Genomic DNA, 72,089 nt, shown 5'->3' on the forward strand with positions numbered 1-72,089 from the left:
AAACTTGCTGGCTAGAATAACTTCGGAAGGGATGCCTTTCCTTCCAGGGATGCTCCCCTACGTTGACCCTCATGCATAGCCAACCGGGTTGACTGTCTGAGCTCCTCCTCTAACTTTTCCCTCTTTGCTCTGCACCGCAGTCTAGCATCCCTCAGGTCACACCCCGCACTCTCCTCCTCCTCCTGGGTTCTCATGGAGGAGGGAAGGGGGGGGGGGGGCTTCAGGCCCAGCCATCTGTGTGTTAGTATCCTGAGAAGCACACCTGTCCATATCTGAACTCGCTCGGGAAGATGCCTTCCCCGGTTCTGGCTGTTCCCTTTCTGAGTCTGAACTGCTAACTATCTCCATACGCTCAGAATCAATCCTGACAGTTGGTGAATTGTTGCCAGTCATTCATTATAGGCTATACTGGGCTTCATGGACCAATTGGGGTTTTGCAAGACCATGCTTAGTTCAAGGTATTGTTTTGACCTAGTAAAGCCCTAAATAGACAGGGAAACAGGAAGAGTGGAAAGTGCTTATGTGTCCTAAGACAAGAGGAGAAAATATTCTCAGGTGCCTGAAAAAAATATTTATTATTACTTTTATTTATTTATTTATCTACAATATTTATATACTGCTCCTCATCAGAAGATTTTAGAGTGGTGAACAACATAAGAATAAAACAATGGTTAAAAGAGTTAAAAAAGTTAAAACATTTTAAAAACATTTTTAAAAAGACAAATCCCAACGAAGCAGAATTCAACAACCCACAGCTGGTCATGCAAGGAAGGCCTCTTGAAAGAACGTCTTCAGGAGGCGCCAGAAAGAACACAATGTTGGGGCTTGCCTGACCTCTAAAGGCAGGGAATTCCACAGGAAGGGGGCCACCACACTGAAGGCTCTTCTCCTGGTGGACTCCAACCGGGCCATAGGTCCATGTGGAACCACCAGGAACATGCCCTCTGATGACCTCAGTGACTGGGCAGGTTGGTAGGGAAGGAGGCGCTCTCTCAGGTATCCTGGTCCCAAGTTGTTTAGGGCTTTGTACACTAGTACTAATACCTTAAACCTGGCCTGGTAGCAAATAGGCAGCCAGTGCAGTTCCCTCAGCAGAGGAGTTACATGCTGAAAAGGGGCAGCTCCTGAAAACAGCTGAGCTGCTGCATTCTGCACTAGCTCCAGCTTCTGGACCAGCCTTAAGGGCAGCCCCACATAGAGCGCATTGCAGTAATCCAGTCTTGAGGTTACTAATGCCTATACCACCGTGGTCAAGCTATCACTGTCCAGGAGAGGCTGTAACTGGCAAACCAGCCGAAGCTGGTAAAAGGCACTCTGAGCTGCCGCGACCACTTGGGCCTCCAGCAACAATGATGGATCTAGGAGTACCCCCAGACTACGGACCTGATCTTTCAGAGGGAGCGCAACCCCATCCAGAACAGGCAATGCGCCTATCTCCTGGACCCAGGAACCACTCACCCATAGGGCTTCCGTCTTGCCAGGATTCAGCTTCAGTTTATTCAATTGGCCCTCATCCAGCCCATCACTGAGTCTAGGCACTGATTCAGGACTTGCACAGCCTCTCCTGATTCAGATGTCACAGGGAGATAGAGCTGCGTGTCATCAGCATACTGATGGCATTTAGCTCCAAATCCCCTAATGACCGCTCCCAGCGGCTTCATATAGATGTTAAACAACATTGGGGACAGGATGGTACCCTGCGGCACCCCATAGCTCAATTGCCAAAGGGCCAAGGAACAGTCACCCAATGTTACTCTCTGAAATCGGCCCCGTAGGTAGGACCGGAACCACTGTAGCACAGTGCCTCCAATACCCATCCCACGGAGTTGATCCAGGAGGATATCATGGTCAATGGTATCAAAAGCCGATGAGAGATTGAGCAGAATTAACAGGGTTGCACTCCCCCTGTCCCTCTCTTGATGAAGGTCATCCATCAGGGCAACCAAGGCTGATTCAGTCCCATAACCAGAATGAAACTCAGACTGAAATGGGTCTAGATAATCAGTATCCTCCAAGAGGGCCTGCAATTGGTTCACCACAACCCTCTCAAGTACCTTCCCTAGAAAACGGGTATTTGCGACTGGGTGGTAGTTGTCTAATACCGTTGGGTCCAGGGTGGGCTTCTTCAGGAGTGGCCACACTACTGCCTCCTTAACGACAGCAGGGACCACCCCTTTCCTGTAGGGAAGCATTTATCACTCCCTGGACCCACCCAGTCATAACCCTTCAGCTAGCTTTTATTAGCCAGGAGGGACAGGGATCAAGAGGGCACGTGGTCGGTCGTATTATTGCAAGCATCTTGTCCACATCATCAGGCCGTAACAACTGGAACTGATCCCACAAAATCGGGCAGATGGTGGCATCAGACACCTGGACTGGTACTGCACTAACAACAGCATCATGGTCGCTGCAGAGACAAGCGATTTTGTCCTCAAAGTGTGATGCAAAAAGGTCACAGCAGGTCCTCGACGGGGGGGCCAGGGCCCCATTTACTGGGGAAGATGTTAACAACTGCCGAACCACCTGGAAGAGCTCCACTGGACGACTACTTGAGGACGCAATGGAGGCAGCAAAATAAACCTTTGCTACCCGCACTGCCATGCAATAGGCACGATTATGCACTCTAGAGCATGCTTGGTCATCTTCACTTCGAGTCCTGCACCATTTGCGCTCCAGCTAACGTCCAGCCTGTTTCATTGACCGCAGCTCCCCAGTATACCTGGGAGCAGAATGGGCTCCACAGTGCTGGAGAGAGCACTCAGGTGCGATCATGTCAATGGCCCTCCGCATCTCACTGTTCCACAGTGAGGCTAGGGCCTCAGCTGGATCACCAGCTCTCTCCACTGGAAAATCCCCAAGAGCATTCAGAAATCCATTGGATTCCATCAGTCTCCTAGGGTGGACCATTCAAATAGGTCCCCCACCCCCGCGGGAGGAGAGTAATGCCGTAAGTTCAAATCTCACCAGGAAATGGCCTGACCATGGCAATGGGGTTACTTGGAGCCCCCCAATCTTCAGACTACCCATCTCACAACTTGGAGCAAAAACCAAATCAAGGGTGCGCCCTGCTTCATGTTTTGGGCCGCTGACATACTGAGATAGCCCCATGGTTGTCATGGAGGCCATGAAGTCCTGAGCTGGAACTCTGGAGACAGCCTCAGCATGGAAGTTGAAGTCACCCAGAACCACCGTCCTGGGTTCCTCCAACACCACACTTGCAACTGCCTCCTCCAGCTCAGTCAAGGAGGATGCTGGGCAGCAGGGTGGGCAGTAAACCAGCAGCATCCCCAATCTGTCTCTATGGCCCAACACCAGGTGCAACCCCTCAAGGCCCGCTCCAAGGTGGAGTGGTCTCCTGGTAATAGAGATAGAAGCTCTGTGAACCACGGCAACTCCCCCCCCCCCGGCCCTCCAACCTATGTTGGTGCTGCACTGAGTACCCAGGCGGGCAGAGCTAAGTCAGGTTGACTCCACCCAGCTCCCCCATCCAAGTCTCAGTGATACACGCCAGGTCGGCCCTCTCATCCACGATTAAATCGTGAATGAGTGCGGTTTTATTGCAGACCGATCTGGCATTAAATAGCAGCACCGCAAGACCGGAGGGCACAGTGGAAGAGCTACCAGCTACATGAGAGCTAGAGGAGGGGGTTAGAAGGGGAACAGTGTATAAACACCTGTGGCCCATTCTACTTTGATGTCCCAACCCTCTCCTCCTACCGTATCTCCTTCTGTCCCAAGTCACTGGAATAGTGGTGCCTCCTCCATGGGTCCCCACATTAGAGTCTCCTAGGCACATCCTTACTGCCGTAAAATACCCACACACTCTCCACAGCCACCCACCATTCAAATATACAATCAACCAGTCAACTCATACACTCCACTCATCCAACAATCACTCCCAACAGTCACAGTTTGTAATTGTGGTTGTAACCAGCCGCTGGTCACAGTTAGGACATCAGGCTTGTTACCCAACCAATAAAGCAGAGAACAAATAAAGTGCTATTTCCTAGCCATGTAACCGTCTTCCATTGGTTCATGCTCATTCTATCTCACCTGGAAGGTGGCAAAGCAGTTCTCCCCCGCACCCCCTGGCTCTCACCCAGGGTAAGCGCCACTTCAAGCTACCACAGGCTCCCACCCTGGGCAGAGAAGTAGTTGCGGGATATGAAGCCTCTGTCTCCTCTCTCTCACCCAGGGTGGGCAACAATAACAGAAGAAGAACTGCTGTTGGCAGAGGGTCCCTGCTGTCACTCAGGGACACCTCACATCACACACATCACTTCACACAGTACAGGCAATCAATAGATGACCAGGATGTAAGTGATCCAAACGGAAGAGAAGATGGAAGGGGCAAACCGAAGGGGCAAACCAAAGGGTCGCCCCCCCTTTGGTGTCGTCCCCTTTGGTGGCGGCCCGCCACCTCATAGCAGGGCAGATTTTAAGTCTCCACAGTGCCTGGAGATCTCAAGGCTCAGAGATAGCACTCTGCTCCGGTTGGCTGGAGAAAACTTCGGCAAGTGTTCCCACTCACTCTGCAATCAGCGCAGGCTGACGCAAGGCAGGATACTCGGAGATGGGGGGTGGTTTACAGGCAGCAAGCAACCAGCCAGCTGTAAACAGTGGAACAATCCTCTCCCCTCAGTTCTTTTCTCTCACCAGTCCAGCAGTGCAGAGTGGCCAGTCCTGTGTCTTATTATTATGCCTAATGCATTTCAGAAAGGACTTTCCTCAGGGGCCGTTTATCTTTCTCCTAAAGTGTTGCAAAGAATCCTTCCCATGCTTCTTCTGTCTTGAGCATTTTAAGATGGAAGCAGCATTGGAAGGATTCTTTGCAACACATTTGGAGAAAGATAAGTGGACCCTGAGGAAGGAACGTCTTTTCTGAAATGTGTTAAGCACAATAAAAGTTGTTTCACGCACCTCTCCAGGGTATTTAAGAGAGAGAATGGTCCCATGTACTGTGCACTGTGATCTTCAAATGAGGCCTGTCAGATTAGCATCCTGACAACCCTCTCTCATAATTTCTGAATCCAGGATTATCTGATGAAGCTGAATGGTGGGGGATCCAGGGCAGACAAAAGGAAGTACTTCTTCGTCACACAGCACATAGTTAAATACGGAATTTGCTTAGATGGACTTAAAATGGGATAAGAGAAAGGTATTGGGATTAGACTAGACCAATATTGCTGGGATGGGGTTGAAGTTAAAGTCTCCCCACCCCATACCAGGGATGCTCCTGAAGATTGCAGGGGAGGGCATGGCTGGCTGAGGAATGCTGTGAGTTGTAGGACTTTTTTTTCTGTTTAAATATGCATAGGATTGCACTCCAAAAGGCCCTTCTGTGCAAATATACCCTTGAAATGAGGGATTCTTCTGAGATAAGGCTGAAGGGACCAGAAGAACAAGTTGATGTGCTTGGGAAAGTGGTCAGTTAATGAACAGTCTAGAATCTGTGAGGCAACAATCAAACAAGAGGTGATCAGCCCTTGCAGATCACCAGATTAGAGACCACACGTGAAGGAGGAGAGAAATGTTGAGGCATCATTCCCAGTAATATTTCCTCATCCACAAGTTATATTTAATCAGGATGGCTGCCTAGTCTAGTCTAGAGAATGGACAAATCTGTTTGTCTTGTTTTCTCGCTAATCTCCACTGACCAAATTCAATGGGTACAGGCATTCCCAGCATGGAAAGGGCCATATTCTGTATTTTTTTTTTTTTAAGATCGTATTATGCCATGTAATGTTGTGCAGATTGTGAGTGGTTAGCTGTGCAGTGAAAAGGTTGGTAGTTTACCTCTAACTGAGGAGTAGCACTTTCATTGTATGTGAGGCCTACAATTGGCTAAGGATGTCAGAGAATTCCATCACAGATCTCGGTGACGCCGAATGCCAGTGCATTCGGCCCCCCGAACTCCGTGGCGGAACGGCCTGCCACCCCCCCACCCCACCGCGGATCCCCCCCGGGACGAGACTTACCTGGGACGGATCTTCCTGGCGGTGGCGGCTCCGGCAGCAGCTTCGGCGGCAGCGGCGGCGGCTGGACTTCTGACTGGCTGCCGCCGCCGCCATTTTCAGGCTTGTAAAAAAAAAAAGAAAAAGACATGATAGGCTACGTAAAGATTTATGTAGCCTATCATGGCTAGGTTTTTTAAAAAAACACGACATGATAGGCTATGTAAATCTTTACATAGCCTATCATGGTTGGGTGGGTTTAAAACAAACAAACCGCGTACACAAATGGCAGCGGCTACGGCCGCTGCCATTTGCGTTCCTTATTTTTGCTGTCTTAATCTACGTAAATATTTACGTAGACTATGACGGCAAAAATAAAGGGGAACGCAAATAGCATAGCGGGCGTTATTTGCGTCCCTTTTTGATTTGACGTTTTAGCCTACGTAAATATTTATGTAGGCTAAAACGGTGAATCAAAAAGGGATGCAAATAGCGCCTGCTACGCTATTTGCGTTCCCCTTTATTTTCGCCGTCATAGTCTACGTAAATATTTACGTAGACTAAGACAGCAAAAATGAGGAACGCAAATGGCGGTGTCCATAGCCGCCACCATTTGTGTACATGGGTTTTTTTTTTTAACCCAGAGCCCTCCGTGGCCGGAAATCCGGCTGTGGACGGCTGTGGCCTGGCTGGGCCTGGCTGGCTGCTCCGCGGAGCTGCCGCGGAGCACAGCCGGCCGCGGAGGATTCCGGGGGGGAGGAACGGAGCGCCTCCCGCCCCGGTGAGGATTCCGCGGGGAGGGACGGAACGCCTCCACCCTCACCATCAACATAATCCGCGAAAGGTAAGTGACTTTTGTACATCCCTACAATTGGCAACCTACTACATCAGTAGAACTTCTGCTATTACCAAGGCAGCAAGTAAGTGCCTTAGGATGCAATCCTATTGGGATAGACGGCCGCCTCCGAACTGGGAGGCAACCACCTATCCAATGCACGGCAGGAGCAGTGCAGGGGGGATCATCCCCTCCGCCCTTCAGCCACCCTGCATTCATGCCTAGACAGCTGATTTTGGCTGTCCAGCTGTGGGAAGTCAGAGTGGGGGAGGCGGACACCAGACAACGCATAGGAAGCGTCAGAATGGCACTTCTGCCCTCCTTGCCCTGGCACGCCCCCAGGAACACGTGGTTTTCACCACTTCACGCTCATCTTCTGAGTGCAGAGCGTGGGGCCATTCTGTGCTACCTATGAGGCAGCGCAGGAGGGGGTGGAGGTTGGTTCTCACAGAACCGACCTTGGAGTGTGGGCTCCAGTTCCAGTTCCCAGGAACCCACCTTTCCTATGGCTGTCTAGCCACTGACTAGCAGCCATAGGATTGCTCCCTTAGTAGGTTTGCAATTCATTCCAGTGTTTGTTACACCAGGCAACAGAATCAAAATGGTCATATTCTGTTTACTCTCATTGGCTGTTAGGTATAGGGCAATAGCCAAGTGTTGAAATGTCATTATTCAGATGCAGTCTGGTCAAAAAATATTTAAAAAATAGACCATCAGATTCAGTCTGCTGGGTCAGCTGAGATGATCCTGAGGCAGAGAGCTGGAACCAGGCAGAGAAGAACAAGAAGGAAGCAGCAGAACCTAAGGGTAAAACTAGATGTTACCTAAATTGCATCCATAGCATGTAGCTGAATTTATTCTATTTAATGTAAGTGTGCACTTCCCTAATTTGGATTGGGTCCAGTATGCACTGGGAGGGAAGGATTAAACCTTTCCCCCATACATTTGCTCCCCAATATTCTCCCCCCTCCCCCCCGTGTGGGGAATAACAAAAAAGAAAGATGTCCTCATTGGAATCAATGGAAGCTTCTTCTTTTGTTAAATCTCCATCTTCAGAGAAAGACAACTGTGAAACATGTCCAGTCTTGTATTATTACCCAGGGCTGGCAGCAAGGGTAGGTATGGTCAGGAATAGGGCCCACATCTCAGCAGGGGCCCACTGACAAGAGCCCCACAGACTTCCTCCTCTTCCTCATTGCAACTTACTTGTTCACCTGCCTCTTGCTCTGAACCATAAGAACATAAGAAGGGCCCTGCTGGATCAGACTAAGGGTCTATCTAGTCCAGCATTCTGTTCACACAGTGGTCAACCATCAACCAGGAACTCACAAGCAGGACATGAATGAAACAGCACCCTCCCACCCATGTTCCCCAGCAACTGGTGTACATAGACATGCCACCTCTGGTACTGGAGGTAGGACGTAGCCATCAAGCCTAGCAGCCATTACTTCTCCTCCAGGAATTTGTCTAACACCCTTTTAAAGCCATCCAAGTTGGTGGCCATCACTTCACCTTGTGGAAGAAAATGTCATAATTTGACTATGCACTGTGGAGGAGTATTTCCTTTTATCTGTCCTGAATCTCCCACCAATCAGCTTCATGGTATGACCTCAGGTTCTAGTATTATGAGAGAGGGAGAAAAATGTCTCCCTATCCGATTTTGGCTGTGTAGCCGCAGGAAGTCAGCTGGGGGAGGGGTGCTGAACGACACATAGGAAGCGTCAGAAAGGCACCACCCGCCCTTCCCCCAGGAAGGCCCCGTTTTCGCTGATCCGTGCTCCTCTTATGAGTGTGGAGCTGATCCGTGCTGCCTATGAGGCCATGCCGGAGGGGGTGGAGGCCGGTTCTCAGGGAACCAACCTCGGAGTGCAGCTCTGAGGTTGGTTCCTGAGAACTGACCTATCCTATGGCTGTCTAGCCACTGACTAGCAGCCATAGGATTGCACTCTATGTAAGTGTAAGTAAGAGTGTAAGTAAGTTTTAAATAAACAGTATGTATTCATTTTAACTTTAAAGTAAATCACATTGCCTGTTTATTTTATGCCTACAGCCTGAACTGCACTACTAATTATGTGATAAGGGGAATAAGGGTTTATTAACAATTGATTGGTAGCAGCAGAAAGGATAAGGAAAACAGGCACATTCCTACACCATATGATGGGCAGGATTAAAACGAACTCTTCTCCACATATGACTTAGGGATGTACGAAAGTCCCTTACCTGAACCCGAAGCTTGATTCGCGGTGGGGGGGAGGCGCTCCGTCCCTCCCCCTGAAATTCTAGCCGGGGGGGAGGCGCCCCGTCCCTCCCCCCTGAAATTCTGGCCGGGGGGGAGGCGCGCCGTCCCTCCCCCCCGAAATTCTGGCTGGGGGGAGGCACCCCGTCCCTCCAGCCACGAATCCTACTGTTCTGCCGGGATGCAAATGCGTCACTTGCGTCACTGCAGTCAGCCATGATAGGCTACGTAAATGTTTACGTAGCCTATCACGGCTGAGTGAAAACCAAACAAACGCGCGTACGCAAATGGCGGCACCCATGGGCGCCGCCATTTGCATTCCTTATTTTGGCACGTGTAGTCTACGTAAACATTTATTTTCTCCGTAATCTACGTAAATGTTTACGTAGACTACACGTGCCAAAATAAGGAATGCAAATGGCGGCGCCCATGGGCGCCGCCATTTGCATATGCGCTTTTTCCCCCCCTCACTCAGCCATGATAGGCTACGTAAAGATTTACGTAGCCTATCACGGTGTTTTTTAAAAATCTAGCCGTGATAGGCTACGTAAATCTTTACGTAGCCTATCACGTTTGTTTTTTTTAACTTGGAAATGGCGGCGGCAGCGGCAGCCGGTCAGAAGACCGGCTGCTGCCGCTGCACCACCGCTGAACTGCTGCCGCCAGGGACATTCGCACAAGGTAAGTCCCATCCGGGGGGGGGGGGGACACAGACCGTTTCTCCACCAATTTCGGGGGGCCGAATGCGCTGGCATTCGGCCTCCCCGAGATTCATGGAGAAATTCTCTGACATCCCTAAATTGATGATGTGTATGGGCTAATAGAAAGGTTACAATTCTTCACAGATGCAGTAGGATCAGTTGTCATTAACAATACAATGGGATCTTTCACAGTGGTGGGACAGATTCTTAGATCCTTCCACAGCTGCTTCTTAGGCTCCATAACACTTTAGATAACTCAGCTGAATTCTCTCTCTCTCTCAATCTCTCTCTCTCTCGTCAAAAGTTGCAAAGCTAGCTCCAAAGATTTTCTCTGTCCCCTCTTTCTAGCTTCCAGAGGCCCGGGGGAAATGTCAGATGATTCGGAAAACAACCCAGCCATTAAAAACTATTAATGTTCTTTTGTTAAAATCTCTGGTGACATATTGGTCACAAATTCACGGTGATCAAGATGGCCTAGCTCACAACCACAGTGGCCTAGTTTCCATCTTTACCACAGCCCACCATGGCTTAAATAAGCCAAGGTGGGTTGTGGCATGTCCCAGTGGCCATTTTGAATATCCAGGCCATGGTGGGCAGTCACCGTGGCTTATTGTGATGTCCCAAACTGGAAAGGTTGGGTTATTAGCATGGCTAACAAACCACCTGCAACCTTAAAACAGCCCATGGGTTGTGGGTGGTTTGTTAACCATGCCAACAACTCACCCTCAGCAGGCTCGGATGTCGCGATGAGCCATAGTGACCACTAGCCATGGCCTGAATATTTAAAATGGCCACCGGCAAGTGCTGCAACCCATGGCTTAAATAAATAAGCCATGATGTGCTGAAGTGATTGTGTGAACTGGGCCATGGTGTGTGTGTGCATGTGTGTGTGTGTATGTGTGTGTGTGAGAAAGAGAGAGAGAGAGAGAGAGAGAGAGAGGGGCTGTGGTTGACAATACAGGCATAACTGCCTGCATGAGGGCCAAACTAGATGTGATGATGATCATATAATTAACATGATATGTAATTTTAACACAATATTCAGCCTCCGCCCTCATACACACATGCCTGTTGGCCTGACCTCATTTTATGGTGCTCCGTGACACTCTTGGAGGGAGAATGGGATACAAATGAAACAAGTCATGAAAGCGATGATATGGTGGGGTCAGTATACATCTGCGACCACACACATGATCACAAAAGTCAATGTCTGAGCAAGTTCCAAACCCTGTGCTCCCGCCACCACAGCTGCTGCCACCACAGCCACCACAATGATGAAAGAGAAGTTAGTGGTGCTCCAGAGGTGAATACTGAGAAGCAAAAGAAGCACAGGGAAAAGGGCCAGATTTCTTGGCGTTCCCTATAGGACATGCCCATGCAACTCCTGGGGATAGGAAGGTGTCCTTTGAAGCCATCTTGCCCTGACTCCCACAACAGCTGCTCTGGATCAGAGCTGTAGTACATGCTGTGGCATGGCCTCCACCCACCCAAATCAATAGCAGAAGCGAGGGGCTGCTTCTTCCAGTAATCTTCTTCCAGTAATCAGCACAAAGTGTGGGAGATGTGCCAAAGTCAGTGTGGGCATGAAGTCTGAAGAGCAGAAGAACAGTGAGGGAGTTCTGGATGAAGTTGACTGTGGCTATTCCAAAATGAGGCTAATTTTGCTTCTTTTCACCTCCAGCTTGTTTTCTTCTGCTGTTGTCAAGTATCCCTTAAGGCTTGATAAACAACACAGTATCGCTGACGTCCTTCAACTAGGGATGTACAAATTGTGTACCTTTTGTGCCGCTTGACTTCTGCAGCTTTCAGCAAGTGCTCCATTCCGCCATTCACAAGCCCCCGGAATTCTTTTTTTTCCGCTCCGAAAATTACGAAGATAAATCTGTGCCAACAACCGTAATTCCAGTGCCCAGCTGTCTCCGTGTGTCTGCATAACTTCCGTAAGAATCGCTATTTTTTGTAAATATTTACTTTTTTAAAAAATTGAAATCCTCCGTCTTCGTTTACTTTCAGCTAGGGGTGTACGAAATACTCACCCCATTCCGGTTTGGGCATCAGCAGGGTGGGGGGAAGTGATCTGTCCCTCCCCCCGGAATCCTCCCTGGCCAGCTCCACTCTGTGGCGAGTCCGCGGAGCCACCGGCCGGGCCCGTCCGCAGCCGGACTTCCATCCGCTGCCAGGCTGCGGATGCAAATGGCGTAGCTGATGCCATTTGCGTCCCTGCTCTTTGCCGTGATAGGCTACGTAAATATTTACACCAGACGCCATTTGCGTCTGCAGTCCGAGGCAGTGGATGGATGGCAGGGGACGGACCCGGACCAGCCGGCAGCAGGTAGGGTCCGTCTGGGGAGAATTTGGGGGGTGGCGGGGGGGTAGCCCATTCCACCACGGACTCCGGGGGGGGGGGTGGATTCTAAAAAATCCGGCCTCATTGGAGTCTGTGGCAGATTTCTCCACCATCCCTACTTTCAGCCAAAACACTTCCTCTTCCTAGGGGCTTCCCAAAAGAAGGCTGTCTTAGGTGTACCTGAGCAATAAACTATTTGTTTAAACCTTTAAAATGACCATGCCACTCCTGGATTTCGATTTAAAAAGAACACCCACAAACAAGGTGGTGAGCATGGTTCATTTTTTTTTTAAAGTACGTATTTATTATTGGAATATACTACACTGCATTTTTATTTAAGAAAATTTCACAACTCTTTGTGGACAACGAAAAAAAGCCACATGACTGCTGGCTCTGCAGGACCTCATGGTGCCATTCCTCAGAGGATTCCGTGGCATGGACTGAAGGGAATTCAATCCCATTTCAGTCCATGGTGGAAGTCTCTGACATCCCTACCTTCAACCTTGCATCCTTATAATTAGTTTGCTGTAGTCTTTTGTGAAATAGGCTAATAGGCATTCATTGCTTCTGCAGCAATGTCATTTACATCAGTGCTCCTATGCAATGGATCTGTGTGCATGATGCACAGGCTCCCCCTGCACAAGCCATTCCCTATTTTCCTTTTCCAGAGTGGTAGTCCAAATTTGTCTGTTGCAGCAAAAACAGGAATGAGTCTGTGAAGGGTTGAGGCCTACAGAGGCAAAGAAAAGAAAAACGTCAGACCTAGAGGCCTGGAGTTTTTGTTGGGCGGGGGTATCCCTGAAAGGAGTAGTTTCATTTTCCCTGTTAAGTGTCAGTTTCATTTCCCCAGTTAAGTTTCATTTCTTCAGGCTTGAAGCAGTACTTCCGGTTTGGGAGGAGGAGCATATAAAAAGAGAGAGTCAGAAAGACCAGAGCAGTGAGAGCAGAGTCAGAAGACCAGAGCAGGAAGAAGCAGCCTGGAGAAGTCTAAGGACAGCTAAGGTAAAGGAACTTGCCTTTTGCAACTTTAATGCCAATTTAGCTATATTATATAGATACTGTTAGTTATGACTTGCTTGCTTTAATTTGCCAGTAAACTGTTGTGGTTAAACCCCAGGTGTCTGGAGTGTCAATCACCCCATGTCTACAGCCAAACCCCCAAGTTGTTAGGAAGGGGAAGTTTAAAGAAGGAAGGTGGGACTCTTAAGGAGGCAAGAGATCCTTAAAGAGTTGCTCAGGGGTCCAGGTCATAAGGGGAACCCTGACAGGGTGACATGGCACCTTAAAGTCTAACACATATATTATGGCATAACCTTTCATCAACTAGAGTCCTCTTCATCAGATGTATGAAGAGTTATCCTAACTTGGCACACTGAGCATACAACATTCTCATTGAAACTAATGTGCTAATCCTATTCTTGCCAAAAGAACCCCTGGCAAAAGGAAATTCATGACATGCAATGAGAAATTCATGAGTATTATTTATTTTTATGCATCCATGTAGCAGCCAATGGCCAGAGAAGGCCTAGGCCGAGCATGGTTTATGCACTGCAATGCAGGTCTGCTTCACTCCTAGCTGTTGGTGTTGATTCATGATGTATTGTTCACCCCAGGGGGTGTCTGGTAGTTGCCTAGGCCTCCATCATTCTTTTTGGTCTCCATTTATGGGAATGGTGGCAGCCAGGTCTAGTAGTGCACTGTAGAGGCCACTGCTGACCATAAAGAGACAAAAGAAGCCCAAAGCACAATTGGATACGCATATTTATACTTAATACTTCATCTGCAGGGCCAGCCCTACTGTTAGACAGAGTGAGGTGGTTACCTAAAGCAGCAGATGCTGGGTGCTGTGGAGGGGGCAGCAGCAGCAGCCCCCAAACCATTCTCCTTTGTTGGAAGACAGCACTGTGTGTTCCAGGCAACATGCTCCCTGAGCTATCCTGGTTCCCTTAAGTAAGGATGAAGATGCTGTCTCATTACCAATAATGAAGTAAGATTCAGCTGCCTGTCCAGCTGGCATCTGAAGGTGGAAGGAGGGGTGCCATCATGACCTTCATCTCAGCCAGCAAAATGTCTTCAGCCAGCCCTGTTCTTCTGCATTGTATCTTGACATCCTCAACATATGAAGCGACTTTATAAGGAGTGTGATCACTGAGCCTTCTAGTGCAGTTTTACCTATGCTGACTGGCAGCAGCTCTCCAGGTCTCAGGCAGAGGTCCTTCCAACCACCTTTTACCTGATCCTAGGGATGGGCAGATTCCCTACCTGCCGTTCTGGCCGGGAATCCACCCTTGGGGGGTGGCGATCCATTCCTCCCCCTGGAATCCTCTTCAGCCGGCTCTCCTCTGTGGTGATTCTGCAGAGCCACCGGCCGGCTCTGAAATGTCAGCAATATGGCCGCCATTGCCATATCACTGGCTGAGGGGGATTGACTGTGGATGCAAATGGCATCCAGTATGCCATTTGCGGCTGTAAAGGTCTTAGTTTAAGGTAAATGCAGCCATTTACGGCTGCATTTACCTTAATCTAAGACCTTTACGGCCACAAATGGCGTACTGGATGCCATTTGCATCCGGAGACAGTCCCCCTCAGCCAGCGATATGGCAATGGTGGCCGTATTGCTAACACTTTGGAGCCGGCTGGCAGCTCCACAGGATCACCACAAGCAGGATCTGGCTGAAGAGGATTCCGGAGGAAGGCGGAGGTAAGTGCTCTGTTCCGCCATGGACTCCAGGGGGCCGGATTCTTTAGCATCCAGCCTCATTGGGGTCCAAGGCGGAATTCTCCACCATCCCTACCTGATTCCTTTAACTGGAGTTACCACAGGTTGAGCCTGGGATCTCCAGGATGCAAAACATAAGCTCTACTGCTGACCTATGGCCCTATCCCATGTGAGATAACTGGGCCCTGCCCTTCTGTTCTGTGTCAGAATACTCTAAGTGGTTATCTTGACACTCTTGAGCTTTACAATCCTTACATAGCCCCTACCATTACTGCCATATTATTTATTTATTCCTTCCTTCCTTCGTTTATTTACATCTACATACCACATCATCTGCTAAAAAGCCATCAAGGTGGTGTACAACAATATAAAACAATAAAAACCACTGAGAGATTTTACTATATTCAGTGGTATATAAATGCCATAAATAAATAAATAAATAAATAAAACATTTAGGGCGCAATCCTATGGCCATTAGTCAGCAGCTAGATGGCTATAGGATAGGTCGGTTCCCGGGAACTGAACTTGGAGCCCGTGCTCCAAGGTCGGTTCCCTGAGAACCGACCTTTACCGCCTCCTGCACTGTCTCATAGGCAGTGCAGGACAGCCCTGCTCTCCGTGCTCAGAAGGGGAGCACAGATTGGCGAAAACGGGGCATTCTTGCAGGTGTGCCAGGGTGGTGAAGTTGTAAATCTGGTACGACACATCCAACATGTCATCTGGCGGCCACTTCCCACCCTCTGCCTTCCCACTGCTAGACAGCTGAAATCTGCTGTCTAGCCGCAAATGCAGGGCAGCTGAAGCGCGGAGGGGATGATCCCCTCCGTACTTCTCCTGACCTGCATTGGATAGGTGGTTGCCTCAGAGTTTGGAGATGGCCACCTATCCCAGTAGGATTGCTCCTTAAAAGAACTACAAACATTAGACATTAAAATTATGTATTTCTAAAGGCTGCATTGAAAAGATGCATCTCTACACCCTTTTTAAGGCCAAGAGAATGGGGGCCAACCATAGTTCTTGAGGGAATATATTCCATAGTTTAGGGACAACACAGCAGAAAGCCCTTTCATGTGTGACCGACAAATGGGCCTCTGTGGGTAATGGTGTCCTCTCAAGCCTGTTAGAACATGTAGCTGGTCCAACAAAACCCATCTGAAATTAAACATTCCTCCATGGGTGCTAAATTTGTGTTTCTGTAGGGTGGTCCATGGGGTCACAAAGAGTCGGACACGACTTAACAACTGAACAACGACAACAAGGGTCACCCATTGCACCACTACAGACTGTGCTACACTGCTGCGAAATGGTGGTGCCACAGCTTGGGTTTTCATAAGCAACACTGGGTGTATACTATTCCCATTCTCTGTGAACTGAGGTGACTCACGCCAGGTATTTAGGCAACTTACGCAAAACAAAATAGCACCCAACGGGAGAAGAGACTCCAGAAGTTATTATCCAGAGATCTGTCTAGCCTAAGTAATACATAAAGCTATCATTGTTGGTTATGAAAGTCTCAGCACAGGATGTTATTATCAGTGCCAGCATTGTTTAGGAATGAACAGTTTCTGGAAAGATATTCTCCTCACATTATTAAAATCCCAGGGCTTTTCACTCAAACACAATACAAACATAACTTGGCTGAAAGTAAGAACTGGGGATGGACAGATCACTCTGTTTCTGGCCAAATGTCACTTGTGCACGTGTTCATCCATAACTGAATGTCATCCCATTTCCATGTTAATTTGCAATTTTTTTAAAAAAAACAACAACAAACAAACAAAGAAATAATAGTGTTCGGTGCTCTAATCTGAGCATTAGCCTGGGATGTGTGGATTGGGTTCGCTTCTACCAGAATTTGCAAAGACTGGATTCCTCTAGCATCCAGGGGGCATTCGGTAACAATGGAACCAATGACCTAGGGAGGTAGTGGGCTCTCCCACAGTAGAGGCGTTCAAGATGAGGCTGGACAGCCATCTGTCAGGGATGCTCTGACTTGGATTCCTGCAGTGAGCAGGGGGTTGGACTCGATGGCCTTGTAGGCCCCTTCCAACCCTACTATTCTATGATTCCTAGTTAGAATGTAAACGGAACACGCAACACGCAAAAAGGAACAGGCAAAAAAGCCCTAGTACCCAGTTTTTGAGTTACACATATTTTGAGTTTCACGTGACAGTTTGAGTTTCACTGTCTTTACTGGATCATTCAATAATAGTAGAACTACATCCAAATTTTGGACAGGGTCCTGACTTTGCCTTGCATATGGAGTAGCAAGGTGTATAAGCTCCATATGCATGCCTTGACACTAGAAGGCAGGTTGGGGCAGCTACACATGGTAGTCCTATATTTCCGTTGTGCATGGAAATGTGGAGACCACTACTACAGCAAGGATCCAGGCTTTTCCAGGCTCCTATGGCAAAGCACAATAGGAGTACAAAGGCAACCACTTTGCATCAGCACCTCTCTGCAACAAGTGCTGGTTGCTTGGTTGCAGGAGGAAGGTGAGGGGCAATCTCTTGGAACACCTCGCTCACAGTTCTTGGCTCTGAGGAAGGAGCCCGCTCAGAAACAGGCGTTTTGACCTGCTCTCTGAAGAGCCTTGGTGGCTGCTTCCTTCTGCTGATGTGGCTCTCCAGAGAGCCTGCCCGCCTATGCCAGCAGTGGCGGGTGCTGTGGCAGCAACGGAGTGGGAGGTGCAGTGGGATGCAACGTGGTGGGACAGTGGTGGTAAGAGTGTGGAGACATGTGTGCTCTCCCACCTCAGGCGGTGGCAGAGCTTGCTCTGGGCCTGAACGATAGTTTAGCATTATGTGGCTGAGTCTCAGCAAGTGTGCTCCCCTCTGGTGTGGCTGCAAGGGATTGGAAGCATTTGCCTCCATTTTCCAGTTCAGTTCGGTCATGTTCTCATTCTTCCAAGGCCATTATACCCAGTTATAAACCAACGGCAAGTTCTTGCTGAATAAAAATACTCATTCCATTTGGTAACCTTATCTTCCTAACCAATGTTTTTATTCATATTCACAGGTTTATTTATTTCTGTTAAGTATTTGTTTTGTTATGTGTATAAAAATCTTTGTAGTTTGACCACTGAGGGAGATGTGTGTCGAAACACATTTGGTCATTTTATATTATTTCATGTTGTGGCTGTATTGATTATTTAATCTATGTTGTTATATAAAAAGATTAGTATAAAGATTCTAAAAAAAAATATTTAGAGTTTTTAACTGCACTAATTTGTGGTGCATCCCAATTCAGTGTCTGTCGTCTCATTTTTCCAAGATCAGGTTTGTTCCATCACATTTCCTCATCAGCTTCCCTTCCTTAAAAGTCTGCACAAAACATTTGCATGTATTTTCATGCACATTTCTCAATATGTATGCATTTTTATATGCTTTTTTTCAAATTATACACATTTGTTCAGGTGATTTCAGAAAGAACAGGTTCTTTCCCCTAGGAGCTTATAATCTAACATTCAGCAGGGGTAAACAACAGAGAAAGAGGAGGGAAGTGGAGGCTGGGCTAAACAGGGAAATAATGTGCAATTGTCTGAGTTACAAATGTTTCAGCTTGATTACAGGCTTAGTTGCAGTAGAATATGGAAGTAGAGTATGGTGAATTCTGTCATCAGAATCCAGTTCCTTTGCCAGTGTACCCCATAGATAAGAACATGCCCCTGGACAGAAGAGCAAGTTAAATAGATATACTGTAACTAAACTGGTAATTGGATGAGAGCCTAGAACAACCCATTATCTGGGCAGCAGCCAGCCTTCAGGGTCGGCATCAAGAGTAGGCATGCTTGAGCAACTGCAGAAGGACCACTCCCCAGCAGGGGCCCACTAACAAGAGCCTCCTGAGGTTCTTTTCATCATAGAATCATAGAATAGTAGGGTTGGAGGGGGCCTACAAGACCATTGAGTCCAACCCCTGCTCAATGCAGGAATCCAAGTCAGAATATCCCTGACAGATGGCTGTCTAGCCTCATCTTGAATGCCTCCAGTGTGGGAGAGCCCACCACCTCCCTAGGTCATTGGTTCCACTGTTGTATTGCTCTAACAGTCAGGACATTTCTCCTGATGTTCAACCAGAATCTGGCTTCCTGTAACTTGAGCCCATTTTTCCATGTCCTGCATTCTGGGATGATCGAGAAGAGATCCTGGCCTTTGTCTCTGTGACAACCTTTCAAGTACTTGAATAGCGCTATCATGTCTCCCCTCAGTCTTCTCTTCTCAAGGCTAAACATGTCCAGTTCTTTCAGTCTCTCCTCATAGGGCTTTGTTTCCAGTCCCCTGATCATCTTTGTTGCCCTCCTCTGAACCCTCTCCAGCTTGTCTGCATCCTTCTTAAAGTATGGTGCCCAGAACTGGACACAGTGTTGCAGATGAGGCCTCCATTGCAAGCTGCTTATTCACCTGCCTCTTGTTTTGGCCCAGACAATGGTGGTGGTGAGGAGGAGGAGGAGCAGTAGATGCCATGGCCTCCTTGCTCACTGGCTTGCTCAGGCAAGCAAGCGTTAGCAATGACGAGAAAGTGAATGAGGAGCAATAGCAGCTGGTGACGATGGTGGTGAGAAGGAAGATTCACAGAGGGAGGGGGCTTATTGCGGGTGTCTTGCCTAAAGGGCTTCAAAGACCTAGTGTTGAGTCCCTAGGTAGTTGTAGGAACCAGAATTTAGAGAAGCTTGAGTCTGTAGTACACCAGGTAGAAAATACTGGCCTGATGACCAGACAAGAGCAGAAGATCCCACTCCTGTTAGCAATATGAGGCCTAGCCAATACAGAAGCATCTTATGTATATACCGATCACATGATCACATTTTGCACAATCTTTTCTGCACCTGAAGGGGACCTCTGAGACCATAGCACACAACCCCAGCAGGTAGCTCACTAGTCTAGTCCAAGCCTTAGGTCATCTTAGGCCAGATCTGCACCTTGTATCATATCGTTACAATCCCATCATGGTAACGCTATATCCCTCTTGTGCATTTATACCTTGTAGGACACACAATGATATTTGTTACGGTATTTTGGATAATATGGAATAAAAAGCAGGAAAGAACACTACGACAGCCATATATAGGATGTGCCATGTGCCCCAACAGTTATCAGTGCACTTCTATACTGCTATAAAGCAGTAGTGTAGCTCTAGCCTTACTCCTAGTTCAAGCCTTGAGTCCCCAACACTCATACTGTCAGGGTTGCCTCTGATCATATAGAGTGGCATAGCAGGTCAGATTCTGAGGAGGAGCTGCAGAACATGGGGGAGGAACTTTCCCACAGGCTTCAGAGGCACAGCTGGATGGAGAGGGTCCCCCTTCTCACATTCCTGTGATAGATAGCGAACAGGGGAAGGAGGGGGAAGGACAACCTGAACTCTTAGACGCCAGGTGCAGATGCAGAGATAAGAGGGACATGGCAGGGTCCAAGCTCAGGCAGTATGCCTGATTGGCTCAGCATCAACTAGGGATGTACGAAACGACTTACCTGTTTTGTTTTGTACATCCATGGTGGGGGGGCGCTCCGTCACTCCCCGCGAAATCCTCGCTGTCTGGCTCCACTGTGCGGCAACTCCGCGGAGCCGCCGGCCAGGGCAGCCCACAGCGACATCCAGCCGCTGCTGGGCTGCGCAGGGACACAAATGGCAGCCGCCGTAGCCGCCGCCATTTGTGTCCCTTTTTTGCTACGATAGGTTACATAAATATTTATATAGCCTATCACTGCCTCCGCAGGGATGCAAAAGACGTAGCCTATCATGGCTAAAATGGTGAAGCGAATGGTGGCCGCAGACACGGCCGCCATTCACAGAGCAGCGCGAACGGCAGCAGGTGAGTGCTCCGTTTCACGTGCCTTTCATGGGGTGGGGGGGCAGGGGCTTCGTTCCGCCACGGGTTTCGGGGGGCCAAATGCACTGGCATTCAGCCTCACTGAGATCTGTGGCGGAATTATCCGTCATCCCTAGCATCAACAGCTGCAGCTAGAGGGGTCACGGGAGAGAGGGAGATCTTCCCCTCCCACCTTTAAGTTAGGATAGTTTGCCGCCTTTTCCCAAACAGTGGCCAACTTTCATAGCTCCCCTTTGAACTCCTTGAAGGCTTTCCCTTTGTAGTCTGGGAGTCACTAGCAATTTGCATCTGTATACCTCATTAGAGTAAATGGATTAAAGCAGTGGAATAAAAGCCTCTTATCTGTGGTTTTGGTTTGGATTTTGGAATTCTCAGCAGGGCAAAAAGGGAATCCTGACACATACTACAAATCCTCACTCAGGAGGTGGCCAGCTTTTCCTTGCAGCTGCTGTTCCTGCAAAGTATCCTGTCAACTTGACTGTGACATACTAATTATACTGAGCTTCTTATTTACTTCCATGCCACAACCCTTCATTAAGAACCACGGGGATCTAAATGGTTGGCTCATGTGTTGGCTCATCTGTGAAGGAGGTGCATGACACAGGTGTGTATGGGTAGGTGGGAGGTTTCGGTCTTACTAAGACCTGGGAAACAACACTGCTTGATCGCGTTATTTCTTTTAAAACATACTGGAGTCATGTGGGGATAGCTGAGAACAGAATGTGGTCTAGAAAATGATCCAGTCCAAGAAGTCCCTTTAAAAATGCGTGACTCCTTGCATTTTGTGGAGGCCGGCCGGCTGGGCAGCCCTCTGTTAAACTGTCCTCACTTTCTTTTGCAGGTAGATCTCAGTGGGTGGGTATGGGGACCGAGAGCACCATTTCCAATTCGGCTGGGTGGAAGGAAAGCTTTCCCATCTATTCAATGGATTATTTAAGTCTCTCTCCCTTTTCATTGAATTTTCTAACCCCCTGCTCCCATTTCTCTTCCACCCCTCAGCCCTGTGATCATTCCCCTCTTCTCTTCCCACTCCCTTAAGCTAATCACCCTTGTGTTCCTTTTGTCTTTCAACTTTGACTACCTAGCTGGAAAGCACCAGAGCTCAGCTAGCATCTGCCCTGCCCTCTTCCTTTCCACGAAAGAATGTGTTGGTCCCACATTGGGCCCATATGCATTCTGGGCCAGGGAAAAAAGCTGGGTGAGATGGCTGGAAGCCAATGCTCAGACGCCCAAGGTAAAAACGTTATTTTTTAATTAGGAGGGGGAGGGAGCCTTGGTGGGTGCCAAAGTGATTTCTGTGGGTACCATGTTGTTGACCTCAAAATGATAGTAATGCTACTGACGCAGCTAAAATAGTCACCATCCCCTTCAGTATTTCACAACAAATGGCTGTGCATTCTATAGTTCTCTACAGTGCACATGTCTTCCATGGAAGACAGATGAAAAGGGCTCCCTGAAGGCAGAAATTTTGTAAATAGCTTGTCTATATAATTGTCATGTGGTTGTTGTGGACATTGTTGAATAGATTTTAAAACCACCTTTCATGGATAGATCATCCTCCTGAGGCAATTTATAATAGTCAATAAAACCACCTTATAAGATCATACAGAAACAAAATTAACATATTAAACAACATTAAAACATTGAAGTATAGTAAGATCACATAGAAAACCACAATGACCACACATAAATCAACTGAGATAAAACTTTATGTGATAAAGACGGCTGCCTCATACACACCATCAGTGACTCAAGCAATGCAAGTGTAATGACTTCCCAGGTGTGTGTACATGGGTGGTTAAAGGCATGTGTATGCCCTCCACACATTTTAATTAATGGTTATTAATTTAATTAAGACATTTATATCCCACCTATCTACATATGTGCCTAAGGCACCTCACATTTAAAGATGCAATCCTATGCATGTTCAGATAAAAGAACAAGTCCTACAACTCCCAGCATTCTCGACCCGGCCATACTGGCTGGGGAAGGCTGGGAGTTGTAGGACATTTTTTCCCCATCTAAACATGCATAGCATTGTGCCCTAAAACAAGTAATTTTAACAATAATAAAATTTAAACAAAAAGAATAATAGAGCTGGGGCGGGGGAGAGGGTCTTACAGGCAATTTAGTCTAATCCCCTCCTTGACCCAAGATACCCAGAGCTAAAGCATCCTCAAGAGATTGCTTGAAAACCTTCAGCAAGGGAGACACCACCTCCTCAGGTAACTGAATTTAGTCCTGCCCATGGGGGCAGAAGGGAACTCTGTTCTTTTCTATGTGGCAGCCTTTCAGGTATGTGAAGAGTGTTTATCATAACTCTGCCCCTCAGTCTTCTCTTCTTCAGGCAAAACATACCCAGTTCCTTCAACCTTTCCATGTGAGACTTGTTTTCCATACCTCTGGCCACCTTTGTTGCCCTTCTCTGAACCTGTTCCAGTTAGTCTATATCCTCCTTAAAGTGTGGTGCTCAGAACTGGACATGATAGTATCTGATGTTAGTCCTATGTAGGGTAGACTCATTGAAATGAATGAGACTGAAGTTATCTCAGTGGGACTACCCTACATAGGAGGGCATGGGATACTACCTAGTACTGTGGCAGGGCGTTCAATTGGCAACCTGGTGCCTGTGGGTGTCACAACCCACCTGCAGTGGGTTGCAGTGATTATATGAACCAGGTCATTGACATAGCACTGGTGTCCATGCGGCCATCATCTTTGCTCCACCATGTATGGAGCTGCCTCTAATGTGGAGAACCAGCAAGTTGGTCAAAAATATAGGTACTCCTGAGGATGTGGTGTGAAGTGTATGGGAAAAGAGAGAGACAGAGAGAGAGATTTTCCCTCCTCTGCATCTCCCCTATAGGATGCCCTTGATGAGCAGCAATCTTGGCGGGGGCGGGGGTGGGGAGGGGGGAATCTACTGGAAAAAAGAATTCTAAGGGAACAATCCTACATTTGGGTCAGAGCACTCCAACATTTCCAAACCCCTGCCTAGCTCTGGCCAACAGGGCAGAAGTGAGGCAGGAGAGGCATTTGCTGCTCTCCCTCCATTTCTTTGTTTTAACCATTTCCTTCCCATTGCAAGCAATGAAAAGGAAATCATTTAGACCTGCACCAGGGCTGGTCTACATGTTTTCCCATTGCAGGCATGGTTGGGTGGTGTTAGGGCTTTGGATCCTCTGCATCCAGAACCTCCCCTGCTCTGCCCATACCACAACCTCCGTCCTACCCACTTTTTTTCTCCTCCCTGACATCAGATCTCCAACAGGATCTTTTAGCACAAGCAAGGGGGATGGGAATCCAAGATAGGATCTCCTCAACCAAGACTGGCATTCTGTCTTCAACCTTGCAGGTAGATTTCTGATCTAACCTATGGGCTAACTGTCCCAGGGACCATAGGATTGCCCTGTAAAAGGATTTATTGTATCATACGTGTTGACAAAATGCATATTAACATTATACATTCTATTTCATGACAGCAAAATAATAGCTGAGAATGCTATCCTTAAAGAGAGAGAGAGAGAGAGAGAGAGACTGGGTTTGCACAACACACTAACCCACACTCAGTGGTTGAGTGTGGGTTGTTATCGAACTGTGGGTTGTTTGTTGGACTGTGGGTGAACATGTTGTCTGAACCCAGGATATTTTCCACAGGGTGGCTTGTTAACCATGGAGTGTGGTTTATTTTTTGTGAACAAGCCATCTTGCAAATCCATGGTTTGTTTTGGGTTGTTCCGGGCGGTTAACAAGCCAACCTGTGGAAAATATCCTGGGTTCAGACAACACACTAATGTATGGGTCAACAAACAACCCACAGTCAACCACTGAGTGGGTTAGCATGTTGTGTGAACAGCCCCACAAAGAGAGAGAGAGAGAGAGAGGCCTGAAGTGCATATATTTCACACAAAGTCTTAATTTAGTGGATGTTTTCAAAATCAGAATTAGAAAAAAAAAAGGCCTATACAAAGCCTAATGTATCAGAAGTTGATACTTCACCCTGGAAAGCTGTTACCTCTCCTCCCCACTGCGTATGACAAACTGTGATATAGTTTAAAATCAAGCAAAGCTTTCAAGGAAAGGACATGCTGACATTTGAGTATTTGAATTAACAAAACCATCTCCTTATGCTCCAGTGGGGGAAATGCTCTAAGATGAACTTCACATCACTCACACACCTCCAACAGCTTTTGAAGGATGGAAAGAAGACAACACAGCAGGAGGGTTAAGCTGCAATCTAAAGGCATATCTAAGGACCTTAGAAGAATTTAATGATTTCAGAAGTAATAAAGTTCCTTCATAGTGAGCACAACCATCATGTTTTATGACACACCTAATTGTAAAATGCCTCTTTATGTTCAGCCAACTAGTACGAAAAGTGTTAAAGGTGTATTTCATCACTGCAAACATTTATGAGATGAGGTTGAGGGCTAAGGGAGAAAAGAAGCAGATGAGCACGAAACAGAACAAAAGGAATCAAAAATCAAATAATATTAAATTATTTGGAATTATTAGGAATATTAAAATCAAACCAACAAACCAGGGTTTTCTTTTCTTTTTGATTATTTGTAGGCTCACAAGATGCCGTGTTCATCCTAAGTTTATGCCAAATATATGAACATGAAGTCCCTCATACGAAGCAGGATTGCTATTCCAACAATAGCAATGTTATGTTGGTGGTTGTGGGGAATTCTAGTCTAGAGGCAGGGCATTCAGTCATAATTTCACTATGGCTTTCTCAGCAGGGATGGCATTTGAGAAGGCTGAGGGGACAATTATTATGAGACATAGGGCTCCTGCTGTTGAGACTGGATACTCACGGACGTTTGCGGGTCCTTGACGTTGTCAACCTCAAGGGTGTCTCCTGCGCTAAATGACCTTTGTTCCATTTTTTAAAAAAGATTGGAGATAATGAGCTATCAAATTACCCCGCTTGAGTTCCCTTGTGAAAATGGAAAAGCTGCAATAAGAGGAGCTAGACCACAGCACCATCTAGCGGCTGGGTAATGAAACATTACCCTGGCTATGGAAGACTCAGATGCGGGGGGAAGGAGGGAGGAAAGGGGGAAGGAAGCACATGTAAAGGGAGTCCGTTGTGATCCTGCATTTAAAATGGAAGCAGAAAGCCCTGTTTTAAATGTGGGATTTTAGGCTGGTGTAGCGATGCTCATAATGCACAGGATCTATTCCACTTGGGGTATTTAACAAGTACATTTCCAGGGGTGATCAAAACTCCCCCCCCTCTCTCTCACACACACACACACAATTTATTATTTACTTATTATATTCCTAAGACTCCCTATCAAACCAATTCTCTAGGCATCATAGCATTCAAAATAGAATAAAATCAAAGCTCTAAAAATACAATACAATATCAAACTACCACAATAAAAATACACACACACACACAAAGCCAGCATAATAAAAATGCGGTATAAAACCAAGCCATTCAGTAAAAATGAGAAAACATACAGGAGTTAAAAGCACCAACATATAGCAGGGACAAAATATGCTTCTTAATGTCTGAAAAGAGCTTTTTTCTTATTTCACTGAGGTCTGAAACACTGAACCTGTCCTGCTGTTCAATACGTGAAATGTTTGAAACTGTGGGTAGAACTGGACCCTGGTAATACAGGAGGAGGACCCTTGCAGGTGAGAATCAGTGGATGGGAGGGGGTGCTCCCGCCACCCACAAATTCTTCCCTGCCCACACATGCACAGCTGTTTTAATTTGATTCTGCCCCCCACCCCAACCAGCTGGGCTCTGATAAATGAAGTAAACTTGGCTTAAAGGGAATACACACACACACACACACAACACAGCCAGCGTGGGGTTTTCAGAGGAAAATCAATGAGCTGAAAAATCCTTGTTTACTTACAGAAAAAATTCAGAATTAATACAATTGCTTATGTACATAATAATTCCTCAAATTAATGCCTGATGCATTGGATTAATTCTGTAATGGTTCTTTTTACCATTACAGAATATATTTTTACCATGCAAGGATGCAATCCTATGCATGTTTAGACAGAAACAAGTCCTACAACTTCCAGCATGCTGACTGCGGGATGGTGGAGTTGTATTTTTTTCTGATTAAACCTGCTTAGGATTGCACCCTAAGAGGGTTTGCCTCTTTCCTTTATTGTCACCAGTTCATTGCTGTTCCTCCTCTTCTCCCTCTTCTTAATCAATCTTTCCCTTAGGTCCCTCCCGCCCCCATACTCCTGTTATTTTAACAAACACATATTTGGGAACATACATTTGCCAAGCTAGCATCTACTTCAATTTAAGTTTTTTCTTGCAACAGTTATCTCAGCAGGATTACTGTTGCAATTTGCAATATCTATTTTTTATGTTTCGGAGTGATTTTGATTTAGGGACACTCAACCATGCTCCTGGTGGTTCCACATGGACCTATGGCCTGATTGGAGTCTACCAGGAGAAAAGCGTCCAATGTGGTGGCCCCCTTTCTTTGGAACTCCTTGCCCCTGGAGGTCAGGCAGGTGCCAACATTGTGTTGCTTCCAGCACCTCCTGAAAACAGTTATGTTCCAGGACGCATTCCTTAACTGACCAGCCACAGTTTTTATTGGCATGTTGTTTTAATAATTTTAATATGGTGTTTTAATTTTTTTTAATCTTTTTTACTATTGTACTTCTTGTGTTCACCACTCCAGAATCTGTTTGGATGGTGAGCAGTATACAAATGTTGTAAATAATAATACATAAATAATAAATCATAATCCCATAGATGGTATCGTTACCCCATTGGATCCCTCTTATAATCAACAGGATTACAGTGGCAGGTGAAACTGGGGAGAAATCAGGAATGTGGATTCAGTGCTGGTTGGATGGAAACAGGAGAGGCTGAGATTTTCCTAGAATCCTATCAGTAGCTGTGGAATGGGAGGATCCCATTAATCCCATGTGGAATCATCCCACATTTAGGGATAAGGGGAGAAATTGTTTGGTTTGCATTTTAATGTGAATTTACCTAATCTGTACCTTTGAACCAATATGCAAACTGAAACACAGTTCTCCTTTGACATTTTCACGTCTCTGAATTTTGCAGTGGAGTACTCCAGTTAAAAATGCATATAAAATGCGTATATTAGGGGGAAATTGTACACAAAATACATATGATTGGAAAATAATGTTCAGTCGGGGAAATTGCTTGCAAAAATGTACAGCAAAAATGCATGTATTAGGAGAAATTAGGAGCCGTTGGCAATTGGTCATTTGTTGGGCCCCCAGTTCTACGCTGGTGGGCTGCCTGGGCACCCCTAGGGTTTACCTTGGTTGGACAGCTAGCAACTCCTGGAGGTGGCCATTATTTTTCTCACCACACAATGCACTGGAGTCAACTTCTGGGGTGTTCAGTGCAAAAAGCCCTGCTACTGCATCAATCATTGAAGTTGAATCAACTTCTGGGGTGTTCAGTGCAAAAAGCCCTGCTACTGCATCAATCACATGGCAGCCACCATTTTTTTGTGGCAGTGACCATTTCCCCACACATAACACCTTGGAAATAGACTCAGTTTCAGGAGAAAGTGGAAAACAAAGATGGCAACTGCTGGAACCAGTAACTTTTTTTTTTTTTTAGAGGCCCAGGCCCTTAGGGCAGGCATCGATGGTTTTGCTGTTGACATTCAAAGCCCTAAAGAACTAGGTCCAGGATACCTAGTTGACCGCCTTCCCCTGTATACACCAAATTGACCCCTGAAATCTTCTGAGGAGACATAGATGGGCCTTCTCAGTAGTGGCACCCACCCTCTGGAACACTCTCCCATGTGTGGTTCGAGAGGCAGAAACTGTGGCAAGTTTCAAACACCTCCTGAAAATGCCTTTGTTCCCTTTGGGATTCCCTGACTTGTAATCCTTCATGTCACTGCTCTGTTTTACTGCTTTTGTTTGTTGTAATGTTTCTAAGGTATTTCTTGTTTTACGCTGTTTTATATTGGTTTTTTATATTGTATTGTACGTGTTTTTATGTAAACTACTTGGAAATCCTGGTACAGAAGCAGCTTAAATAAAAATAAATAAGTAAGGGAGGGAGGGAGGGAGCAATCCTATGGCCTCTAGTCAGTGGCTAGACGGCCATAGGATATGTGGTTTTCTGGGAACCAACCTCACAGCCGTGCTCCAAGGTCAGTTCTTGGAGAGCTGACCTTCCCCCCGCCTGCACTGCCTCGCAGGCAGCACTAAATGGCCCCGGGCTCTGTGCTTGGAAGAGGAGCGCGGAGCAGCCAAAACAGGGTGTTCCAGGGGTGTTCTGGGGCGGGGAAGGCAGAAATGCTGGTATGACATATCCTATGTGTCATGCAGCAGCCTCCTCCCCTGCTCCACCTTTCCATGGCTAGACAGCTGAAATAGGCTGTCTAGCCAAAAATGCAGGGCAGGAGAAGCGTGGAGGGAACAATCCCCTCCATGCTTCTCCTGCCCTGCATTGGATAGGCGGTTGCCTCTGAGTTCGGAGGCAGCCACCTATCTCCATAGGATTGCACCCTAAGTGACTTTCACCAGCCCCCAACTGAGGCTGCCTACCTGTTCTTCCTTCCATCTCTCACCAAGTTCCACCTTTGTCTGCCTCTGTCTCCTGCCACAGTCTCTCCCTCTCTCATGCGTCTCTATCTTCTTCCCCCTTTCAGCTGCTGTCACATTTCCTTCTGTGGTTTGGAATGAACTGAAGCTTGTTCAGGAGAACTTCCCAGTGGTCTGTGCTTCTCTTCTCTACCAGAAGAAATGTGTTTTTGTTTCTAAATATCAGACACTGTTATGTAGGAAAGCAGCCCCAGTCTGCCTGCTGGTGGAAGATAAAATGCAATCCCACCAAGAATGGTCTGGAATTTTGAACATGAGGTCCTTTTTAATCAAACTGAGTTTTCTTTGTGAAAAGAAAAGGGACAAAACTGCTCTTCCACACTGGAGGCATTCAAAATGAAGCTCGACAGCCATCTGTCAGGGATGTTTTCACTTAGATTCCTACATTGAGCAGGGGGTTGGACTCGATGGTCTTGTAGGGCCCTTCCAACCCTACTATTCTATGATTCTAAATGGCCCTGCACTGCCAGTCACACCACCTTGTCCCCAACTGGCCATACCTGCTGCTCTGTCAGGTTGGCCAGTGAGTATGCAGGGATCACAAGTGATGTCATCAGCAAGTGCTGGCACTCTCAGCCACCGTAGCAAGGCCCACCACAGCTGGGAGAGAATGCAATGTGTCAGCAAGCCCCAGACACCCACTGCATTGATGTATGCATATATCTAAAGTGCCCTGATAGACCTCTGGATGTCAGGGTTGCACATTGCTGATGTGAAATTCATGGCAGTAATGCTCCCCCGGAACTGTGACCACAAGCATGATTACATGCAAATTGTGTTAGGTTTTTAGCGAAGCCTACAAATTAGTGCTGTGCCGAAAATTTCTCCCACATTTTTTTTGACCATTCTCATTTAATTTGATAGAAGAGAAATTGCTCTTGAAAAGAAATTCAGTGGTGAATAAATTTCAGAGAAATTATCATTTGGGGTTGGGGTTGGGTTTCTTGGGCTTACCTTACTTAGGAGGTGGCCGAGGAGTGAGCACAAGTGTCCTGTTTTTCATTGCACAATCATCTCTCTGGCCACCTGTAGCCTCCTCGGCTTCCTACACTTCAACTAAAGCCCAGTTTAAGGCACCATGAGGTAATTTCTCCCATAGGGCTTTTTCAGATGAGGATGCGCAGGCAGCCTGGGAGGCTAGTTGTGATTAGGTACGCTCAAAAACACCACAAAAATAAATTATACATCCTGAATGAGGCAGAACAATGGAAGCCTCTTTCATGGGGGGAGGAAACTTTTAGGAAATTGGAGGACAAATTTTGGCAGAGCACTAACTCCATCTCATCCTTGGAGCTAGACACAACACTGCTCCCACCTGCATTGCAGTGGATACAAATTGGGGACCAGCCTGCCAAGACAGCTATTGCAGCATGAAATCTCCCCAAACCCTTTCCAAAAAAGAAAGATGCTGTGCTACAAGCCCTCCCAATGGGGAGCCCTACCTGGGAGAAGCTGTTGAGAATTTCTCATCCCCCTGGAGAAATTCGGTGAAATTGTCTCTGAAATTTCTCTGCCCAGAAATAAGGTGCAGAATTTCAAGAGGCCATCTGCGCACACCTCTACCACAAATAATTTTCAGTGCAACCATTTGGAATTCCATACAATGAATGGACTAGCCTTTTTTATGCTTACATTACTCTGTAAAGTACCATGGATGCTAATGGCATAGCCAACTATTTTTACTACTGCTGCTACTACTTTGTTCATAAGAATATAAGAGCCATGCTGGATCAGTCCAAGGGTCCATCTAGTCCAGCATTCTGTTCACAGTGGCTGACCAGCTGCTTGTGGGGAACCCACAAGTAATACATGAATGCTAGATCACCTTCCTGCCCATGTTCCCCAGCAACTGGTGTACATAGGCTCACTGCCTCTGACACTGAAGGTAGCATATAGCCATCAGGACTAGTAGTCACTGATAGCCTTATCCTCAATTATTTTGTCTAATCCCCCTTTAAATCCATCCAAATTGGTGGCCATCATGATATCTTGTGGTAGTCATCGCATCCCACTTTTTTCAATGGTTGCCATTGACAGTTGGTGCTGCTGCTGAATGGGATGAGCATTTTGGGAACTTAGAGTGAATATCCATCCTCCTCCTGATGATCAATTCTGCCTTGGGGATCAAGACAAAAAACAGTTAGGAAATGTGATGTAAGCTGCTCTGAGCCCATGAGAAAGAATGGGATATCAATCAATCAATCAATCAATCTTCTTCTTCTTCTTCTTCTTCTTCTTCTTCTTCTTCTTCTTCTTCTTCTTCCTCCTCCTCCTCAAATCAGCAAAGCATTTTTGTCTTGAAAATACCTTAGGGACCACTACATAGCTTGCTTGTATTACTCTCACAGCAGATGACACTTTGCTGTGCCATCAGTAGACTTCACATCTCTTTTGGCCACCAAGAAACACAACTCTTGCAAACTGATCTTAGTGCAAGTTGACTTTTCAGAGACTGGTGCCTCCCTCTTTAATTAGAACTCTGAGGAGATGTTGTGGTTTCAGTGGGAAGCCATAAGATGAGATTCCCTTTGCAAATGTGTGCGCACACGTGGTCCCTGCCTGGGTTTGGCACACTTTAAGGGAGGGTACATATCATGAAACAAAATTCTCTTTCCAAGGTTCCCACAGTTGTAAATTGTGGCCCAGTGCCACCTGGCATAGCATCTCAGTTTCTTCCTTTAACAACTTTATTTTCAGTACTCCATCACTGAGTTCTTCCCGGTGTTAAATCCCATTGCTCTGGTGTTTAAACTTTCTTACACCTCCAAAGGCTTCGAAAAATTTAAAACCTAAACCAGTTTGCAGGAATACATGTTCTTAAAGATTTCTGTTTGCAAGGGGGCTCCAGGCACAAGCCATTCTGCTAACCCAAGATGTTAAGCATATCTAATGTGTCAGTATTATATCAATATCCTTCAGTGTGTTTTCTGTTTCATCCCCCCAAAACATTTTGAGGTGGAGTCATTGCATTGTCAGTTTCTTAACCTGCTACAGTGTTCACTTAACAGCAGCCTGAGTAGTTTCTTACATTTTGAGTGGAGAAAGCTCTGCAATATTTCTCCAGATCAGTAGCAATGGAAACAGTTTTCAGCTTCCTGGTTTCCAGATGCATTTGATCCTTGCAAGCCAAATGCACCCGAAACTAATCCCACATAAGTTCCCCATGGCAGAAGAGTGACACTAGAATGGCCTGCATAATCACAAAGTTGTGTGATCAGTCGCAGTATGGGATTCTCCTTTCCCCTTCAATTAACTTATCCCGTCTTTTTAGCTGCAGAACCAGAATCAAAGAGGAGCCAAAGAGGTCACCATGCAGAAACAGCTTTATAATGACCCTGCTTACAATACAATAGTTTGCATCTACTTAAATACTGAATCATGGGCTGCGGTGGCTTAGTGGTTAAGACGCTGAACTGCAGACTGGAAGGTCGGCAGGTCAGCAGTTCGAGACCCGAGTGCTGCGTGACAGAGTGAGCTCCCGTCTTCAGTCCCAGCTTCTGCCAACCTAGCAGTTCGAAAGCAAGAAATTGCAAGTAGATAAATAGGTACCGCCTCGGCGGGAAAGGTAACAGCGTTCCGTGCACCTCGGTGTTCAGTCATGTCAGCCACATGACCACGGAAGCATCTTCGGACAGCGCTGGCTCTTCTGCTTAGAAACAGGGATGAGCACCGCACCCTAGAGTCGGACACGACTGGTTGGGGACACCTTTACCTTTACCTTTAAATACTGAATCACATACTTGTACATAAATTAAGCATATGCAGGTAGTTTTGAAAATATAGGAAATCTTAATCTCTCATGAATTAATGCTGTATCAAACAAAACTGTCCATTTTTCAAACTTTGAATTCAGAATCAACTTTCCATTTCCAAAAAAAGTCTTACTAAGAGTACCGGGTGTGTAAGGGCAGAATTAGATACTATTAAAAACATGGGGATGTTGCCTTCTGGATAGACTGTGTCATTACCAAACTCATTCATAGTGCTTGGGCTTAATTGTCATTTTTTTATCGTTCCTTTTGTTTATAATGAGTTGGAAGATTACTACAATTGAGGTGTGGATTGATTATTTATTTGTGCATTCACAAGGGATTTTGTTTGATGAAAACCAGTTCCCAAACATTAAGGAGACAGACAGCACTGTGTCATAAAGCAAACAAAGTCATGTGTACATTCAGCATAATTGAAAGTCCAGTAAAACTAGTTCCCTTTCTGGTTATGAGTCAGAAGTCTTAGAGAAACTAGTTAGGCAGTACCAAAGGATGCTTTGCTTTCTCTCCAGTGTTGAAAGGGATCAAAGAAGGAGCAGTGCAGACACAGAGAGAACAGCAGGGGAGTATCGATTGTACTGTAAGTGAAATTACCTTGGAATACTGGGGTGTGGGTTAAAATGTGTTACTAGCAAGGTGCTGGATGACTAATAATAACTCACAAAATTAATTATTTGAAATGTAGGCTTGTCTGTAAATTTCAGACAGTTTTATAATCTTGTGTGGGAAAATAAGATAACCCCAGGAAGAACCTTTCATCTAAACGCTATCCCAAAATTTTTAGGGAAGTTAAACAATCTGAGGCAACTACAATGCATTTTTGAATATATGATGAAAACATATAATATAGGGAATATCAGCAAAAATGGAAGCAATATGTCAAAATGCCCAAAGGTGGAGTGAGAGAATGAGAAAACATTGACTGGGGAGGGGGGTGGCTTGTGAAAAAGGCATGCATTGACTTGAGACTTGAAAACAGAGTGAAATCCATAAAGACTGTAGAGATCGTTAGACAATATGGGAACAGCAGAGAAGATGTATGCATCACCATTTGTGAGGCTGTACAGGTTAAGTGACAAAAACCAGATGGAACCATATAATGATGTATTCTGTGTATGAAGTGAAAAGGATCTGATTGACGGTTACTAGAAAAATAAATGACCAAAACAACAACTTATTTAAGGAATATTTGAAAGCGGTAAGCATGTTGGGTTTTAGAGAAAAGAAGATTAAGGAGAGATATAATTACAGCTTTCTAACATTTAAAAGATGGCCAAAGCAGAGGGAGGAAAACTGGCCACTTCATCCACTGATGACAGGATGGGAAGCATTGAGTTTAGAGCTACAATTCTAAACATAAGTACTGGATGCATGTGGGACTTCCTTCTGAGCAAACATGAAAATAATTCTTCTGTAAGCCAAGGAAAGATGAGGTACAGGTGCCCTAATTAGATGTCAGGTTGCAATTGGGATGTACTTACACAGCAGCATCTTAGGCAACATTGTGCAAAATATATTGTCAGTAAATAGAGAACACCATTTTTTTTTAAGCATGAGAATGGGAAGCTGAATTTTGAAACTTACTAGGCTTTCTGATACATTATTATAAAAAGAGTGATCAAACCAACCCTATCTTACAAATCATCATCAAGAGTAATGGGATACTCCATGCATTGCTGGCTCTACAGAAACAATTGTCACTTTTGAAAGCCGTTCCCATGGAATCCTAATTGTATGAGCCACTGATTAAGCAATAGAACAAGTTACCTGATGCATGCAGTGGCTGTTATTTCTGATGGAATCTTAGGAATCTAGTTCTATGTGACATTTTGGTGGAGTAGACTCATCAATCAATCAATCAATCAATCATACTTGTTCATATTGCCTGCATTTGATTGACATTTTCATGGCTTCTTTTGTTTATAGCAAGTGTTTAGAAGATTGTGACACTTCATGAGGCGTGGACAGTTTATTAGTTATTATGGTATAATTTCTGCATTAAGTACATACCTTCTTCAAGCTCCTTGGAAAGTCCTAACAAGTATGTAATTTAAAGTTGACTGTACAGCACAAAGGAACAAGGGCCTATTTCACCTCATTTAGGCTTATTGTCACAAACATTTGCTCTCAATTCGTGATGTAAAGGAGCTTCTCTTGTGGAAATTCCATTGAAATCAATAGAAATTCCAAGTGGATTGTGCCTCATTCTTGACATTAGCCCAAGCTCAATGTGAAGGTAGCAGTTTCTGGGCTTAAACCTGGATCTGCTCTGATCATATGAAGATTGGGGGAGGGAAGGGGAGGGTACAGCATGATTTAGAGTGGTGTGCAGGCAATGAGGAATGTGCAGTCTTCCACTCACCTGCAGATTACCTCCCTGCAGGCTTTTCTTTTAGTATATATTTTGATTTTTTTTTTAGTTTCATGTTCATAATATCAGCATTGCTTATACAAAGTCACAGGAACAATAAAAAATGACATTTAAGCCTAAGCACTATGATGAGTTTGGTAATGACACAGTCTATCCAGAAGGCAACATCCCCGTGTTTTTAATAGTATCTAGTTCTGCCCTTACACACCCGGTACTCTTAGTAACACTTTTTTTGGAAAGGGAAAGTTGATTCTGAATGCAAAGTTATGCAAACACCAACAAAAAAAGGGAAAAGATCCAGAGAAACTAACTACATCAACATGAAAAATTTCACCTGAAATATTTTGAACATGAAACATCTTGAAGTGCAGTTAACAAAAACTCTCCCAACATTAATAAAAATTAGTTACACCGCCGTGATTAATTAAATGAAAAAGGACATTAGCATTGGAGCAAGATCAAACTATCATGGTTGGGAAAATTGGAGACAATTAAAATGTCAACACTATCGTTGTTGTTGTTGTTCAGTCGTTCAGTTGTGTCTGACTCTTCGTGACCCCATGGACCATAGCACGCCAGGCCTTCCTGTCCTCCGCTCTCTCCCAGAGTGTGCTCAAGTTCATATTCATTGCATCGGTGATGCTATCTAGCCATCTCATCCTCTGCCATCCCCTTCTCCTTAGACAACACTATTAGTCTTTCTCTAAATTGATCACCCAACCCCAATACTGGAGAAAATCAATTTGGGGGACAGACTGTGGGGATGTAAGCTGCAGACAGTATCTCCCACCCATACCCCACTTTCCTCTGTAAATTGGATGCCATCCCAGCTTTCTGTATGATTGGGGCAGATCCATATTTAAACATAGAGGTCTGCAATCATCACATCTAATTTGGAGGCAAGCCTGGCAACCAAGGAATAGTTTTCATTTATGAACTTGGCTACTAGCTGATTTTGCTGACAGACCACTTTGAGATAGTAGTGGGAAGGTAAGAGGTCAAGGCTCCAAGGCCTACCCTTCCAAAGGTGGTTGATGACAAATCCCATTTGTGTAACAACCATTTCTCATCCCCCTTCCACTTCTGGTAGGGACCCAAACTTAGACTAGAGAGTGCCACTTGGTGACTTCTAGTTTTATTATTGGGTTAGATCCAAAAGTTTCCTTCCTCTGACAGAAGAAGTCTTCTGATTGAGGAAGCTCCTTCCATGGAAGGAAGAGAAACGTTGGATCCAACCCATTATTATTAGCAACAGGTCGAAAGAAATACTCCCTTTATCAGGGGTGAGCAACTTCTGGCTCTTTAGATGTTTTGGCCTACAACTCCCACCAGCCCTAGCCAGAGTAGCCAACGGTGAGGGATCATGGCAGTTGCAGGTCAAAACATCTGAAGTTGTCCACTCCTGCCCTATACGTTGAGACATTACAATTGTATTCATAATGGTAGTATATACTCACATTTCTGCTGCTACCTTAAAAAAATACCCTTGTTCTGTTGAACTTTTGGAAGGGGAGGAGGGCATTTGCTGTTGCCTCATTATGTCACAATTTCTCTGTTAGCCATGAAAAAAATACCCTTACTTTTTATCATCCATGCACTCACCTTGAAAACTGAACCTACTTATATGGTCTGCTTTCACATCCCTTCTCAATGGCTGAGTAAGGCCAATGCATCCGCCTTATGTCACACTTCAGTCAGGAAGGTTTATGCTGACAGATAGTGACATCTACTGGCGGGAAGTGGTAATAGCAGCTCCCACCAGTAGGCTAGGAGATGAATCTCAGAAGCCAGCTCATCACAGCAGCAAACACCCTCTCAGTCTCCGCTCTTCCCCCATGTGTAATATGGGAATAATGATGCCAGCTTACTTTACAGAGCTGTTGTAAAGGCTATATAATTAAGGTGTATGAAATAGGGATGTGCAACAAGAGATGCAGAGTCCAGATCATGAAAAGTAATAGTACTACTTTATTCTGCCTTGGTTAGACCTCGTCTGAAGTACAGTGTCCAGTTCTGGGCACTACAGTTTTAAGAAGGATATCAACAAATTGGAACATGTCCAGAGGAAGATAATCAAGAGTGTGGGAGGCCAGGTTGACAGGTCCTACAAGGAAAGGGTGAAGGAGAGGGGTATGGTTAGCTTGGATAAGAGACAAGTAAGAGGCAATATAATAGCCATTATATGGGCTGCATGTGCCTGATCTCATCTGATCTCAGAAGCTAAACAGGGTCAGCCCTGGTTAGTACTTGGATGGGAGACCATCTGGGAATCAGGCTTCCTGCATTGAGCAGGGGGTTGGATTTGATGGTCTTGTAGGCCCATTCCAACCCTATGATTCTATGACAACTTGGCTATGATATCTAGACTTAGCCATATCTAGAGTTGAGCCATTGAAATCAATGGGGTAGTCATTACCCATCCCATTGATTTCAGTGAGTCTACTCTAAAAAGGCTAAGTCAGGTTACAACCCAAATATTTGAAGAGCTGTCATGTAGATGCTTCAGAGGGTAGGAAGGAACCAAACCAAATCTATAGGCTGAAATTATGAGAAAGGGGGTCTCAACTAAACCATAGGTAAAATTTCCCAACAGTATGAGCAGTTCAACATTGGAACAGGCTACCTCCAAAGGTAGTGGACTCTTATTCATTAAACATTTTCCCACAGGTATCCAGTGGATTTCATGCACTGGAAGGGAGTTGGACTTACCTTTGATATCCCTTCCAAGTCTATTATTCTACGAGCAGATTTCCCCAACCCATTCCTTTATTGTTCCATGGATTCACTGTTCCCTGAATGCCATTCCTCCTGAATTCAGATGAACTAGAGGAATTTCTAAAATTAAGTCCAGAACTGGAGCATGCACTGTTTGTTGTAGCTTTCCATTCCTCTGGGTTATTTGCATCTCCCCCACCCACATTACAGATGTTGCAAACACTGCAAAAAGCAATCTTGATGTGATTGCATACTGAAATGTGCACGTGCTCCTTTTCAATGTTACAACGTACATATGATCACACCAAAGTTTATTTTTTGCTGTATTTTGATCAATGCTAAAGTGATGTTGAAGGGGATTTGGTCAGCTTTCCACCTGGCTGCAACAGCGGGAGAGATGGGACAACAGGACCATTGACTCCGCTGAAAGACCAGCTGGCATTTCCCCCCCTCCCCCCCTCAATTATTTCCCCTCAAGCTGGTCATTATAAGCTACTCTGTAACTTTAAGAATGGATTTTTCCCTTCCCTTCCCATCCCTTCTTCATTTTGCATCATCATGTATTTTAAATTATAAACAAATGGCACGGGCATTTTGCTGTCTTGATTTTAATTCATGTGCTACACTTGGAAGATTTTAGGTGCTTTACACATGATAAAAATTAATAATTCCTAATGCATCAGTTTCAGTTTGGAAACAAGACCAGGTAGTTAGTTTGCAACTATGCACTTTGGATGAGGAGAACTTTGGAAGCATCCTAATGTGAAAGCTGTTGAACGCTAGGGGCGGTGGCAAAGTTCACCTAAGTTGTGCTTAGTAATTGACTTCAGGAACTCAAAAGTTCTGCTTCAAAGTTGAGGAATCTTTTAAAGCCTCCAAAGTCTTATTAATTAATTAATTAAATTATTTTATCATTACATTCATATCCCATTCCCATTGAGAGTCAGTGACTGGCCCAAAGTCACCCAATGAGCTTCATGGCCCACAGAGGACTAGAACCCAGATCTCCCAAGTCTCAGTGCAATACTCTAACCACTGTGCCACCCTGGCTCTTGGAATAAAATCCAAACTGGAAGATAAATCCCTTTTTGGCTTCTCACCTATCCCTTTCTGCTTTCCCCCACTGCCCTCCCTACCAATCCTGAACCCCGAAAACACACTACCCCTTGCCTTTTAACAGCTGATAGGGTGTGGTAATGAAAGCAGTGACAGTTGAGAAGTGGACTGGGTTGATGCTCATGGAGATTCATGTGAATGCAGCAGCCTTTGAAAGAAGTACATCTTCCATGAACCACCAGGGCCTGTTGCCTGACATTGTGATAATCAGACTGGCTTGGAAACATTGTCTGATTTTTCCTGAGATTTCCAAGAAATTTTGGACAATTAATGAGTCAATCCAAGCCAATGAGTTTTGGAGAGTTCATCTATCCCTACTGAACACTTCAGAAGAATAAGCCATTGTCTGAATTCAGCATCCGTGCTGAAGCTAAGCAGATCTCAGCCAATCTGGTGAAAAGAATTTGTTAATAGGACTAATGCATTTCCCTCCTCTTTTTTGTTGTTTCTTAAGGGAGAAAATGAACACCATCTTTCTCTTGTTCTTTTTAATTGCTGGAATCCTTGCTAACAATCCTTACCCATATAATTCTGCTTATCCCAACAATAATAATTATGACAACCAGTATGAACCGTCTGCTCAAGATATGAACCATCAAAACCAGCCCAGTCATAGAGCTGGCCATTCGCCAAAAGAGATTCTAGTCAGCAGTAACTCCAACTTTGCATTCAAGTTCTTTAGGCTGGTTTCTTCTAATGGAGGCCAACGGGACCAATCAGGCAAGAAGAACATTGTTTTCTCTCCCATGTGCATCTCCTCTGCATTTGCAATGGTAGCCTTGGGTGCCAGGGCCAACACTTTAGATCAGATCCTTAGAGGACTTGACTTTAGGCCCTCAGAGATCAGGGAGAGGATGATACATGAAGGTTTTCATGACCTCATCTACACCTTAAATAATGGAGGGTCTGGCCTCCAGGTGGAAATGGGGAATTGCCTCTTTGTACAAAACAAGCTGCACCCACAACAACAATTCTTAAATGGACTCAGAAACATCTATGGAGGAGACATCTATATGGAAAATTTTAAGAACACACTGGAAACTGAACAGCACATCAATAATTACGTCGAAAGGAAAACCCATGGGAAGATTTCCAGACTTGTCGATGGAGTTGACCCAATTACTGAAATACTGTTAGTTAGCTATATTTACATGAAAGGTAAGACAAGCTAATAGCCTTGTTTTCTCACTTGTTCACATGGCAGCCCTAATATGAGACTCTCACCACATCCCATGTAGTTCTAAAATGGAAGTTAATTCTTCTCACATACATGTTTCTTCTGCTTTTGTTTGCAAAGAAGACGGTATTTGTTCAGACAACTACTCCCAGCACCATAGTGATCCCACTGAGCGTCCCTAGTAATATTGTGACATGTGATGTTTCAGAGGAAATGTAAAAGAAGCAGTTATTCTAGGCTTAAGAAGAATCCTATTACTCATCTTGAGCAGCTAGCAGTTAGGGATGTTTAAGAATACCATGCACATAAAGTTGTATACCTTGAGCAGTATGTCTGCAAAACAGGAATATATCTATCTTTGTCCTTCTTTATACTATCCCATGACAGATGTTCTGCAGTTGAATTCAGGCTCACAAACACTGATAAATCATTGTGTTCATTAAGAATAAGGAATAAGTAGAGAATTTGGTTTAAATAATATGCTGGGTTTTGCTGTTGTTTTTAAAATGGCCTGTTCTGCCAAGGTACAGAAAAACTCTTTGTGTTATAAGTGACCACCTGTGATGGAAACAGTTGAAAAAACAGGCCTCACCATTGAAAAAAAGACCTCAGTGGACCTCCAAGAAATTGGACTGGGAGTTGGAATATCCAGGTTCTAGTCCCCACTCAGCCATGGAAACTCACTGGGTGACTTTGGGCCAGTCACAGACTCTCAGCCCAACCCACCTCACAGGGTTATTATAGGGATGGTGGAGAATTCCGCCTCAGATTCCAGTGAGGCCGGATTCTAAAGATTCCCCTGGAATCTGTGGCAGAATGGCCTCCTGCCCCCCCACCCCCCCTGCGGAATCCCCCCGGGACAGCACTTACCTGGGGTGGATTTGGCGGCGGCTCCGGCGGCGGCAGCGGCTGGTCTCCTGGCTGGCCATGGCAGGGCTGCTGCCACCGCCATTTCCGTCCTTGGACCATGATAGGCTACGTAAGAATTTATGTAGCCTATCACGGCTAACCTCAAAACCAAAAAAAACCGCAGCATACGCAAATGGCGGCGGCTATGTCAGCCGCCATTTGCGTTCCCTATTTTTACTGATTTATCTTACGTAAATATTTACGTAAGATAAAATGGCGAAAAAAAGGGGAACGCAAATACCGTAGTGGATGCTATTTGCGTTCCTTTATTTTTCACCATTCTAGCCTACGTAAATATTTACGTAGGCTAGAACGGCGAAAAATAAAGGAACGCAAATGGCTGCCACCATGGCTGCCGCTATTTGCGTATGCTGCATGTTTTTTGGCTTTTTTTGAGGTTAGCCTCAAGAAAAGGGGAATGCAAATAGCGTAGTGGACGCTATTTGCGTTCCTTTATTTTTTCGCCGTTCTAGCCTATGTAAATATTTACGTAGGCTAGAACGGCGAAAAATAAAGGAATGCAAATAGCATCCACTACGCTATTTGCATTCCCCTTTTTTTCCACCGTTTTATCTTACGTAAATATTTATGTAAGATACATCGGCAAAAAATAGGGAACGCAAATGGCAGCGGCCGTAGCTGCCGCCATTTGAGTATGCTGCATGTTTTTGTTTTTGAGGTTAGCTGTGATAGGCTACGTAAATTCTTACGTAGCCTATCACGGTTGTCTGCCTGGACGCAAATGGCGGCCACTATGGCAGCTGCCATTTGCATCTGTACCAGGCTGTCCGCGGCTGGAAATCCGGCTGCGGACAGCCCTGGCTGGCTGCTCTGCGGCCTGGCCACGGAGCGGAGCTGGCCATCGAGGATTCCGGGGGGGAGGACCAGATCGCCTCCCCCCCCGTCGAGGATTCCACGGGGAGGGATGGAGTAAAGGTAAGTGAGTTTCGTACATCCCTAGGTTATTATTGTGAGGATAAAATGGAGAGGAGGAGGATTATATATGCTGCCTTGAGTTCCTTAAGGAAGAAAAAGGGTTATAAATGGCTTGCCCAGAGACTTTGCAGACACTCAGTGTCAGAACAGGGATCAGACAGGTTTTATCCAGCATAAGAAGATTGTTTCCCATGTTATTTTGTTATCTGCATGTTTTGGGCATTGTTATGTATCACTATTATTGTGACAACCTCGAGTCACACCCTTATGCTTAGGAAAGAGGAAAGGGGCAGAGGCAGGTCTACAGCTGGAAGGAAAGCTCCACTGTGCTCTGCTTGGACATTTTCATTTCCTTGGCATCAGGGCACTTTCCCAGGAGGCAGGACTTTGAAAATCAAGAGGCAAGCACAGAGATAAGAGTCGCACACAGCCTGGTATTAAATTGAAAGCTGCTGTTGGCGTGATTCCCTATGTATGCAAACAGGCATTGCTCTGTCCCTGGTGTTGCCATGATGAAAGCCATCTATACCTTGTTTTGACAATTCAAGCAGCAAAATGTTCAATTTAATATCAGGAGTTCCAATGAGGAAGCCAGCAAGACTGTACCCCCTTGGAGGGAAGCTGAGTGTGGCATGAGTCTCCTCACTTGGTTTAAGATACTCTATTTAAAATGTTACACTTGTTTTGGAGTTCCTTGGTGGATCACATATATTCTGTCCTAATTCTGGAAAAGAGGATGCTGGCTGGCAAAGATGGGACATGGCGTCCAACACATCTGCAGGGCACAAGATTGCGGAAGGATCTAAAAAGAAGAAGTAGGTGGCCTTAATTTGTTAATCACCAGTTTTTCACAACCCCTCAGCCACCTCTGCATATCATATTCTCCAGCCTGTCCACATGATTTACCTGCTTTGGGAGAATGAGAATTTCACTTGTGCTTCCTGTCTCCTTAGGGAGGATGTGGTGTTAAGGCTTGTGAGCCTGAGCTCACAATTTCCCAGCATTTTGGTGCTTGGTTGAAAGTTGTATGGCCTCAACTTTTTTCTTTTTGGTAAAGCATATTGAATTTCTTCGTTTTGTGTAATAGACAAATCAATATTATTTAGTGTCAACATCTAATATAAAATTAAAGCCTGGGTTATAAGTTCAAACCCATAAAATAATATAATAATATAAAATATAATAATAATAATAAAATAATATATTACAATAATTATACTATATATTATTATAATATAATAATAATATATAATAATATATTATATTATATAATAATATAATACTATATAATATATAATAATAATAATAATATAATAATATAATAATAATATAAAATATAATAGTGTCAACATCTAATATAAAATCAAAGCCAGGGTCATAAGTTCAAACCCATTTTTAAATTAATAAATGAGCTATACTCTGTCAGTTCGACTTGCAACATGATGACACTCATTTGAATTTTTCAGCAGCCAGTATCAGAAGGAGATAAAAGCTTGTAAAGAGTGCTTCATGAGTAGAAACCATTTTGCCTTTTGCGTCTGTGTTTGGAGACTGCTTGAATCATTGCACTGGAATTAAGAATCCCTGATTAATTTGCTTGGTTCTATGGCACACCTTTATCCCCACAACATTTTATCTATGACTGGCCCAAAGACATCCAGTGAGCTTCTCCTCCTCCTTCTCATGTTCAAGGAAATGTGAACCAAATGCTTGGTTCAATGGCATGTGCCACTTTTATCCTCACAACCACCCTGTGAGGTAGGTTAGGCTGAGAGTCTATGTGTCCATTTTGACAGAGGGAGGGTGTTTTTGTTTTTTGTTTTGCTTGTTGTTTTAAACTGCTCTTTCTCCCTCAAAATTCCACCAATCTTCATCAAAGATTCCAAGTATGTAAAGCCAACGCTTCTTTCTGGCACCTGTAAGTTTCAGGAAGATTGGTCAAAACATTTTAATTCTGAGAAGGTTAGAATGACACACCACCATCACCTCTTCTTAGACATTCGTTTTACTGACTGCCTTAACTATAGGCACCATGGTGGTTATTATCTAGCCACTGTACCTTACTCCCTTCAGTAGACCTCAAGGAGACTTCCCAACTTTGATCACGTTCTGTTTGGTGGGATGGGGTGTGTGTGTGTGAATGTATCCCAGCAGAACTGGGGGAAGGGCTCTCCGCAGCACCCCACCTTTCTCAGCAGATTCAGCCCCCTCCCAACCTGCCAAACAGCATCATCTTGTCTTTCTCCTTCTCAGCCACTGATAATATGAGGTAAATGGCAGCTCCCCCCCCCATTCTAAATCAGTGGTGATGAGGGAGGGAGGGAACACTACTGAGCATGCCCGTGCTTATTGTTAGTCCCATCGCCTATCATTACGTGTAAAAAAAAAGAAGGGGGGGGAGCTTATTTTAAAGACTAAATGAAATGGAACTTAAAAAAACAAGTTTTCCACCAACCCCGATACAAGAATACAAAACCTTCATCTTCAGGAAGTGTGACTACAGAATTGGTCACCAATGTTTTCTTTCAGAGTCATTTTTGACAGAGGGATTTTTTTTTGGTCTTTAAGCTGCTCTTTCTCCCCCGAAATTTCACCAGTCATCCTGAAATGTTCAGGGTATGTACAATCAACACTTCTTTCTGGCACTAGAACATTTCAGAAAAATTGGACAAATTCTTTCCATTTTTTAAAGGTTAAAACAACCCACTTTCCTCATCATCATTGAACAGGGCAGAACATGGAATGTATTGATGGGCTTTAACATTACCACACTGGTGTGTAGGTAATAATTCTGAATTCATAGCCTCTTGCCTATAAAAAGATCTATGCAGGAAAATAATAATAATAATAATAATAATAATAATAATAATAATAATAATAATAGCAGCAGCAGCAGCAGTTATGCTTTCTTCTTAAAATACCCACTAACACATTCTTTCTTCTGTAAAGCCAAATGGAAAAAACCTTTTGATCCAAAGTACACCAAGCAGCATGACTTCTTTGTGGATCCTTACACTGTCGTGAAAGTCCCAATGATGTTCCAGGCGGGGATGTTTGAAACCGGACGTGATGATGAGCGGTCTTGCACTGTTTTGAAACTGCCCTATGAAGGACACGCAGCCGCATATTTTATCCTGCCTGACAAAGGGCAACTGGACAAGGTGGCCCGCAGCTTGTCATGTGGAACTTTGCAGACATGGGAAAGAATGCTGTCAAACAGGTAATAGCGTTCACCTTTTGACTCTGGTGGCAAGCAACTTAGGGCACAATCCTATGCAGGTTTAGACAGAAAAAAGTCCTACAACTCCCAGCATTCCCCAGCCAGCATCTGAGTCCCCAAAACAGATGGGGAAGCCGTTCCTGGAGCCATCGAAGTTCTCCAAGCTGGTAATACGTATTTTCCCTTGAAGTGAGACCAAAGCACAAAGCCCTTGGATTGGATCTTATAGGTAGGGATGCGTGAACCCACCCATCTAGGTTCTCCAGGTGCCCACCCAGCCGTGCTGAAGCCCCTCCTGCACTTGACGAGCAGCCACACTCACCGCGCTCACCCCGGTGGTCTCACTGAGCTCCACGGTTTTTGAAAAATAAAATGGCGATCACAAAAATGTGCATATTTGCATGTGTGCAAAAATGCGCATTTTTGCAAATGTGCATATTGGTGTATGTGCGAGAACGTGCATTTTGCACGTGAACATATTTGTGTATTTGCAAAAGTGCGCATTTTTGCAATGCCATTTTATTTTTCAAAAAATGGCGATCATGGGGCTTGACAAGGTCGGGCTGCTCACTGACTGGGGCAGGGAGCGAGCAGGGGCAGGGGCTTGGTGAGTGGGGCTTGGGGTTGTGGGTAGGGGGTATTCCGCTGGATTCCCAGACAGAATCGGGCATCCATGCCATCCCTACTTATGAGCTTTTCTGCCAGGTGCCTACCCCCAGCTCATGAACAGACAGGCAACACTCATCTCCTTCAGGACACACACTCTGAGGAGAAGGCAGGGGCTCCCTTCCCCCTTAGGTGCTCAAAGCATCCCAGCCTGGGAAACTAATTGCCTTTCCAGAGAGAGAGAATGGGAGACTGGAAGCCTCCCAGCTCATGGGAGAGGTAAGACACCACTTTCTATGAGAAAAGGGTGAGGTAACCAGGCATATGTAATACCAGTGAAGGCCTGGTGTGAAAGGCCTGCTTACGTAAGCAGAAAACTGCTTGTTAAAGCTAAATCTAGGGATGGCAGAGAATTCTGCCACTTACTCCAGTGAGGCCGGATTCTAAAGAATCTGGCCCCCCAGAGTCCATGGCGGAACAGACAACTCACCTCCACCACCCCATGAAGTTTGTGCCAGCCGGATCCTACCTGCCGCCGGCTGGGTTCAGGTCCGTCCACTGACTCCGCTGCTGTCCGCTGCTGGTCTGCGGATGCAAATGGCGTCCAGCGTAGCAGACACCATTTGCGTCTCTGCTCTTTGCCATGATAGGCTACGTAAATCTTTACCTAGCCTATCACAGCAAAGAGCAGGGACGCAAATGGAGTCTGCTACGCCGGACGCCATTTGCATCCGCAGACCGGCAGTGGCTGGAAGTCCGGCAGTGGACGGACCCAGCCGGCGGCTCTGCAGACTTGCTGCGGAGCGGAGCCGGCCAGGGAGGATTCTGGGGAGAGGAATGAATCACCTGCCCCCCGCAGTCCCCCCAGCAGACTCAGGTGAGTGGGGTTCATACACCCCTAGCTAAATCACAGCTACTATCATCTAAGAACTCTATGAAGTCTACTTTTTTGCTTATTAACCACCTCGCTACAGGGGGCTGCTAACAAGAGCCCACTAGAGTTGCTCTCCATACCAACCTGCTTGTTCACCTGCCTCTCTCACTCCGGCCCAGACAATGGTGCTGGTGGTAAGGAGGAGCAGGAGATGTCACGGCCTTCTTGCTCACTGGCTCTCTGCCTCTGAATCTGAAACAAGCAGCAGTGATGAAAAAGAGGAGGTGGAATAGCAGCTAGGGACAATGGTGGTGAAAAGGTAGACTCAGTGAGGGAGGGGGCCTATTGAGGGTGCCTTGGCCAAGTGCCCCTAAATGCCTGGAGCTGGCACTGGTCACAGTTTGGGACTACACATGCAGCAGAATAGGGTGGGAAGTGGTGATCTAATGGACTTTACCACTTTGAACATGCTCCCCTATGTAATCACCTTGCTGAAAATAGAAATCTAAGCCAGCAGGGAGAAAAGTTCTGGTCCCATCTGTCACCTGCTGTGCTGGTTTTCTCTTTGCAGGGTGTTTTAAAATAGAGGGTAGCATTCAAAAATATGACCATCACCACTCTAAAGTAGGGGAAGTCCATTCTACCACCACATTCTTCTGCAAGTCTAGAACAAGCCTGATTTACATTGCATTTTCTCATGTGATTGACACATCCTTCTCTCTCTCTCTTGTTTTTATTCTTGACTAGCTCTGTAAATGTGTATCTTCCAAAATGCATGGCCAGTGGAGAACTTAAGCTGAAAGATATAATGTACCGCATAGGCGTGGTTGATGTTTTCACTGACAAGGCGGATCTCTCTGGAATCACGGGGCAGCCTCAGCATCGGCTCTCAGGCGTGAGTTAGGGGTATTTTTTTTTCCTTTCTGGAGAAGGGGGAATTAACATATACTATAAGCAGGTGATGACCATGCTCTGCTTGAAAGCTTGTACATGTGCATATCTAAATTGCTAATCTTCCTATATCAGTTGAAACGTCATTTCTTCCTCCAAAGAATCTTGAGAGTTGCAGTTTGGTGTAACCGATTGTTATTCTCTGTTAGCTATTCTTAGTCCCTCTCAAAGAACGATAGTTGTCAGGGATCCCAACAGAAAGGATGATGTGTATTTGCTACCGGACCAGGTATAAGGTTTTGGTACTAGTGTACAAAGTCCTAAACAACTTTGGACCAGGATACCTGAGAGAGCGCCTTCTCCCTTACCAACCTGCCTGGTCATTGAAGTGATTGGATGGCTTGCTGCTGGTGATGGTTCCACATGGACCTATGGCCCAATTGGAGTTAGGGATGGAGGAATCCCCTTACCTGCCATCTGTGGGGGGTCCGCTGGGGGGGAGGCGATCCGTTCCTCCCCCCAGAATCCATCCAGGCCGGCTCTGCGTCGAACCTGTGGAGCTGCCATTTGTGTCCCTGTTCACATGATAGGCTATGCAAATATTTGCATAGCATATCATGGCCAAAAACAGGGATGCAAATGGCATAGTGAATGCCATTTGCAACCGTAAAGCTGGTTAATTAGCCTAAATGCAGACGTAAATGGCTGCATTTAGGCTAATCGACCAGGTTTATGGCCGCAAATGGTGCCCACTACACCATTTGCGTCCAGGGGACTGACTTAGAGAGGGAAACGGCACAGCAATGGCTGCCAGCTGTATCGACTTTCTCCAGTCCTGCGGAGCTGGCGGCCGGCTCCACAGGTTCAACGTGGACAGGGATCCAACCTGGATGGATCCTGTGGGGAGGCGGAGGTGAGTGGTCCATTCCGCCAAGGACTCTGGGGGGCTGGATCCTAAGAATCCAGCCTCATTGGAGTCCATGGTGGAATTCTCCGCCATCACTAATTGGAATCCACCAGGAGAAGAACCTTCAGTGTGGTGGCCCCCTTTCTTTGGAATTCCTTGCCCCTGGAGGTCAGGCAGACACCAACACTGTGCTGCTTCTGGCGCCTCCTGAACACAGCTCTCTTCCAGGAAGCATTCCTTAACTGACTCGCCATGTTTTTTTATCGGTATTCTGTTTTCAAAACAGCAATTTTAATATGGTATTTTAATTCTTTGTATCTTTTTACCTTTTATGTTACCCTCCCCCCCAAATCTGTTTTAGATGTGGAATGGTATACAAATTTTGTTAAATAAATAAATAAGTGTACAGGAAGATGACTTCCATACCTACGATCTATTGAAGTGCCCATCTGGCTTCATAGTGCGTTGCGTGCTTCAAAACAAATCCAAAAAGTAGCTTAACTGTGAAAAGCAGCTATGGTGGTGGTGCGTGACTGTTGATGACTAATGCAACAGACATGCACAGATATGCATACATCTCAATGCATAGCCGGGGCAGAAGTTACCTCACACAAACAGAGGAAATTGTGGCTATGTTCTTGTGAGTCCTATGTTCTTGTGAGTGGAACTCTGCTCAAGGGATGCTCCCACTGGCAGAAAGGGGTGAGACAATTTTTACTTATTCCTTCTTTTTCTGGGGGGGGGGGGGCTTCCAGAGCAGTATGGGAGGTGGCATCAGCCTGGAAGGGGAAAGGAGGAATTGGCAAAAATTCCAATTTTTGGAATTGCTCCCTGCTCCCACCAGCACGATCCCCCACTGGACTTTATTCACTCATGCAAATGGAAGGATCCCTTCTGGAAATGAATGATCCAAGCATAAGTCAGAATTCAACCTTGAATCTTCAGCAGTAGTATGTGCATGTTAACATTTGACACCTTCATTTATTTATTTTTCCTGGCATGTGTTAAGTCATACCTGCATTTGTAAAGCCTGGGGAAAAGTACAGTGTGAATGAAAACTAATTTACATGTTCAGTGAAATAACACGAGATGGTGTTTCCTGGGTTGTATCACTTCAGATGGTAGATGGAGAATTACATTTATGAATGCTTGACAGATGAGACTAAAGCAGAAATAGATCTGAGAGGTCTAATTATTTCTGAGAAGGTATGTTCAGAAGCTGGGATCAAAAGGAGTTTGATCTAAGACATCAGGGAAAAAGTTCTAGCTTATTTATATATTGGTTTATTTATGGAAGCATTAAGAAACACAGGGGTTCTTGCTCTACGTTCCGTTACATTTTGATTTATTTTTAAAGGGAACTGCTGATAACTTTTTTTTTATTTATTTGGGGGGCAGAATAGGATGAAATTAGCAGAAATATTTGCCCCTTCTGAGAGGATGAATCCTGCCAAATTTCATATGCACCAAGAAAAACGTGTACACTTCCAAAATATGTGCACACTAGCTTTAGTCAATGGCTACATATGTCTAAAAATGTGTACATTTAAAAATGCACACAAGCATGTGTACATTAATTGATACATTGTGAAAAATGTGTACAGCTTTCCTTGTTGACATTGTTGTTATTTTTTTAGTGCAAGCTTGTGCAGAAATGAGGTGTAACAAGCTTGACCTGAAAAATTAAGTCTGAGATTGACAGATGGTTTTATCTCTGATTTAGGATATCTTGAAATTTTCTTCTGTGAGATTTATTTATTTATAACATTCCTTGGCCGCCTTTCAGGGCAAAAGCCCTCCCAAGGCAGCTTAGAGCAATAAAATACAGTAAGAGTGCAATCCTATGGGGATAGGCGGCTGCCTCCTAACTCAGAGGCGACTGCCTATCCAATGCAGGGCAGGGGAAGCACGGAGGGGGTCGTTCCATCTGCGATTCTCCTGCCCTGCATTTGTGGCTAGGCAGCTAATTTCGAAGTGTGGGAGGAGGCTTCCGGACAACATGTAGAATGTGTCGTACTGGCATTTCTGCCTTCTCTGCCCCGGAATGCCCCCCGGAATGCCCCATTTTGGCTGTTCCACACTCCTCTTCTGAGCATGGAGCATGATGGACTAGTGGCCGTAGGATTACTCCCTAAAAGAGTTAAATTATTAAAAGCAATAAAAAGATAAACACAATAAAATAGCAATGAAAACAACAATAAAAGCCAGCAATAAAGCCAGCAGCAACAACGGTAGTAACAGCAACAACAGCAGTCATATCAAGAGAAGGCCAAGGTAAAATAATATGTTTTCAAGGCCTTCTTAACAGCCTGCAATGATGGAGCATGGCAGACCTCTGATGGCAACTTGTTCCAAAGGTGTGGGGCCATTACAGAGAAGGTCCTCTCACATGTGTTCACCCACCTAACTGCTCTCACACGTGGACAAATGAGAAGGGCCTCTCTTTCTGACATGACCAGAACATGCATTTACCCAATCTGTGTGAGAGTAATTTAAGTAACCCATTATTACAGAACTTACTCCTTGGTGAATAGGACATAGTAGCTTGCAACTGTGCCATGTGATGGCCCATTCATATCAGATGCTGAGAAGGAAAGATACTTTGTGGAGACTCTTTTACCTCATAAAAAGAGTTATGTGGGACTTGATTCCTCTCTTTGAGAGACAACAGAATCCAGAGACAAAACACCTTGAAGCTGATGGAATCTGTTTTTGCTCAGCTTTAATGATGTTCAGACTGTAAATACACAGTTTGCAAGTTATATAGGAACTGGGCAAATAATCAAACTAATTTGCAAGGCATTCTTTAACATCCGAAACAATGCATTCAGTTCGTATGTATCCATAGACAGCATGACCTGATTTTTCTTTTCTTTATAGGCCGTTCATAAAGCTATGATGATGATTGATGAGAGAGGAACGGAAGCTGCTGCAGCCTCTTCCATGGACCTGGTGCCGATGTCTATGCCTACGATCATTAAGTTTGAAATGCCTTACATAATTATGGTTGTCGATGAATATACTCACAGTATCCTCTTCATGGCAAATATCTTAAATCCTACTGAGAAGTAGATAGGCCAAATGAACCTAACTATTAATTGGCATGTACTTAATAAACTTGATGGCCTGATCAACACTGAAATGACTTTTCTGTTGTCCCTCCAGTTTTGCTGTAGCATTGGATTATAGCTCAGGGTGACAGAGCACCTGCTTTGCATGCAGAAGGTCCTAGGTTCAATCCCTGGCTTCTCCAGGTAGGGCGAGGAAAGAATCCTGCTTGAAACCCGGGAGAGTAGCTGCCAGTCAGTGTCGACAATATGGGGCTAGATGGACCCAGTGTCTTACTCAGTACAAGGCAGCTTCCTATGTTCCTAAAGAAGGTTGATCTGTGTAAAATCAGCATTGCTTGTAAATTTGGGTTCTTTGCACAGTACGTTGCCATGTAGTGGCTGCAGGCCCATTCTCCCAACCTGTTCATATCTCTAGACAGGTTAACCCCCAATGTGTGGCTTGCTTCCAACCAGATGCCAATCATTAAATTTTCAATGGCATGAAGACAGACCATGTGGTGGTTGTTCAACTTGCACCAAAGAGGCCCATGCAAACCCTTTGGGACATGGAGCAGCTGTCTTGTGGAGGCAGTTTCAAGGCAAATTTTTGTATGCCAATTGTATTATGAGAAACAGCCCTTAATTTATACCTTGAAAAAGAGAAATTGAGATTAGGCACAGCTATCAACAAACACGAGTATAGAGAGGAAAATACTGTAATATTAAAAGAAGAAACACAATATCTAGCTGTTGGGGAATTGCATAGGGTGCCTGATTGGATCTGGGAGTCCAGCAAACTCCCCCTGAGCTGTGCCCATCAAGCACATGCCCCTCTTGGCCTCCCCCCCCCATGCTTGTTGAGCCACCTGCACTTACCCAGGAGCCTAGGATCCATCCTCCAACACCGTGTTCACCATTTTGCTAAAAAAAATGGTGATCGCGAACATGCAAGCATCTAGTCGCACACAAAATGGCACCATGAATTGCCCACATATACAAGATTATGTACCATTTATGCCTATAATCTTGTGTATATGGGCAATTCAGGGCACCATTTAGCATACATCTAGATGTGCGCATATTTGTGATCGCCATTTTTTCACAAAATGGCGATCACGTCACTGGAGGATGGATCCTAGGTCAGTGGTAGCAGCTCGGTAAGCAGCAGGGAGCTTGAGTGCGGGTCCGGGTGTGTGTTAGTGAATGGGGGCCAGGGCTGGGTGGGTGCCCAGAGAACCTGGATGGGGGAGCACCCATCCATCCCTACTTTGCAAAGGCAAAGTAGATGAAATTCACCATCCCATTTTGATTATTTACCATCATCATATGTCCCACACAGATTTTGCAGGCCCATAGACTGCCCTAGCAGTCTTGCACTATTTCTGATTCACCATGGTGAGCCCTCCCGAGTCCCCGGTGAGTACTATGGCTCACCATGGTCTTGGGGGGGGGGGAACCTCTTGGTTCTGCTGCCTGCTAGGGATGGATGTATCTGTCAGTTTTCGTTTCTCTCAGGCTTCACTTTTCCAACCTTAAGTTCTCTCCATCTCAAGTTTTTTTTTGAGATTTTCTCCAGTCTTAACTTCAGCTCATCCTACACTTTGAGATTTTTTTTAAAAAAAATAAAAATTGCAGGAAAACGAATAAGATTTTTGTGCATATATCTCCTAATATGTAGATTTTTGCATGCATTTTTCCTAATACATACAATTTTTGCATGCAGTTTTCTTAATATCATGTATTTTAACTCTATTTCCCTTAATACATACATTTTGGGACAGTTTTTGACTGGAGAATTTCTTTGCAAAATTTGGAGAAGTTCGAATTTCAAACAATAACTGAGTTTCGGTTTATATAGTGGTTCAAATGTGTGAAATTCGGTAAGTTTGCATTAAAATGTGAACTGAACTAGTTTCTCCCACATTCCTACTGCCTGCAGAGGCTGAAAAGCCAGGGAGGCTGTCAAAGAGTTGGCAGTCTATGCTGTAAAGCTTATGACAGTGCCTAGCTTGGTAGGTTACAAGTTGAGTAGGCCTGAGTTTCTTTATGTTTTCCATTTATTACACATGTTTTTGTGCAGCATCCCCCATCAACATATAGCAGAACAATGCTTTCTACCTTGAGAAGCCTGTTTGTTGTCTAGGAGTAAGCTTATTTTACAGTAGAAACTTCTCTCAAAGCCTGTGAGGCTGATAGCCAAAACAGATGAATCATAGAATCATACAATAGTAGGGCTGGATGAATATCTGAATAAACAGATGATGTGGAAGTGGGTTTTGACCTGAACTTGTAGAGATAATAGAATAACAATAGTACTGGCCTCAGAATCTACAAGGAAAAAGAAACAAGGGACAAAATCCATTGGGAAGTTTGCCTATGCAAGCTGAACATTATTGTGCACTTCTCCCATTGATTTGCGAAGCAAATGTGATGCTAATCAAAGTTCTCTTCCCAACAACCACACAGGGAAGAGGTTGAGAGTTTGGGGATGGAGTAAATTGTTCAATTCCTATTGTGTTTAAGGGGAAAGTGTTCATACCCATTTGCACAGTGTACTGCAGGGGAGGGGGGATAATGCCAACGAACTGATATTAATTCAAGCAGTGGGAAAGACACAGAACTGGTCTGCATGTAATGTCAAGCCTTGGCTTGTTTAAACTATGGGTTGTTGGTCCTGAGCAGTAGCAAGTGAGCAGGCTGCCTCTGGTGCGCTCCTCACTTCTGCTAAGAAGATCTCAAGAGCCTCTTGTGGAGGGTGAAAGAGGAGAGTGCAAAAGCTGGTTTGAAACTCAATATTAAAAAAAACGAAGATCATGGCATCTGGCCCCATCACTTCCTGGCATATAGAAGGAGAAGAAATGGAAGCAGTGACAGATTGTATTTTCTTGGGCTCCAAGATCACCGCAGATGGTGACTGTAGCCTTGACATTAAAAGACGCTTGCTCCTTGGGAGGAAAGCTATGGCACACCTAGACAGCATAGTAAGAAGCAGAGACATCACCTTGCCGACAAAGGTCCGTCTAATCAAAGCTATGGTTTTCCCAGTAGTAACGTATGGCTGTGAGAGCTGGACTATAAGGAAGGCTGAGCGCCGAAGAATGGATGCTTTCGAACTGTGGTGCTGGAGAAGACTCTTACGAGTCCCCTGGACTGCAAGGAGGTCAAATCAGTCCATCCTAAAGGAAATCAAGCCTGACTGCTCATTGGAAGGACAGATACTGAAGCTGAAGCTCAAATATTTTGGCCACCTAATGCGAAGAGAAAACTCCCTGGAAAAGACCCTAATGCTGGGAAAGATTGAAGGCAAAAGGAGAAAGGGACGGCAGAGGATGAGATGGCTAGATAGCATCACCGATGCAATGAATATGGACTTGAGCTCACTCCGGGAGAGAGCGCAGGACAGGAAGGCCTGGCGTGCTATGGTCCATGGGGACACAAAGAGTCGGACATGACTGAACGACTGAACAACAACAACTGTCCTGTTCATAGTTGTCAGAGTGACATCTGAACCCTGTGGTTATAAACAACCCACAGTTAACCTATGATTTCTTGTTTGCTAAACTCTGGGTTGTTTAACCCCTAAACAACCCCAAGCGTCCAGGGTTTGATGTCCCTCTACAATCTACAAATGGCACAATTGTAGGTTGTTAATTGAAAGCGGAACTGAGGAATGTGCAGGACGTAGCCTGCTCGCCTGTTCCTGTTTACCCCCACTAATTTATGGATTAAATAACCTATGCTTTGGTGTTAGGTGAGAACTCGGTCAAAAAGTCGGGTGTGATTTTAGCAGGATGACACTGCAAGCACTTTTAAAGAACAAAAACCCAGTGACATACGTTAGCCTTTTCTCTTTTGCTGAGCAAAGATTCTGTTTGGCAACTGGGTAGGACTGCAAACTAGGGATGTGCAGGGACCCCCCGATCCGACTCAGAAGCCACTTCACAGCTTTGGAGGTGGGTCTGATTAGGCTTGGGCTGATTTGCCCCCCCCCCCGACTCTTCCTCAAGATGTGGAGCTGAGACAAAAACTTGGCACAAATATCACACTCCTTAGATTCCTGCATTGAGCAGGGTGTTGGACTCGATGGTCTTACAGACCCCTTCCAACCCTACTATTCTATGATTCTATAGGGATGCTTTGACTTGGTTGGACTTGATGGTCTTACAGGCCTCTTCCAACCCTACTGTTCTATGATTCTATGACTCGGCCTCAAACCCGAAGCGGGATTCGGATGCCAACCCCCACTTCAGAACCCCCCATGACACTCCTGCGCAACCCCCCAGCTCCTTACCTTGCCGCCTCCTCCGATGCTGCCGCCTCCACCGTCACCTTCTCCTCTTCTGCCACTGCCACCTCTGCTGATGCCTTCTTCTCACCGCTGCCTTCTCTGTTGCTGCCTTTGCTACCATCTTCCCCTCATCGCCACTGTCTCCACTGCTGCCGCCATTGCTGCCGCTGCCAGGTCCTGAGGCCTGGATGTGCACTGACTCTTATTGCAGAGAGTCACCATTTTTTAAATGGCAACCTCCTGGAAGTTCTTGGAAGTTGCCATTTTTAAAATGGCAACTCCCTGCAATAAGCATTAGCGCGTCCAGGCCTCAGGACCTGGTAGCGGTGGTGACGGCAGTGATGATGGAGAAGGCGGCGGCAGCAGTGACAGCGGTGGTGGTGGAGATGGTGATGGCAGTGGCCGAGGATGAGGAGGAGGCAGCGGCAGTGATGGCGGTGGCAGAGAAGGCAGCAGTGACAGAGGTGGAGGTGGGTGGCTCAGGTAAGGACCTGGAAGTGCTGGCATGGCTGGGCCAGGGTTGCTGAAGCTCTGAAGCACACTGATCACTTCGGAGAGTCCCTGACCTGCTCCAGGTCGCTTTGTTCCCCCTCCGCTTTGCTTCGAAAGGGGCTCAAAGTGACCTGAAGCAGCCTGCTTTGACTCAGGGTTCAGGCCTCGGTCCGAAGCGGTGCCCAGCCCTACTGCAAAGCGCAACTTGCATTGGGAGTAAGTACAATGGGTTGTTGCTTGTGAGGGTGGCGCTTAATTAGGTCCAGTTGGCAAAGGGAAGAGGACAAATTAGATACACAAACATAGCTGGGATAATAAATTGGCCACAACTTTATTCACTTTCATTTGAATAGGCTTGGTGGCAGCATGGGGTGTGGATCCTGTCATCGCCCAGCTCACCTACTGTCCGATTCCCCCTCCTAGGGCCCGCATGTCAGGAGCACTGGTGGCATATGGCAGGGCCAGGGGCACACCACAGCATGGACCACTTATGCGAGCCCCTTACCACCACCCCAGACATGGCCAACTTGCAGTCCCCGTGCTGGGTTGGTCTTAGTGACCGTTAGACCTCAGCTTCTGAGAGGAGGAAATGGGAAAAGGCAGTTACAATAGCCTGAACTATTATAAATAAATAGATTATAGGAATAAAGCAAGTCTTGCCAATGCTTAACGTTTTTGAGGTTTGAACTCTTGCACAGATATCTCATACCTCACAAGTGCGGACTTCATATTGCATGTCTTTTGGGAAACATTAGCACATCGGCTCTGGAGGGCTTTGTTAGCTGTTTCCCCATACACGCCCACAATTACATTTCATATGAAAACTGGTTTGCCCACTGTTAAATCCAGAATAATAATTAATATATATTCAATCATCAAAAAACTTGCCAGTTTAAAAGACCAGATGATAAGGCTATCTCACATTGGTCCAAACTCCACGAAGCCAGGAAATTGGAAGCTAAGGCTGATGGCTTATCTGACGTGCCCCGTGATCAGTCATGATGTTGTGCAGTGTCACAAATTGTGCTTGCTTCCAACTTACCCTCCGTGCACCCACACTTTTGATGGGTATTTCAGTCCCAAATCCGGACTGGGAGGATGGACTGCCTGGGACCAGCAAAGATGCTGCACGTTGTCCTGGTCTGGTACTAATGAAGCATCTGAGCCTTTCTTTTCAGGAAGATTGGTGAAACCATTTTGATTGTATTAAGGTTAGAATAACCCACCCCCTGATTTCCATTTAACATTGTGGAACCCTTTTTTGACTGATCACCTTATCTATTGGAGGCATAACTGTGCCTCCAATCATTTTGAAATATTATCAAACTAGTTTAGCTCATATACCTGACGGCAGCTTAACTAACACTGCAATCCTATACATATTTACTTAGAAGTGAATCCTACCATGTTCAGTGTGAATTTGTTGTTGTTGTTCAGTCGTTCAGTTGTGTCCGACTCTTCGTGACCCCATGGACCATAGCACGCCAGGCCTTCCTGTCCTGCGCTCTCTCCCGGAGCATGCTCAAGTTCATATTCATTGCAGCAGTGATGCTATCTAGCCATCTCATCCTCTGCTGTCCCCTTCTCCTTTTGCCTTCAGTCTTTCCCAGCATCAGGGTCTTTTCCAGGGAGTTTTCTCTTCGCATTAGGTGGCCAAAATATTGGAGCTTCAGCTTCAGTATCTGTCCTTCCAATGAGCAGTCAGGGTTGATTTCCTTTAGGATGGACTGATTTGACCTCCTTGCAGTCCAGGGGACTCGTAAGAGTCTTCTCCAGCACCACAGTTCGAAAGCATCCATTCTTCGGCGCTCAGCCTTCCTTAGTCCAGCTCTCACAGCCATCCCTAGTAAATGTATTTAGATTGCCAGTTGACGGTGTAATCTTATCTGTGCCACTCAGACCCTAAGCCATTCAGTTCAATGGGAGTTACTCCCAGGTAAGTGTACAGTGTAGGTTTGCAGCCTACGTCTGGTCTTAATGAAATTATGAAATTATGCTTTGTGCATAATGAATTCATAGAATGATTTTGTGAAAAACTGTTTGATGTTACACGGAATAATAGGAGTGTGGTAGGTAGTTCACCACAGTAACTGCAGCTTTGTCTGAAGCCTTTACTAGGAAAGCCTGCCTTTCCCCCTTCAACACCAAGAGAGAGGTTACTTTGCCAAAGACCAGGAGACATTATTTCTGCTTCAATAAAATCATTTGGATTTTTACAAAGATGAAGGACTTGATTAGAGGAGCAGGAACATCATGTTTCTTGCAAACTGATGTGGAAACAGAACAGAAAAACATTGTTAGAAAAATGGGAAATTCACAGTATAAGTGATAATGTAGCATACTTTCATTTGTGATTTAAGCTGGCATTTTATGCCAAACCATACAACATTTTAAAATCTGTTTATAATAATGTTCTTTTAAAATGCATAAACCGGATGTGTGATTGCTGGTCATTATTGTGGTTTGGAGTGAAGTGTCATGCATATTGTTTTGCCTATGTATCAGTTTATTAAAATGATACATCCTTGTTAAAGCTAGAAAGACAAAAATGTGGTTAGACTGGTTGATCATAAGAAAATAAGAAGAGCTGTGCTGGATCAGACCAAGGGTCCATCTAGTCCAGCATTCTGTTCACACAGTGGCCAACCAGCTGTCAACCAGGAAACCACAAGCAGGATACAAGCACAATAGAATCCTCCTGCCCATGTTCCCCAGCAACTGATGTACATATACTCACTGCCTCTGGTACTGGAGGCAGCCCATAGCCATCAGGACTAATAGTCACAGATAGCCTTTTCCACCAGGAATTTGTCTAACCTCCTTTTAAAGCCACCCAAATTGGTGGCCATCACTACATCCTGCGGTAGCGAATTCCACAGTTTAACTATGCGCTGTGTGAAGAAGTCCTTCCTTCTATCTGTCCTGAATCTCCCACCAATCAGCTTCATGGGATGACCCCAGGTTCTAGTATTTTGAGAGAGCTCAAAATCATGCCAGCTCAAGCTTCTCAGAGGCAACTCCCATGTCCCTCCTGTGGATAAAAAGCTCTTCAGCTACCTTAGGTATGCAAAACATGTGCTCTATCAATGAGTGATGCCCTTCCACAAAAGAAAATGTCTAAATTTCTGCAACCTCATGTAAGCTAGAGGTATAGAAAAAATGAGTTAGACTGATTGGTTGTGCCAGCTGAACCTTCTCAGAGGCATCTCCCATGCCCTTCCTGTGGATAAGAAAATCTTCAGGGAATATGTAGCAATCAGGTAATCTCCAACTAACACATGCATAAATCCATGTGTAGTGGAGAAGGGGAAGAGCACTGTTATTTTGAGGAGTGTGGTGGTGTGCAAATTCCCCAGCCCATGTCTATAGCGCCACTTGGGCCTGTTTCTTGAGCAAGGCATAAGGACTGGGTCCAGCATCTGAAGAGGGTGTGGGAACTCGCTCAGAATTCCAGTGAGGAAGAGGGCAAAGTGGTGGAGGAGGTTTCAGGATATAGAGCAGGGAGACAATGGAAAAGCAGAATCTTTCCAGATGCCACTTAATCAGTCAATTCACAGCCAAACCGAAACTTCTCCTTCTGTGGGAATACAAGATCTTACAGGGAGAGAGGAGTTGGGAGTGACGGACACCAGAGTCAGACATTGGGTCAAGAGGGAGGAGCAATTTTGGGAAGTAGGGTGTTCTACAAGGCTGGCTCATCAAAAGAGGCCCGTAGGGGATGACCCCTTAATTTACTAAGAGATCAACTTCTTTGTTTGACTGCAAACAAGTTGGGCAGTTTGGCACTCAACACAAGGCTAGCTATGTTTGTTTGGGAGCGCCTCCAGCAACATCAGATAGGCCGCTCAACAAGATCAGCCTCTGATGGCCTTCTCTCTGTCACAAAAGCCAGGGAAGCTAGGCTGGTGAGGACGAGGGAGAGGGTCTTCTGTGTGGTGGCCCCCACTCTGTGGAACTCCCTCCCTAGGGAACTCCGCCAAGCCCCCTCTTTAATGACCTTCCACCACGCATTAAAAACTTGGTTGTTCAGGCAGGCATTTGGGGTGGGTTAGGGTATTAGGGTATTTTTAGAAATATGATGTTTCTAATGTAGTATTTTATTGTTTTAAACTGTTCTTTTGTTGTACATCGCCCAGAGTCGCTGGGTGACCAGCCAGATGGGTGATTAATAAATTTAATAAATAAGTAAGTAAGTAAGTAAGTAAATAAATAAAGCAAATAGAAGTGTATAGAACAATGGTTGACTAATGTTTCATATCAAAGACAAACTGATAATGATCTGTTCCTTGTTGATACTGAGCTATTAATTTTGATTCAATAACACTTTGTTCCTATTATTTGGGCTGAGGGGACAGAAAGAGCTTGTTATGGATAGTCTGAAAAGCTCACAAAGTTTGAACATATAAGCTATGGCCCTACACTGAATGAACCCCCATAAATCAACCCATATAATTGAACCCCATAATCAAACGGCTCAAAACACTGCAGCAAGAAATGGATGACAAACATCTTCCACTAAGTCACTGAAATTTGTGGAATGGGCATTTTGTGACAATGGTGATTTGCATAATGCTGCCATGTTGCTGCAGAATATGATTGGTTGTTCTGAAACCAGCTGAGGGCGTGGTTCACTGACAATTAGGGTTGCACTGGACAACAGTGAGAATTTTTCCGAATAAGAGTCCATCAGCCAGGACTCAGAGAGTGAGGAAGAAGACAGTCTGTGTGAAAAAATCACCGCTAAGAGCAATAGGTCCTAAATGAGGGGTAGCATATGATCTAGGTGAGCAAGTATGAATGCTGTGTCTTGAAAACTGTGCCCTTATGTGTGTGTTGCCTGTTGATAATGTGTCCGGCTGCTACCCTTGGGAAAAAAATCCAAGATTTTGCATCCTGTTTAAGAAGAAATTTGCAGATTTGGTAAGTTTTATCAAATACAAAGGGAATGCAGTTCACACCAATTGGCATCTGACAAATACAATAGAGGCAGGTATTCACAGAGTGGGGAGGACGATGCTGTACCTGCTGCCACGAACCTGTTAACGATGAGGAGCCTGTCAGAAAAGGAGGTGCAAAGCCTTATTATTATTAATGATGATAACAACAACAGTAATAATAATAATATTATTATTCCATTTCTGTACCACCCAATAACTGAGGCTCTCTGGGTTGTTCACAACCATTCAGAGAAAAATACAAAAACAACAACATTATAAACATTATAATAAAACATAGTCTAAAAAAAAAAAGGTACAAAATTTAAAACAATTAGGGCGCAATCCTATGGCCACTAGTCAGTGGCTAGAAGGCCATAGGATAGGTTGGTTCCTTGAGAACTGACCTCCACCCCCTCCCACACTGCCTCATAGGCAGCATGGATCGGCCCCACACTCCGCACTCGTAAGAGCAGCGTGGGGCAGCGAAAACGAAGTGTTCCTGGGGGCGTGCTGGGGCCGGGAGGGCAGAAGTGCCTTTCTGATTCTTCCTATGCATCGTCTCACATCCACCCACCCCGCTCCAACTTCTCTCGGCTAGACAGCCAAAATTGGCAACTAAAGCACGGAGGGGAAGATCTCCAAATTTGGAGGTGTCCACCTATCCCGATAGGATTGCACCCTTAAATAGCTAAGAATAATTTCAGTAACAGACCTGTTCAAGATAACTGATATAAATGCCCATTTATATGCCATCAAATGCCTGGAAGTAGAATAATTAAGCACTAACATGGCTGAATACACCCGAATTCAAACCCAGACTTTTAAGAGTGAAGCACTCAAAGCACTCTGCCTGGATGAATGAATCTGTCAGCTTTGCTTTCTCCCACATCTGCCTTTTAAAAAAATCTCGTGTTATTTCCAACTTCTTTAGGAATAGACTTGTAAGTTTGGGAAGTTCTCATCAAAAAACAAACCAAACAAAATTCTCATCTATCTCTAGTAAGCAAACTTTGCCTCTTCCATGATCCACAAAGGGTGAACTTTTTGAATTACGAGCACAAAATGCCAGTCCTCTGCTCACCCATTGTTAGAAAAAGACTGTCCTCTTATTCTTTGGCTGTCAGCTCTTTGCTAGACCTTTGAGCTATTAGTCATAATTATTGAGCCCACCGGACACATGTCCAGTGGCAGTGTACATCTGTTAAAAAGGGGAAGTCTGGTGAGACAGTCACATAAGTAGGGGTGGACGAAAGTCACTTACCTGTTGTCGAAGGCCCTTCGCGGTGGGGGGGAGGCGCTTCGCTGCTCCCCCCGCGAAGTTCAGGCCAGGGGGGGAGGCTTCCCGCCTTGCCCGGCCGAAATTCAGGCCGGGGAGGAGGCGCCTCGCCTCGCCCGGCCGCGAACGCGAAAGTAAAAAAAACAAAAACAAAACGCCTCCTGATAGGCTACGTGACGATTAACGTAGCCTATCACGGCTAGATCTGCAAAGTCAGCCGTGATAGGCTACGTGAATCGTCACGTAGCCTATCACGGGTGACTTAAAAAAAAAAAAAAGCGCGTACGCGAATGGCGGCCCCCATAGGGAGCCGCCATTCGCATTCCTTATTTAGTCGCTGTAGTCTATGTAAATGTTTACGTAGACTACGGCAAAAATAAGGGCAACGCAAATAGCGTTGCCCTTATTTTCGCCGTAGTCTACGTAAACATTTACGTAGACTACAGCGACCAAATAGGGAACGGGAATGGCGGCTCCCTATGGGGGCCGCCATTATCCGTACACTCTTTTTTTTTTTTTTAAGTCACCCGTGATAGGCTATGTGACGATTCACGTAGCCTATCACGGCTGACTTTGCAAATCTAGCCATGATAGGCTACGTGAATCGTCACGTAGCCTATCAGGGGGCGTTGTTTTTTTTTTTTCTTTCATTGCAATGGCAGCGGCGGCAGCCGGTCGAAAGACCGGCTGCCGCTCCCGCCTCGCTTGAACACCCGCCGAACCGCCGGCCGGACCAGCCACCGGGAGGGACATTCGGTGAAGGTAAGTCCCGTCCCGGGGGGGGGTGCGGGGGGGGTGCGGAGGATTTCTCCCCAAAACTTGTTCGGGGGGCCGAACACGTTGGCGCTCGGCCCCCCGAAGTTTCGGGGAGAAATTCTCCGCCATCCCTACACATAAGCATAATCAGAAATAAACATGTTGACACAGTCGTGCTCTAAGGAGTCAGCTAACGGCTCAGTCAGTTGACATGTGGCTAACAAAAAATTGTAAAGGGGAGGGGGTATAAAAAGACTTATGCTTGCTTAGCTCGGGGTCCAGACTGCTGACTGCTCTGCACCCGTTTTGCAAAACGTTCAATAAAATAGTGTTGGATCCACTGCTGCCTGTCTGGCATCCTTTCTTTCAACCAGAAGCAAGAACGTTTTATCTAACAATTTGGTGCCGTGACTCGGATCCTGCTTCAGGGCGCGTCCCCTTTGCGCTGAACCGAGGGGCCGCGGAGGAGAAGTGGCCACAGGCGGTTGTTTATACTGCCTTCTCCTCATGACGGCGGTGGCAAAAGTGCTTGGGGACCAACGCCAGAGGAAGAGGGAGACGTGATCACTCCTTTTAGGCACCGACAGTGGATCAATAAAGCAGCTGGACGCAGCTGCGGGCGGGACAGAAGAGGCTTTTGGGGTAAGTGTAACAGCTTACATTAGGGGATAAACGCGGGACGGTGGTGTGTTTGTGATTGTGTGAGACGCCTACGGGTGAAGCGAGTGAGGAGTCCCGATCTGCATTTCCCTACCCCGGAGACGGGCTGGGTCAGAGGAGGGCGAAGCGCGAGAATTGTTGATTGAAATCCCCACCGTCATGGGCAGGTCCCAATCCAGGCCTACAGGAGAGTCCCATATGCCCTTGGAGTGTTGTTTGTGCAACTGGTCACATTTTAAGCAAGATTATAGAACTAAGATGACAAAGGATCGCCTTGTCCTTCTTTGTGCCCGGGAATGGCCAGTAGTAGAACCCAAATGGCCACCCGAGGGGTCATTTGACCTAAACCTGGTATCTGCTGTGCGTATAATAGTAACACAGAGGGGAAGTTGAGACCAGTTCCCCTATATTGATTCATGGGTGACCTGCGTACCCCTTGGCGGCAAGCCCGCTCCGTGGGTTGTCAAATGCATGTCTCTGGCCCCTCCTGTGATGGTCAATAAGAAACCAACCATCCTTGCGGGGGCATGGGCCAGGTTTAAATAGGAACACCCCCAGGCAACTGAGGATGAGACGGCAGCAGCTCTGCCCAAAGGACTAAAGTGTTTTAGTAGAGCTCAGAAAGTTTATGAAAGACAAGAGGCAAGCGAAGCTCCTCGCTGCGGTTCTCAGACCCAACAAAGGAGGAGCTAAGAAGAGAGGAAAAGGAGGGAGGAAGGGGTCCTCCCTGAGAAGAGACCAGTGTGCCTTCTGTAAGAAAATTAGGCACTGGAAGCGTGACTGTGAAGCCTTGAAGCAAAAAGAGAGAGAGGAGGGTGTGTGGGGGGGGGGCAGAAAGGATTTTGCATGAACAAGAAAGAGACTAAGACAGACTGGGGCCCAGCCCCCTCTGAGCCGTCTCTGAGGCAAGACGGGACCCCATAGTCAAAAGTAAAGTTGGGGGCTGCTCCTACGATGCCCTTGTAGATACAGGGGCCGCCCTGTCCATCCTCTCCCCTTAGCCAACCACCAACGGGAAGTGGGGGATCTACCACCATAATGGGGGTCAAGGGAAGGGCAACTCGAGTGCCCCTTTCTCGTCCCTTGCTCACCAAGGTTGGGAAAACACACCTAGCACATGCATTTGTCTGTACCCCCTCCTGTCCGGTGGCATTGTTAAGAAGGGACTTATTGACTAAGCTCCAAATTGAGATTGCTTTCACTTCTGACGGAAGGCTAGAAGTACAGCTCCCCAAGCAACAGAGCAGTAACTATCAAATGGCCCTTTCAAAGGTCGCAGAGGAGCCCGCCCCAGAGGCAGACGAGGACTGGTGCTTAATAGAAAACAGAGTCAATCCCCTAGTTTGGGCCGGGGTCGGAAGGGCCTCTCGTGCCAAGTTGGCAACACCGTCAGCTGAAGTCCCTACAAGATAAGGTCTCCAAGAAGGAGTTCATCCACTTGGCACAGACCCTCAAGTATTACAGCTATCTCAAATTTGACCCCTGCATCACAGACCTCCCCGAAAAGGGCTGCCACATCATTGTGGGGGCTGAGAATAGTAAGCTGAACTTCCAGGTCAAGCTGCCCAATGACCAGATCAAGGAGGGAAGTTTCAAGGTGACCCGAATGCGCTGCTGGTGGGTCACTTCCTCGGTCCCCGTGCACAACGAGATATCAGGCCCTACCGCTGGCAAGTCAGAGGTGAAGCTAGAACTTGCCTTTAAGTACCTGATAAATAAAGACTGCCTACAGTGGGTCACAATCACCAGCCTGCAGGCCATAATGCTGAGCATCTGCCTGCAGTCTATGGTGGATAAACTGATAATGAAAAAAAAAATCAAGAGGCAGCATCCGCACGATGTTCCGCAGGCAAGTCAGTGGAGCCCTGCAGCAGCCAGGCAGCCAGCAAGCAGTAAAGGCTCACCCTCTTTTGGATTCTCCTGATGCAAGCAGGGAGTCTATTGCAACAGTCTCAAGCAAGTTGGGCTCCGTCAGTCTGCGTGCCATTAGCCGTTCCAGCTCTTCTGCTGACATTGGGGCCACCTACACCTTTGAGGGCATTGGTGATAAAGACCTCTAGGGGCCCTGCCCTGACGCAACTCTGTGGGATATAAAATCTCCTCCTGGGTAGATCTCCATGTGCCTCAACCCCAGCCAGCTGCCAACCCTCTTGTCTACATAGATGGGGAGACGGCGCGACCGCTGTATGAGGCACTGCAAAAAGATAAATTAGATAAATGGAAATGGACTAAAAAGATAAATAAGTCTTTCCTCAGTCTCAAAGCTGCCCTTGTGTCGCCACCTGCCCTAGCCATACCAAATCCCAGTCGACCATTTAGACTCTATGTGCATAAAAATAAAGGCGTAGCCTCGAGAGTACTTTGCCAGTGAAAGGGCCCCTCCTGGAGGCCGGTGGGATATTACTCCAAGGGCCTTGATGTCGTGGCAAGAGGCTGGCCGAGTTGCTTAAGGGCAAATGAGGCCGCAAAGAGGGCAGCCAAAGAAAGAATCCAAGAGACATTTCTTGTCTTACCCAGAAGAGAGGAGCCCCCACATACTCCCCTTCCGAGTTACAGATGGTGCAAGAACACAGAGTAAGTCCCCGTGGCGACGGATGGATCCAGATGACAGATGGGAGACTGCTCCTACCGCAGACCCTGCAGGGAGCTATCTTAGAACAAGTGCATCACTCTCTTAGACATCCTGGGGCATCAGCTATGATTGACTATTGCAAGAGGCTGTTCGTCTCTCCTGGCCTAACTGTACGCGCCCATCGATTAGCAGCAACATGTGAGGTTTGCCAGAAAATTAATTCCCCCGGGGCACCCCCTCCACCAAAGGGAGGGCGACCATGGGCGTATTATCCCTTCCAGAGGGTGCAGATTGATTTTGCTGAAATGCCACCGTGTAGGGGTTGCAGATACTTGCTTGTAATAGTGTGTCAAATGACAGGGTGAGTAAAAGCATTCCCATGCAGAAACTGTCAAGCAAAAACTGTAGTTGCTAAGTTGTTACAGGAGGTGGTGCCCCGGTTCTCCCTGCCTGAGGTTGTAGAGTCCGACCAGGGCTCACATTTCACCTCAGCTTTTACGCAAGGGTTGGCACGAGCTCTGGGGGTAGAGTGGCACTCACACTGCCCTTAGAGACCCCAGGCGAGTAGGCAGGTTGAAAGAACCAATCGGAGTCTCAAGGAGACTCTAACCAAGCTCCAGCAAGGGGTAAGACTCACTTGGGTAGAGGCTCTGCCAATAGCTTTGACAAAGCTTCGAAAAATGCCAAGAAAAGACATAAAGCTGTCCCCCTTTGAGCTAATGTTTAGGTTCCCGCCTCGGGTACACTGCAGAAGGAGGGAGGAAGTCAGGTGGGAGATCGGTAATCAGATGCTAAGAGATCAGTTGACTTCTCTACAGTCTGTTCTTTCACAGCTACGAGCTTATTCCATTCCGTTCCAGAGATTGCCGTTAGATGCACCTATCCATCTCTTCCAGACAAAAGATGAGGTGTTGCTGAAAAAGTAGAATAAAGAAGCTTTAAAGAAAGGGTGGGAGGGGCCTTGTTTGGTGGGACCAACCAGCCACTCGTGTGTAAAGCTTGTGGGTTCTAGCAAATGGACACATTGCAGCCGGATAAAGCCATTTAGGTGACCCTTGCTTCCTTCTGTCACCTGGAAAGAACAGGAGGACACGGGCAACGGTCCTCTGCTCCCTGGCATCCCACCGGAAGCTGCCAGGGACACAGGCGAAGAAACCATCCAAGAGCCACAATCGCCTCTTGTTTATAAATCCCAGCAGTTAATTGAAACTGCTCTGTCAAAACAAATGCTCTTGCTTTATTGTGCTGATAGAGAAACCCCGTTTTAAAACGCTTTAAGACATGAGTAAAGACTTAAAGGAGGGAATTGTTAGAAAAAGACTGTCCTCTTATTCTTTGGCTGTCAGCTCTTTGCTAGTTGTTGTTGTTGTTCAGTCGTTCAGTCGTGTCCGACTCTTCGTGACCCCATGGACCATAGCACGCCAGGCCTTCCTGTCCTGCGCTATTAGTCATAATTATTGAGCCCACCGGACACATGTCCAGTGGCAGTGTACATCTGTTAAAAAGGGGAAGTCTGGTGAGACAGTCACATAAGCATAATCAGAAATAAACATGTTGACACAGTCGTGCTCTAAGGAGTCAGCTAACGGCTCAGTCAGTTGACATGTGGCTAACAAAAAATTGTAAAGGGGAGGGGGTATAAAAAGACTTATGCTTGCTTAGCTCGGGGTCCAGACTGCTGACTGCTCTGCACCCGTTTTGCAAAACGTTCAATAAAATAGTGTTGGATCCACTGCTGCCTGTCTGGCATCCTTTCTTTCAACCAGAAGCAAGAACTTTTTATCTAACACCATCAGATGTTGGATGGCTGAATAATGCAAGCAGATGTGTATACAAGATTGGACGACTAACTGCTAGTGTGTGCTGAAATTTTCAATGTCATTTTTTTAACCCATTCACTGGGAGGGAAGGGTGAAAAGATTTTTTTCTGAATTTGTTGGGCAAATGCTGGAGAATTTCATTGAAATTCTCTATGATAGAGTGGTTTGGTGCTTGCCTGATGAGGAGCTATTGAGGGACAGGCAAGGTGTGTGTGTGTGTGTCCTTTACACAACTTATCTAGCAGTCCCAAGCCTTCAAGGCAGTCGCATTTACTGTCAGCTAATAATTTCCTCCTAGGGACTTTCCAGGAGAAGGTGGGGTGTTGGGAAACTGTCTGAAGTGTGCCTGGAAGATGACCGATTTGTTGAAAACAACTCCTTAAAAAAAAAAAAACCTTCTAAAAATTATCATGCCATTCCTCAGAGGATGGCATGATGTATTTATTCTCCTTGCTCCACTGCTCAACAGGGAGTGGGGAAAGAAGCAGTTTAAATTAGTACTATGCTAAATCCTGCTCCCTATTTTGGGGATTATTTTTTCTCCCTGAAAAAAAGGCATTGTTTTTTCTGCCTCTTTCACAGGGAAGAGGAGAATTTTGAACAATTTTCTCCTTGGGGAACTGGGACTGCATTTCCACATTCCTTTTTAAGTTTGAGAGGTGGGTGAAGGATCTTCTTTCTATTATTTTTTTTCTTGAAAAATGCCCCCAGCACAGGCCTCTTTCCAGACGGCTTCTCCAGCCCAGCACACTTCTTGAACTCCCATGAAACCGCATGACCTCCCCCTCTCATATAGCATTCAGGAAGAACTCCTGGGTTGCAGAACCTTCTTTGCAAAGAGTCCTGGGCTGTGGCAAACAGGAACAAACTGAACTTTTGGAGCTTTAGAAAGACTCTTTCTCTTGCTTGCTTTGTGTTGTGAAAAAGAACAGAGTTTTTCTAAAGTTCTAAAAACCCAGTTTACTTTTGCTTTGCAGAGAAGCTTCTATGGTCTGGGAGTGCTTCCTGAATGCCTGTAGGAGAAGGTGAGGTCACGTGGTCTCATAGGAGTTCAGAAAGAGCTGCCAGGCTGTAGAAGCTTTTCTATGAAGAGTCCTGGGCTAATCAAAGTGCGGGGGGGGGGGTGTTTTTAAAGAAAATAAAGGGGGAAGAAAAAAAAAATAGAAGGAAGACTCCTCAGCCATCACCTATACTTAAAAAGGTAAGCGGAAATCCTGTCCTCCTCTCCAAGGAGAAAGTTGTTCAAAATTCTCATCTCCACAGCCTCTTTTGCCAGAGATTTCGTTTCACCCCACCTGCGACAAAATGCCAAAAATGGTAGAATTGAAACTTTTGGCACAGCACTAGTTCACATAGCAAGAGAAATCCTAGCTTTCAAGGCTTCTTCCTGAACGGCTGAAAAGGGAAGGACAAAAAAGCCCATTGAAAGCAAGGATCATGCTGGTGACAGCCAGTTATGATCCCTGCTTTCTTTCTGATGTGCTGGTTGGAGAGAAGGGAATGCAACTCATTGCCCAGTTTTCTGGAGCCATCCCCTTTTACTGGCAGCCAGTGATACGGAGAACACGGATGTTTTCAATGCTTCCTGGGAGAACCCTTCTAAGACGCAAGATACTGTAGTCATAGAATTCATAGAATCATAGGGTTGGAAGGGGCCTACAAGACCATCGAGTCCAACCCCCTGCTCAGTGCAGGAAGCCTGATTCCCAGGCAGACTCCCATCCAAGTACTAACCAGGGCTGACCCGGCTTAGCTTCCAAGATCAGATGAGATCAAGTCCCTGAATGGTGGCAACTCTGAACACCCAGGCAAGCACACTTTCTTGCCAGACAAGTCCTTGGCTAGCATTCTGTGCTTCTCTCCCTGATCTATCATGCCGGTGCGCCTGCTGCTGCTCCTTGCGCCCTTGCAAAAGGCCTTTTCCCTGGCCAAATAATGTGAGAAAAGAGAGGAGAAGCTGGCATGATGACGAAGATGACCATCCCCCTCCGAAGTAGGGATGTGCAAACGCTCCTGTGCCCTCTTTGGTTGCCATTCACTGGGCTCCTGGCAATTGCCCAGTCCTGGCGGGCACACTAGGCAAACCGCTACACAGTCTGAGGGCACTCAGGGAGAACTCGCATTTTCCCCACCCCGGTCATTTGGTGGAAATGTTTCCCTTTTTTATTTCGTTATTAATTTAATTTCTTAATCACCCATCTGGCTGGTCACCCGGCCACTCTGGGCAATGTACAACAATACAGCAATCAAAAACAGTAAAATTAAGCATTAAAACATCATGTTCTAAAAGTACCCTAGCCGCCCATCCCAAATGCCTGCCTGAACAACCAAGTTTTCAATGTGTGGCAGAAGCTCATTAAAGAGGGGGCATGGTAGAGTTCTCTTGCGAGGGAGTTCCACAGAGTGCAGGCCACCGCAGAGAAGGCCCTCTCCCTTGTCCTCACCAGCTTAGCTGTCCTGTTGATCAGTCTGTCTGGTGTTGCTGGAGGCGTTCCTTGAGATAGGCTGGGCCGGAACCATATAGGGTTTTAAAGGTCAAAGCCAGCACCTTGAACTTGGCCCAGAACAACTGGTTTCCTTCTCCCTGATGGAGCCCTTCAGGAAGAAGGAAACATTTCTGCAAAATGACTGGGGTTGGTCAGTTGAGTGCTGGCCGTTTGATGCAAGTATTTCCTTCTCCCTGAAGGGGCCCCTTCATGGAGAAGGGAACACTTACACCAAATGACTGGTGCTCAATTGGCTGTGGTAGCAGGGATGGGAGGGGGAAAAGGGACCGCCGCTCCCCTGTCCTCCTCCTGGTCCTGCTACCGCGGTGGCGGCAGGGACAGGCTATGGCCATTTTACATAAGTGTCTGAAGGAGACACTTATGTAAAACAACTGGGGCCTGTCCCCACTGCCACTGCCATCATGGTAGCAGGGATGGAGGAGAGGGGAGGTGCTTCTTCCTCCTCTCCCCGCTACCACAGTGGCAGTGGCAGGGACAGGCAGCTCAGCGACGGAGTGGGCGGCCGTGCACTTGCCTGACTCAGCACACACCGAGTCAGGCAAGCGCAGACAGATGCGAACTGGCATTGGGGTGGGTGGGAGCTGGTGAGAAATTGCTGGGCTTTGAGCCCCAGCCAGATGGGCTGAGAATGAGAAATTGCTGGGCTTTGAGCCCCTCGCCTGTATCTTAACATTTTGTTTTCCAGGAGTCGCTTTAGGTAAGGCGGTAATGTTTGGGTGGGGAGTGGGAATCTCCTCCAAATCAGGAAGAAACCCTGAGGGCAAGCATCATCCTTGCTTTTCAGGGGCTCTTTTCCCTCCCCACTGAGGAGGAGAGGGGATAGATGAAGAGTCCGTGAAAGATGCAGGCAAGTTCCCAGCCAGCATACTTCCCAGAATGCACATGGAAGGACCTCACTTTCAGGAAGCGCATCAGCACAGGAGGCACTGGAGAACAGCAGACAAGGATTTCCATTTAAAAACAACACCCACACTATTTTGTACTGTTACCAGTAAGCACAATATCCCCAC

At 45.9% G+C, this 72,089-nt stretch overlaps 1 protein-coding gene across 1 annotated transcript; it reads left to right on the plus strand.

Annotated features, from left to right (window-relative positions):
• The first annotated feature begins 33,449 nt into the window (after positions 1 to 33,449).
• LOC146357066 (alpha-1-antitrypsin-like) lies at positions 33,450 to 51,861 on the plus strand. Its single transcript, XM_084826826.1, has 5 exons — positions 33,450 to 33,579; positions 39,656 to 40,359; positions 45,173 to 45,443; positions 47,671 to 47,818; positions 51,602 to 51,861. The coding sequence occupies exons 2-5, from the start codon at positions 39,663 to 39,665 to the stop codon at positions 51,791 to 51,793; spliced, it is 1,308 nt and encodes a 435-aa protein (XP_084682952.1). The 5' UTR covers positions 33,450 to 33,579; positions 39,656 to 39,662; the 3' UTR covers positions 51,794 to 51,861.
• The last annotated feature ends 20,228 nt before the right edge of the window (positions 51,862 to 72,089 follow it).

The sequence above is a fragment of the Heloderma suspectum genome, chromosome 1 (genome assembly GCF_057233095.1).
Source record: "Heloderma suspectum isolate Gila_16-S chromosome 1, 16-S_ref, whole genome shotgun sequence".
Classification (NCBI taxonomy): domain Eukaryota; kingdom Metazoa; phylum Chordata; class Lepidosauria; order Squamata; family Helodermatidae; genus Heloderma; species Heloderma suspectum.

Coding starts and splice junctions, on each gene's coding strand:
- LOC146357066 (XM_084826826.1), top strand. CDS start 39,663: ATGAACACCATCTTTCTCTTGTTCTTTTTAATTGCTGGAATCCTTGCT. Junction 40,360..45,172: donor TAGCTATATTTACATGAAAG/GTAAGACAAGCT, acceptor TCTTCTGTAAAG/CCAAATGGAAAAAACCTTTT. Junction 45,444..47,670: donor GAAAGAATGCTGTCAAACAG/GTAATAGCGTTC, acceptor ATTCTTGACTAG/CTCTGTAAATGTGTATCTTC.